The sequence below is a fragment of the Pagrus major genome, chromosome 5 (genome assembly GCF_040436345.1).
Source record: "Pagrus major chromosome 5, Pma_NU_1.0".
Classification (NCBI taxonomy): Eukaryota; Metazoa; Chordata; class Actinopteri; order Spariformes; family Sparidae; genus Pagrus; species Pagrus major.
Genome location: NC_133219.1, coordinates 30,802,297 through 30,863,244, shown reverse-complemented (window position 1 = coordinate 30,863,244; position 60,948 = coordinate 30,802,297). Strand labels below are relative to the sequence as shown.

General features: G+C 41.1%; 3 protein-coding genes and 1 long non-coding RNA gene across 6 annotated transcripts in view; 3 read left to right on the top strand and 1 right to left on the bottom strand.

The window, feature by feature from the left end:
- Window positions 1–255: 255 nt before the first annotated feature.
- msh3 (mutS homolog 3 (E. coli)) lies at window positions 256–37,842 on the bottom strand. Of its 3 annotated transcripts, none has more exons than XM_073465542.1 (24): window positions 37,608–37,842; window positions 37,392–37,512; window positions 35,799–36,085; window positions 35,352–35,570; window positions 34,998–35,114; window positions 34,789–34,906; window positions 34,574–34,713; window positions 34,129–34,295; window positions 29,504–29,613; window positions 29,211–29,325; window positions 28,761–28,845; window positions 28,152–28,261; window positions 26,046–26,178; window positions 24,701–24,888; window positions 23,038–23,206; window positions 22,744–22,808; window positions 21,750–21,866; window positions 21,415–21,522; window positions 19,916–20,030; window positions 19,218–19,375; window positions 12,617–12,803; window positions 3,230–3,362; window positions 2,955–3,123; window positions 256–729 (listed from the first exon to the last, which is right to left on the bottom strand). In XM_073465542.1, the coding sequence occupies exons 1-24, from the start codon at window positions 37,749–37,751 to the stop codon at window positions 648–650; spliced, it is 3,357 nt and encodes a 1,118-aa protein (XP_073321643.1). In that variant the 5' UTR covers window positions 37,752–37,842; the 3' UTR covers window positions 256–647. The 3 variants fall into 3 exon arrangements, with proteins under 3 accessions (XP_073321643.1, XP_073321644.1, XP_073321645.1); XM_073465543.1 differs by having other exon boundaries at window positions 37,392–37,509; XM_073465544.1 differs by lacking the exon at window positions 21,415–21,522.
- A 12,971-nt stretch (window positions 37,843–50,813) lies between these two features.
- Window positions 50,814–51,567, top strand: LOC140996736 (lymphocyte antigen 6G-like). The gene is made up of 3 exons (XM_073467215.1): window positions 50,814–50,876; window positions 51,034–51,138; window positions 51,284–51,567. Exons 1-3 carry the CDS (start codon window positions 50,831–50,833, stop codon window positions 51,433–51,435), a joined length of 303 nt encoding a protein of 100 aa, XP_073323316.1. The 5' UTR covers window positions 50,814–50,830; the 3' UTR covers window positions 51,436–51,567.
- Window positions 51,568–53,806: 2,239 nt separating this feature from the next.
- Window positions 53,807–54,802, top strand: LOC140996626 (uncharacterized). The gene is made up of 3 exons (XR_012178820.1): window positions 53,807–53,883; window positions 54,208–54,315; window positions 54,470–54,802. It is a non-coding gene; the product is annotated as an uncharacterized lncRNA (long non-coding RNA).
- A 5,441-nt stretch (window positions 54,803–60,243) lies between these two features.
- LOC140996758 (lymphocyte antigen 6G-like) overlaps window positions 60,244–60,948 on the top strand; it is a 909-nt gene continuing 204 nt past the window's right edge. The window contains exons 1-3 of the mRNA XM_073467240.1: window positions 60,244–60,302; window positions 60,617–60,724; window positions 60,878–60,948. The exon at window positions 60,878–60,948 is cut by the window's right edge and continues 204 nt beyond it. Of these exons, the coding sequence (XP_073323341.1) occupies window positions 60,257–60,302; window positions 60,617–60,724; window positions 60,878–60,948 (225 nt within the window). The 5' untranslated portion in view covers window positions 60,244–60,256. The remainder of the gene's footprint in view (window positions 60,303–60,616; window positions 60,725–60,877) is intronic.

The following is a 60,948-nucleotide window of genomic DNA, read 5'->3' as shown; positions in this document are numbered from 1 at the left end:
GTTGAGTGAAGTCTGATGAAATGCCTCAAGTAATGTCACTTACGTTAAAGTCTATTGGGGCTGAACACTACAACTTTGAAAATGAAAAACATCTGGTGGTGTGGAGTTAGAGAGAAGTGAGCTTACCAGACCTCTGTAGCCTGCTCCTCAGGCCATCGGCTCAAGGCTACATTAGCTGCATAACATACCTGAGTCGACAATCAAACTGTCAGAGGTCGAGCTGTGGGTAACGTGGAAAGAAGACAGAATCTCTCGTAATGGTGCATCAATCATGATCTTTTTATTAAACTGTCCATTGTGACTTTGACAAAGTTAAATTAGTGTAATGCTAAATCAGTGGAGTTCTCTTTTTAGGGTCAAAGAGCAGAAATGTTTCTAAATTTAATCACCAAACACATTGATAGTGGGTAAAATCGCAGTCAGTTGTTATTATTTAATGTTGCGACTAAAATACAGTACATGATGACGGTGATAACAGAACCTGAGATGGTTAAAATCCTCCTCGCACACCAACACACACACACATCAGCAAGGAGAGCAACAACAACCATTCTACTGTAATCATTGTGGAGTTTTTTTCTTCTTCTTTGAGAGTGCTCGTTCTCTGTTCGCTCAGTTCTCTCTTCTTCTTGTGTGTGTTCTGACGGTCATGAGTTTGACTGCAGCCACTCCATGAGGGTCGATCTGTCCGAGACCCTCCAAAGATCTGAGAGAAGCTTCTTATTCTTCCTGGAGAGACCAAAACAAAGACATGCAAATGTTGCTGGGACAAAATATCAACATACAAAACTATTGTACGTCCTCACATAGCCCCACATGTGCTGAGCCTAAATACATTGTACCCTCACACACAACTGTGTGTGCGAGTACAATAAAATCCCTGTTCTTAATCTCCGACCAGCAGCTCAACTCCTCTGTGTACGATTATTGTGTGCTCAGCGTGGCTTCGCTCCAACAAAGGACAAACATTTCATATAAGGGGGATTACATTGATAGAGAGGTATGGCTCTGTGAGTGCGTTTGTGTGTGTGTGTGTATGTGTGTGTGTGCGCTGACGGATATTTCATATGGTGAGGATTACTCAGGAAGAGGCTAAGCAGCACTCATCTCCCAGCAGGCTGTCTGTTACAGAGCGAGGAGACGCCGTGTACAAATTGACAGAGATAGAAGACTGTATTTGGAGAAAGTGCAACATGTTGACACTTTGACAGCAAAAGACGAAGGTTTTGCCGAATTTCTGCTTACTAACTCAATCGGAAGTGGAACATCTCTGCCTCACAGTGTGTGGGTCATCCTATTAGCAAAAATCAGCATTAAAACACATATTTTCTTTACCTTCCCTGTTAGTGTGTAGTGATGCATTCCTCTTTATACTCATAAGAAAGTAAATTAGCCAAGGGAAAGTAAGATTTTGACCCCATGGGAGGAAACATGTCATGAAAACAATGACAATTCCAGCACATACAGAATATCTTAATTACATATTTTAGTTAGTAATCCGATTAGGAACGTTAATTTTCAAAACTCTAATTAAAGGATTTATAAAAATGTATCCTACACCACAACATGATACACTTCTGATTTGTTTTTGCCTTTTTTGCTGTTTGATGCTGAACTGAAACTCAAAGCTAGCAGTAGCTACATCCATTTGAGACATCATGAAGTTCCTAAAAGACATCTAAAATGAAGTTGAAACAAAACATTTCTTTTGAAGAAAAATGAACTCAGCTAAAACTAGTTTTTACGTGTCTCAGCATCAAACACGACAAATTGTTTACAGCGGAAACCTTCCTGTTATAAACCTGCTTGTAACCTGCTCTGTAAAACTCCTTGATGTCATCAAAGTCTGAGCTGCACCATTAACCTGTGCCCATGTTTTTCCAGGAATGTTGGTACATTTTCTGTTTCAGACAAATTAAATCATTTGATTTAGCGTCAGTGGAGCTGCTTTGAGTTTTATTTCTTCATAAAATACGACTCTTGACTTTGTTTGTACCTTAACAGTATCTAAGTAATTCTCCAAACGCACAGAAACAGCATATTTTAAGATCTATGAGAGGGTTTAAAGGGATATTCCAGCGGTATTTAGGATTTAACTTCTGAAAAATTAACAGTGCTTGTGAAGAGACTGATGAAAAGGTAAAAATCAAAGTAGCAGAGAGCAAGATATTCTCACTTGTAGTCCTTAATATGGATCGGGCTCCAAAAACACTTGCTCCTACATTACCCGTGATGCAACTTGATAGTGTTTATGAGTTAGGCTTTGCTCTGAAACCTCAAAGTCACTTGAATGAGGCCAGTCTGTAGATGCCACAGGGCTTACAAAGCAGAGGGAAGTTGAACCATGCTCAACCCTTTGCCAAAACTTCACACAAAGTTATCTTTGATTTATTAAAGAGATTACCTCGTAACGTTAACGCTGTAATTGTACTCCTATAGATAAGATCGTTGCCTTAGTGAGAACTCCCTTACAACAGTTGTAAAATCATGTGTCAGACTGTTACAAATGCTTGAGTAGTGTTTTGGCATCCGATGAGCCTTTAAATTGACAAATCAATAATTCAAACTGCACTTCCTGGATTTCACTATCCCCCTATTAACACAGATTGCACAGTACCGCCACAACGAAGACTTGCCAGCTTTGCTTTTTAAACTAAACCAGACAATGCTGGCATAACACTGGACCAGTGTATGATTTTAGATCCAGAAAGAAAAGATCAGAGCTGTTTTCAGTCTGAAAACGCCCACTTAGACCATCCCTGCCAGGTGAAGGCACACATATTTGAACCAAGATAACCCTGATGACATCATTCACCATCCTATTTTTGCTTTAAAACTTTAAAAACTCCTCTAGAACCACAAAATTCAGTATATAAATGTTTCCACACTAAAAAACTGATCTTAATGTGTTTCCTTTAGTAAATTGTCAGGGTGTAACTGTGTGTTCGCTGTACCTCCTGGCATTGACCAGGCTCTCCAGCTCTCTGGCTTTGCGTGCAGCTGTATGTAGTATGGAGTCTGGGATGTCAGCCAATCGGGCAACATTCAGGCCGTAGCTCCGCCCTGCAGCTCCTTCAGTTAACTGGTAGAGGAAAGTGATGAACTCTGGCTGAACATCTCCATCTGTCAACATGTTATACATGTTCAAGTGATTATGATTGTTAACAAAATTGCCATGAGTCAAACCAACCAGAAAACACTGAAAGCACAGAAAGGCACGCAAACGTACCGTCAGTGTCATCAGCGACGTCAGGTTCATTGAGTAGGAAAGCCATGTGGTAGTTTGACACATGTTCAGGATACACCCGCTCCAACTCACACAGAGGAGGGTAATGGGTCACAAACAGTGTGAGGGCTTTCACCTGAGGAAAGGATGGAGAGAATGAAGTGTGAACATCCAGAAAAACAGCAAACTGTCTGTGGCAGCTCTCCAGCCTTTTACACCAGGCGTCAAAATCTTACAGGGGGATTCTGGTATTTTTAGACCTGAGCTCCATGTTTACATATTTTGTTGTGTAATGACCAATAGGCAAAAAAAAAAAAAACAGCGTAGAGCAAGAAAATTCTTTCTTTCACATCCAACACTGGGAATTAAGAGATTATTTTGACCAAACCAGAGTTGGTGAGTATGTAGAACAGTACAGTAAGATGAACCAAGATGGTTTCAGTAAGTTTTATTTTGTTTCTGTTGAGTTTTTGTGTGTTTTCACAATGACAAAATCACTGTTTCTGTAAATGGAGTCTGGTGTATATGGTGAGAGCGATGTAGCATCTGTTTCTGGTTACACAAAAAGGATTTTACTCTTTACAAAATGCACCATCTCTGCAGGAATCCTTTCTATAATGTTGTCAGATAGTCAGAATAGCAATCTGAGTGTCTCAGTTGCAAAATCATACACTTTTAGTGGACTTTCTATGTTGGTTTGTTCACGACAACTGAGGCAATCCACTTGACCAATACCAAAGTAAGTAAGAAAATGTCCAGCAGTGAGGTAGGAGAGTGAATAGCTGTAGGCAGCCTGCAAGAGAAGCTCGTCACGTCTGTTGTTTGTGAGAGTCCTGGAAGACGTTTGTCTGGTCGGTAAAAGTAAGAAAACTCAGTACAGGTTGTGCAGTAATGTCACTTGTGGAGACCCTCCACCTGCCATATTTGGGTCTACTGACAATATAACTACCACCTTCCCACCTACTCACCAGCTTTGCATGCTGCCTGTGAAAAACGAGAGCTGATCGCAGTGTGCACAGAATGGAGACAGAAACTTGTATAAAGGAAATGCGAAGACATTGCAGTTCTATTTTGTCATCATCTGTAAACACATCACGATGCAAACCACATCTGATTACCAGGTGTGTGAGAGGTCGTGTTGATAGAATAATGACTGATTTTCACATTTTGTTCTCCGCTTGCTGGTCTTAATTAAAAGTCGTTACACCGAACACGGAGACTCATCTACTCACTAGTCCGTCTTTACAGGCAGACTTTAGTTGAAATCTAATCTAACTCTTACTTTACAACTTGTAGATTAATCAATATTTTTAGTTAAGTGTATACTATAGTGTAGGAAGATGCTTAGTAGTGGTGACATTGAAGTCATGCGACTGCAATGTTGTTCGTTTACCTCCCTTTTTACCTCTGGTGATATTTTTTAAGTTAAAAAATTGGTGGCATTCATCTGTTTGCCATAGATCTTATTTTCAGAAATAATCTGTAACCAAGTGAAAAATCCCACAGGCTTTTTTTCGAGGGGACCCGGGTGACCCTAACTTCCAGGTAAATACATCATCCCTGCTGCTCTCTGTTGGATAAGTGGTTTCAAAGATCCCCACAAGCGGTCATGAGATTAATCTTAGTGGTCACCAGATAGAAGTCAGGAGATAATGAAAAACAAAATTCTGCTGCACTGGATGATGATTACATGTCTTGATGGGCATGCAGCCGGTGATGAGGGATCACAAGCAGATGTGGATTTGTATTAAGGTTGGCAACAACCGCGGTGGATGTTGAGATATTTCAGTGAGTAAGTGGAAATTTTGACCTGCTGGAGGCAGTGAAGGAAAAGTCAAAGTCAATAGGATACCCCTTCAGGAGACCATGAATGTCTGTACAAACTTTCATGGGAATCCTTCCAACAGATATTGAGACATTTCAGTGGTAGACAAACCATTAAAAATCCACAAAGCAGCGGACACACACACTTAAACATCCCTTCAGATGTAATATTGTAAGCCCTTATACATAATGTAAAATGTATCTTCGTCTTGAGGACAACTATATGGTTAATATGCCTGATAAATATTTGGCTCTTGATTCTATTGTACTAAAGGTTTTTCTTTGTCCTTTGGCCTATTTGAATATTAATCAAAGTTTGTTTTGGTTTTGTTTTTTACTTTTTGTAAGCAAAAGAGAAAAAAAGGACAGAAAGACAAAGATGAGAGATAAAGTGATACATATAACAAATGGAAGGTATTATAACAAATGCATTATGCAACACCATCTGTTACCACAACTAAGCAAAAGTTGAGGAACAAAGAGCAGAGCATCTACTGTACTTTGTCCCAGTGTTACTTAATTGCCTCTGTACCCTGCAGTGTGCAGAGATAATCCACAGAGACGCACTTTGTGAATATTACCAGCCATATATATGTATACATTTTATTATTTTATTCATTTTATGCTCCCAACAGTCCATTCACAGGTTTTGTTTTTCCTTTTTCCTCAAACATTTGTGTAGTCTGTCACTCCGTCACTCCATTTTTCTGAATTTCACCATAAACACCACACGCGGCTTTTCCGGCTCTGCGAAGGGATTGAGCAAAGTGAAGGCGCTTCACCTCATCCCCGCTATACTTTAATCTCTGTCAGGCCCGGGAGCCACCCAAAGGCTACATGATTGAACTCTGGCATTAAGGTTAAGACATGAAAATCACAAAAAAGTGGGTGGCGCATGCACTCACTCACTCAGCCTCTCTCTGAAATGCATGCACAAACATTCTACCTCTCAGCGCTGCACTCTCAGGACAGCTGCTGAGAGCTCTTCACTAAAACAAATGCATTTCCATTTCCTGCTACTCGTATGTAAATGTGAGGGGGGGGCATGAACACAAATACTGTGAAAATATCCTCCACATACTAGAAAACAGTCTTGATAATGTGACACACTTGTGAAACACAATAACTCCTGCTGAATTTTATATCCCAAAAACGTATCGTTAATAATCATTAAGTCACATGATGACAAAAATCATTTAATTTCATGTATGAGCTCTCATGATGAAGCAGGCCCGAGTCTTACATCATCGCTGCAGACAGGCGGCTGCAGGACTCGGCCGGCTCCAGGATCGCCCCGCTTACCGCTCGGTCTAAGAAAGGTCACACGTCACTAGTAATACTTCCCTCTGAAAGAGACGTGCAGGGTGACGCCCACACGCTTCAAACAAAGACACACAGACCTGCACCTGCTGAAACACATGTACGACGCGCTCACACACACACACACACAGACAAGCTACCTCAATCCCTCCTGTCCACCTACACTGAAAGGTAAAACGGTGCGTTGCAGATGGAGGCTGCAGCCTGGATAATGGTCTGATTAGGTGCTAATGGCAGATCATTATCAGACCACCCGAGGGTGCACTGACAACCAGCCTCTGGAGAGCTGGACGATGAAATTAGTGCTGAAACAATTAGTCAATTACTCGATTAGTCGATAACCAGGAAATGAAGCACAGGCAGTTTTGATAATCGTTGAAGTCATTATAAAGTGTAACTACTGCATACCATAGCTATAAGTTAGCTCTGCTAGCAGACTTTGCCTGGAGCACGGCCAGGGACTGTATTTGTTTTGTAAGGTTTTCAGGTGCAGGGCTGGAATGGGCATCAGAACCAGAGCTGGGCGAGCGGGTGGCAGAACCGGGCTCACCAGCCTCTACGGGCATCAAAATAGAGGTGAAGAGACGGAGGAAGCTAAGAGTATCCCTAACTCAAGTATGATCCAGGCTTGTGTGTATCATCCTTAACTTCCTAATCCTCCAAAAATGTATATGCTAAAGGCTTTTTTTTAAAAAAAGAGAGGAGATGCAGGGAACATTTCTCAACCTCTCCAAGTAACATTCATAAATATCCACCCTTAACGTAAGCTTCAATCTGCTGTATGTTTACAAACAAACGGAGGAATGCTTGGAGCGGTCAGGCATTAAGGAGGCCGGGTCCAGATGGGACAGGCTGTTCAGCTCACTTGATATGACGGTTCCAATAAAACCACACCAGCATGCCATAGATAACACTTTCTCTGCCTCCTGTCCCCTTGTCAACCTCTTCTTCTCCTGTTATATGCCTCTGATAGGTGTTGAGCTCCACATTGGTGTCTGTTGCTCAGCACACCTGAAGAGCATCATCACTCTTCTTGGCTGATATGTTGTCAACATATCACAAGTGGGTGCCCGTATCCAAGTGTGCTTCCACTCTGTAATCTGATACTGTGGAAAAGGCTGGAGCTGTCTTTCTGTCTTGTTACTCTCATCTATCCAATAAGACACAAATCCAATTCTGACTCAACACCCTTTGTTTTCTCACCTCACAACTAACAAGACTCTGGCTGAGGTGTGTGTGTGTGTGTGTGTGTGTGTGTGTGTGTGTGTGTGTGTGTGTGTGTGTGTGTGTGTGTGTGTGTGTGTGTGTGTGTGTGTTTGTTTGAAATAGAGAGAGACAGCTGGTGAGTATTTGGTGTAAATGCACGATGCATGTGTGTCACCGACCTCTGACTTTGGCTGCGAGTCAATCTTGTTTTCTTATTGGCTTAAATTATTCCAGCCAGGTCAGTGACAGGTGGATGTGTGATGACCTTTCCTCCAGGTCATGTTTGTCTTTCGTTTAAATGGAAATACTTGGTACGTCGGTGCCTCTGTGCTGACACGGACCAGTGTTTTAGGGCACTTGGCAAAGGAGCAGTAGGAGATGTGCTTGAATTCACATTTAATATATATAATTGATTTGTTTCATTCCCTTTGTTGCAACATCAGCTGTTGTTGGTCTGTCAATATTTGCCTTTATAAGGTCTTGATCAGTGCAGTTTGGAGAAATGCAATACTTGTCATATCTGAAATGGTATTTGGATACATATGGCAAATCAAGTGGGAACAGGATGCTCTTAAACTAGTTGGCTGCTGGCATATAAATCCTGCAAAGATCAGATTTTAACCGTCTGCTTCAGTGAACTTAACTTTTTCAACACATGCCGCACAACAGGCAGTCTGACAAAATGTGAATTTCTTTTTAGTACGTTTTGAAAAGAAAGCAACCATGCCGTGCCCCTGTCTATGCCAGTGCTAAAAGTAATATGTTTTAAGTAGATCAGAACGAACTTGGGAGTCCAAACACAACATAAAATGATTAGCTGATCATCAGAAAATTAATCAAACTCAACAATTCTAATAATCTAATAATCGTTAAAACTAAAATGGCACTCAGTAGAGCGCATACCTTGGCCAAGGCCTAACAGTCCCCTTTAATTCAATCAAGCCTAAGGCAATATCACATGAAACATATTTAAATCCGCTAGATCCGGATTTGTATTTGGATCCGCTGGATTTTTTTTCATTAAGATGCATGCATTATTCCCTGAGATATTAACGAAAATGTTTTCCAATCTTATTTTTTTTACCTGGGACCACTTAACACGTATTAACTGTAAATGTTAAAAGGTAAAACACCAATATTTCTTTGACTGTTTTTCTTTCCTGTTCCTTCCATTAACTTGCAACCTTTCTGATCCTTAAGACCCCTTTCTGGGCACCACATGTTCGGAACAACTGCTCTAAACAATATGAGCTGAGAGGAAAAACAGACTAGCATCGTGTCCCTGTGCTGTATAGGAGTGCAGTGCTGGCACAGAGCAGTGCAGGGTGCAGTGGAGCACATGTGGGTCTTCGTAGGAGCTTTGTGCATCAGCGCGAGCACATCAGACCATTTACGCCCACATGGAGCGATACGTTCTCCTGAAAATCTACCCATTAGTGTGCAGCCAAGAAGTCAGCTTTAGTGAGTTCTTCTTCTCCTGTGAGTCCATGTGTAAAGCTCGGCCTGCTATTACAATGCAGTATTAAAATGCCAGTGCAGTCACATGCAAGTCTGAGTCATGGTACTAGTGGACAGCGATGTGTAGTGCTGAGCTTAGTGTGAAGCTAATGGCAGGACCTGCTGTCAGCGTGTGTTTCCAAGTGAGTCTGAGAGTGAGTAACGGCCCCAGAACAGGATGTTATGAGGTGCAGCTCACATCACAGCTAAAAGGGAATTACATTTAGGCAAACTTGTCCTGAACCAACAAAGTGCTAATCGTGATTTCACCATAAAACCCAGCAACTCTTCATTTTAGTGATCCTCTCCTCTGCTTTTCTTTCTCTCTTTCCGCGTCAAGGCCGTCTCTCTTATCGAGTGATGTTATGAAACCCATCTACATTCTTAACTACCTCTCAGGTGAGTACCGGGGACAGGGAGAGGTGTGTTACTATAACAACAGAGTCAAAGGAGGAGTCGACTGACTTTTGATGTGAACAGTGAAGCCTGGTTAGGAGGAGGAGGAGGAGGAAGACTGGGCAGAGGAGGAGGACGAGTAGGAGGAAGAGGAGTGAGCATAAAAGACTCTGTTGGTCTGCCTGCACTGAGGAGGCCTCTCGCTGTAAAGCATAACTTCTTTTGTGCTCTTTTGTTTGTCTTTCCTTTAATAGCAAATCTTTTCAAACTAATCAATGCTGTTATACAACAGGTAGTTAGAGAGCTCCCTCCTCCTGCCAGCAGCAGCTCCCTGCTGCATTAGCTGCTACTTACACATTTTCATTCGACGTTTTCCAGCAGGATTACATAACCCCAAGATTCTGTCCAAAGATTGATGTGGAACTGGTAAAACATGAAAACTGGAAGGGGTTTCTCAAAGATAAATGTTTATCCATCTATATTTTAACAGCGGTAACTCAGGGCAATTTGGAGCCTTTCACTAAGGTCTTGGAGAGCAGAAAATAAACAAATACCGAAATACCAGCTCTCATGGATTGGATATAGTTGATTACCCAGAAGGCAGCAGTACAGTTAGCATGCTGTAATGGTAAAACTCCACAAACCTCTAGTGGTATCAGTCACAGTGGACTCAAGTGGGAGCTGCACCCTGGGGCTCATCCTTGTCATCTAAATTCAGAATCAGTGGTTTGTGTTGTTCATGGACTGTCAGCTAAACAGCTGGTGGTGTGCTCATCGTCAAAACAATGTTCGTCAAGTGCGAGATTAAGTACGCGCTCCCTGAGGTCAGCGTGGACCGTCTGAGTTGACAAATCCTTTCTTCCCAGAGAAGCTCCAGCCTGGAGGGCACTAATTCCCCCATGAAAAACATACAACGGATAAGAACACAAGACCTGTACCACTCCAGTGTTTTTTTTGCTTTTTTTTTTTTTTCGTCTTGCAGTCCACAATCCAAACCACAAGTTGACCATTAAATTGGCTGGCTGATATTTCTAAAGCTGCATTAACTGATTTTGTTCAGCAATTTGGAGAACAAGCTGAATAAACTCCATTGTATTGATCCATTAATCCAATATCTGTATCACGTGCCAATTAGGGTTTTGGCTGATACACAATGACAATGTCCATTGCCAGTGACTAATAGTCATCGACTTCTGAGTCCTCTACCATCGTAACATCGTGATTTAAAAAGGCACCACATCAGAGGGAAACAACTTAGACTACAGTGTAGAGCTAACTCCTGCCTTATGGCAACTCTGAGGGGACACACTACCTCAAATCAGACACACTTAGTAAGGATTAGTTATGATTCATTTTGGGTCGTGTTGTCCAATTTTTAGTCTCCTTTTACTGCTCTGTCTTCACGAACAATATCTGGCTCTTTCACTGACGCTTTAAAGGCTTCTTTCTATTCACCAGTAAGTTGTTAACTTTGTCTGTGTGCTGTTTAGTGCTTGGCAGTGCATACTCGGTGTATCAAAGCTTTTTGCTGCAAACAGATGTCTGTTGATGCTAGAAATAAGTGATAAGAGCAGCTTGGAGGCCAAAAAAACAAAACTAGGATCCAAATCGGACTAAATGGCTTCATAGCTAAGGGGGACCTCAGTGTCAAACTCAGGCTCATTACTACGAGCCATACCTTTTCCATTGTTAATACAAACAATGTTGAGTGGTGCTGCTTAAATATAATTGTTGTTATAACAGGATTTAATTTCCAGTGTAGATTATTTGTTGTCATCTTATATTTACTGTTAATGTAATCTTTGATAGTAAAGTTAATTATTCAACTTCACATATAATACAATGTGAATGTAGATGTCACTTTAAATGAGCTTCAGGTCATAAAAAGATATCTGAAACAGACAAGTCAGCTAAATTGATTAAGCATTTTGGCGATATAAAAACAGAAATACATAAACTTGTAATCACACTATTTGTATGTATCTGACATGAAATCTTATCACAGAGGTCTCATTTAACAGGCTAATTAGTAATCATCTAACGAGAACAAACATGGTTGATATTATACAGTGGAAAATATGCTGAGGGAAAACAGCTGAGTAAGTGAACAGCCGTTTGTCCTAATTGATGCCACAACCTGCACACCATGATGCACATGTCAAACTGTAACAATGAGCTTTCTGACAGTATCGATCTGATCGTTTAACAATAATTGGCACATACGAGTACTGTACACTCTCCATAAGGAAACAACGAATAACTTGCCATCAGTGTCGGTATTGATAACCCGTCCTCTCAGGGTACCACTCATCTGTTCTGTCAAAAATGGAGATACGCAACATTGTGCAACACCCAAAGGGCTCCTGACAGTGCAAGTTCATGTTATCCTAGCAGAACACACACACACACACACACGTCTGTCTCGCAGGAATAATGATTGCTCAGAGCTGAAAAACCACACATATCACCACCTCTGTCTCTTCTTCGGGGCCTCTGCACCAGTTCCTCTCCTCCAATTGGCCCTGATTGCTGGCTAAAATTGGACCTTCCTGCCTTTCGTACACATAATTTTAACGAAAGCTGACAAGAATAAGCAGGAAACACAACATTAAGAAACACATGATCCCTTGACTGCAAAGGTGGACATTGAACTATGTGTCAACAGCCTTGATATTGTTAGTGTTTAATGAGGACTAAATGAGGCCTGCTGCAGTATAACATGCATCCCTTGACAGTTAGGTATCTGGGGGTCCATTTTTTTCTTTCCTTTTCCTTTGCAGCTTGCTCTCTAACAGCATATTAACATCATAGATCAAAGCTGGTGTGTTCAGGAGCTGCTCTGCTGCTGCGGCCTCTCTTGAGCCTCGTTTCTCTCTGCAAAACAAACCACTGCATAGCCCACAAGCACATGCAGTCAAACACTTGCACGCACACACACAGCTCTTTAAGAAGGCCATAAACTTGATGGTGAAGTGGGCTGGCTTTGAGATCCAACAATTAAGGCGGATTTAGTGACAAGATGAATATGTGTGTGGTTGAAGATAGCGTAGACTTCAGCAACCACACAAACCCAAAAGTCACATCAGTGCCTTCCCTCTAAGTATTTAGCCATCAAAACAGAGTTTCCATTCACAAACAAACACTTACATCTCTGATGAAGTACTCCAGGGTGGCATAAGCGATGGCAATCCCGTCATGGGTGCTCGTGCCCCGTCCCAGTTCATCAAGGATGACCAATGAGCGTTCGGTGGCACAAGAGATGATCTCCGAGGCTTCGGTCAGCTCCTCCATGAACGTACTGCGCCCTTTGTAGATGTTGTCCGAAGCCCCCATCCTGATAACGAATCAGACGGAGAAAAAAGAGAGGTCAGAGGTCAAAAGTTACAGGAAGAGAGAGAGGGCAAGATCAGATTGCACTATATGTTTTTAAGATGTGTCAGATTGGGCAATCATGGAGTCATAAACCGGTACTGCGATTTACAAAGAGGTGCTGCAGGCTGCACATTCAGACCAATGGTTGCCAGTCAGATTGGACGGTCAAAAGTTGCTGTGGGCAGTGATCGGCTCAATGTCCGCTGCTCTTCATGCAAAACCAGCTCTTTCTGCTCCAATGCGATGAATATATTTCCGTCATAGGTAATGCTTGTTTGAGCAATAACGGCACAAAAAATAAGAGTTAAAAAACAAAAATCTAGCAAAATTTGAAGGAGCTAAGAGCCGTTTCATGTGCATGCACCACTGTTGCCATAACAGCCATTCACCATATGAAATTCAATAAAACCTCCTCCTCCTTTGCTTCATCATGTTTGCACATTGTAGAATTATTCAAATTAAGCGTGTGAAGGAAGAAGCAGGTTAGCCTTTTTGTTGGGTTCCAGATGCTGTGTTGGTTGTTTTCCACAACAAGACACTACAACCTACTATCACACAGGTCGTGTCTAATTGTCAAGTCTGTATTCACTGTCGCATTTAAAGTCTGACTTCCTCAAAAAATAAAATAGTCGAGTTTTTGTTTATTCTCTTCCACCTTTATACAACCCACCAGTGCAAATTATACAAAAGCAAATACATTTAAAGCAACAGTACAAGAAGTGTGCAATAAGAGTGCCATTTTCAAGATAAGCTATGCATGTTGAGGACAAGAAAACAAGAAATATTACCATCTGTAAATTAATCACCTAATAATTTTTGATAGTGGAATGTTTTGTTACGGGACGATTTCTAGTCCTCAAATGACTTCATGTAAAAGTTGAAGCCACTGAGATAGTTTACAAAGTGCTGTTGTTCTTCCAGAGAGTACAAAAACCACCCACAGACAGACACATAACTTGTTCTTCCTCTTCCTCCACAAGAACTATTTAAACACTAAGACAAGACAAAGAGTGAAGTGGGAAAGGAGGGGTGTGAAGAAAGTGCGAGAGAGTTACTATAACACCCTGAAGTTCTTTTTTTAACTGAACAGAAGAAAAAAAAAGTAGGGGTGTGGGTGAAGGTGAAGTTGTGGAGGGGTTACAATGGATTCGGTCTCATTTGAACCCCTCGTTATGTGTTATACATGTCAGTCTGAACACTAGGCCACAACGTTACCCTGAGGCTGTGTTCAGTTCCTAACATCATTGTGGTTTCTTTCCTCTCTAATGCCGTCTCAGGTTAATTGACGTTAACATTCAGCTATTTCCAAAATCCGTCCAGGTTTTACTTTCGAATTATTCAGGATTTATCCTCATTCAGCCTAAAACATCTCAGCTTGAAAAACCAGCACATTAAAAATGTTTTACACGTCTGCAACACTCATAGTGAAGTGCAACACAAATAAAAGAAAACACAAGGCACTATCAATTATTTATTAACCCTGCATCTACTTCCAAGTCATGACCATAGTTCTCACAAACACAAATGAGATGCACCCTTCCCAGTGTCTATGAACCTCATCAATAAGGACAATCCATACTTTTGAAGGCAAAACTTTGGTGTATGGCCCGCTGAGAGGTTGCCAAACCTATATGACCAAAAGTCCTGTATGTGAACAACTGCAGACAGCCAAATGTTGTTGAACATTCCAGTAACCTGCTGCTATCACACCTTTCACTCTACTGTAAACCTGTAAATCGCTGAGACAAACAGACATGATGTTTTTAACGCAAAGAAAGAAAGAACCTAATGTATAACATATGCCAAATTTACAAGAGGGCTCAAATAAGTTACAATTTGTCATAAACAGCATTTCACAAAGTTTCTACAGTTTCTCCTAACTCATGAACTTATAAAATTGAGCGCTTTTATAAAGGGATTCTGGGGAATTTCTCTCCCTCTGCATCTCCTTGCTGTTGGTGTTCAAGTTTGCTGTCTACTGCTGTGCAAAACATTCTCAAATTAACTGTTAACTACTAACTATTAGATATGAGTTTTCCTGGCCATTCAAATTAATACAAAAAACATGAATGTCACGCATCATTTACAACGACATCATTTTATAGACTGACCCCTCAGCTTCCCGCATCCCTAAGTGAATATGTATTGCCTTGTCACTGATTTTTTTGTACTGTAAGAAGCTGTGCACTTAACCTGTAAAATAAGAAGATAAACAAGAGCTTGTTGAATCTGTAAAACAGAAAACAGTAAGAGAGATTTAAGATAAGAGTACAAAAATGTGCTTGCATGATGAGAATGAGAAACAATCAGTTAAATCTACTATACAACCTAGAAAGCATGTAATTAAAATACTGACAAACACAATTTCAGATTTAATTACGGTCGATCCATGTCAAAGTCAATAGATATTTACTGATTACAGACATAATAAGACAACATGTTGAATTCTTCACAAGCCTCAAAGCCAGTTTCAGAGCTCCTGCGATGTTCCGATACAAACTGATAGACAGACTGACTCATCTGATAAAACTCCAGCTGGGCCACAGATGCAACATCTCTCCGCAAGTCCGTGTTTCTCACCTCTAAATCTGTCTTTTCCTGTCCTGACTGACCTTCAACATACTACCTATCAATGAACTGCGGACAAGAGCCTCCAGCTCATGAGTTACCATGGTTACACCACACGCTATATAGGAGAGAGGTGTGTCAGACATGCTGCTGCATCACATTAGCCAATTTAACGTGTATGTGTGCATGAATGCCTTTAACTCTGGGGAAATTATACAATCTGATCTATAGTGTGCGGCAGGAAGAACGGACAGAATCAGCTGAGAATGAAACGTGTTGTTCACACACTCCGGCTGTCCACTGATGAGGGGATCGGCAGCAGACACACAGCAACACTGCACCAGCTGGGTGTCCTGCTGCTCTCAATGAGTCCGTCCTTCCCGCCAAACAAACGGATTCTGAAAATAGAGTCAATTTATTGTCACTTCACAGTTCTCCAGAAAACACATATCAAGTGTTTCTCTGACACTCGTGGTTCCCTTGTTGCTCTCAGATTGTCCACTTATCTTATTTTCTTTCATTTGCGTGACCATTACAAACACAAAATCTGTTGTCAAAGTAACAACCTGATACTTCAACGAGACATGGGTTGAGTTTACTCCTTGGTTCTATGATGACAACGGAGGTCCTTAAAAAGCTTGAAGAAAAAAATCTATAGATCTGATTTGTTATATCAGTTGAGTTATTAGCTCCACCAAGGAGGCTATGTTTTCACCAGTGTCCATTTGTTTGTTGGCAGGGTTACACAAACCCTACTAAACTAATTTCCATAAAACTTGGATGGAGGATCTGTACCGACCCCGTTAACTTTTGGTGAAGAACCAGATAAAGGGAAAGATCCATGGGCCTTGGCAGGTATGTGCTCTACTGAATGCCTTTCTCAATTATCCGTCCGTCCGTCTGTCCCACTCTTGTGAACACGATATCTCAAGAACACTTTGGGGGAATTTCTTTAAATTCAGCACAGCTCAACTTTCGTTGATTAGATTTTTGCTTTGTAAGTTTTTGTTGGTCTCAATTCTAGTTTTTTCTTATTATCTTACATGGATACCAGATGACTGGCAACTACTTTGTTTTAGCTACAAGCAATGGAAATCCAAATAGCAGTATGAAGCTACACATGAACCGGTCTTCTTATAAGGGGATTTGCACAGACAGACGGTAAAGTTAGCGCTTAGTACAAAGCTTTTGTCAATCCTTAGTTTTGCCCTCAGATGTGTCCTACTGTACCATTTTGCATCATTTATTTCTGCAGAGTTACCTCCACACGGTGTGATGTAAACCTGCAGCTCCTATAGAACACCAAAGGCCCAACCAGCCTCGTGTGCCGCCTACAAGATGGCACAGATACACCGCGGCACTATAAAAACTCAGAGGAACAAATGAGTCGATTTAGGATACAACATTTTCCCACATGCTCATGCTCAACGTGTTCACATCGCTACACAACACCCACCTACTGTAGGTGATGATGTTACACAGGGACCAGTTGGCACACAAACACTCACTAACCTTTGTAAGGTCTTTCTGGATATTAGCCACACACACACACACACACACACACACAAAAAAAATCACTGCATTTTCTGATGGAAGGGGAGCTTGTGAAAGACTTGAGTAAAACATGGCATAATCACTGCTCGGAGTCCATGGTCGATTAAAGGTCCCTTTCAAAATACAGATTTACATCCTGCTTCCTCTGCTGTTTCCATAACAACCATGAAGGGATGGAAGAATGTGCTCTATAACCTTCAGGACTCAATACTGATGATAAACACACACACAGCAGCTGCAAACGTGTACTTATGCATCCGTCAGCTGCCTGGAAACACACACACACACGCACACAAAGGCTGCTGGCTTACTCTGCTAAAGTCTGGGAAAGAACACACACATGCATGCATGCGCACACACACACACAGAGAATTAAGCTCAAACCACTGTATGACATATTTGTTAAAATGCTGTAGCACAGTGGAGTGGGCAGGAAAATAAAAGCAAGACTCTGTGAGGCGACACGCTGCTTTAAACGAATCTTATTCACTCTGTCCTCATTGATAATCAATCATCGGGATCATTTCAGACAGGATATCCCATTAGACGCCTACGCACCATCTCATTACCCGCAACCCACAAAGCCTGCTTATTGCACTCTAGTAAAACTCACATGCTCTCACTCCATGTCTCCCTCTTGCTCATAAACAACTTTTCACACACACACACATACACACAAGATAAATCAATTCCTACCACTGTGGCGATCAGCTTGACACAGCAGAGGGCATTGATTGAGCGTTTATTATCAAACAGATTCTCCTCGGGATCTGACAGCCAGCAACAGAGAAAGGCCGAGCAGTCCAATTAGAAAAGGGATAGGACGACGGAGGTAACAGAGGAGGTGAAGAGAGGACAGCGGATACTGTGTGTGTGCGATTTCTCTGTGGACATCAATTAGTGCTCATTTTCTCTGAGAGAGAGAATATTAACCTCGGACCACGATCACAGAGCTGATTAAACAACAGCGGGACATACATATGCAAACACATGTATGATTCTGTCTTGCTATACCTGCATCAGCTGCAACAGATCAGCTTAAACTGACTTTGACTCAGATTGGATGTCCTCATGCTCCTAAAAGTTGTTTCCTGCTGGAGGAAGACATCAATTTAAAAAATCCTTTTATTGAGCGCAAATTGTTGATGACAGTTTGAAAATAATTGAGATACAGAAGAAAAACATGAATATTTTTTAAATATTTTTTATTTGATATTGGATTAGGTTTGATTGAATTAAACTGGACTGTTACCTCTTGGCAGAGGTATGCAAAAAACTTAAAAACTAAAGGGGACCTTTAAATACATGAGGACCTGCTAAATATCAACCCCATTACACTCATATCCAAGTCTAGGTCAGAAGTAAGAGCACGTGCGCACACACGCATGCACGCACACATGCGCGCACACACACACACACACACACAGTCATGGGTGTGCTGACAAGTCTCTGGCTCCTACTGGGTTAATACATAGGAACATGCTTAAATCCACAAAAAAAAAGTTACACACATCTGCAAGCCATTAGGTCTAATCACACACTGCAGCAGAGGCAGGATAACAGAGGCCATATACTGGCCTGTGTTCCACACTAATATGTAGTCATGATGGGAAACTAGATGCAGAGCTTACTGCTACTCTCATCATAATGAGAATAATCATGAGCGAGGGGGGGGAGATCTTCTCCAACAAAGCCTTATTGTCTGAGAGTTCCTACGACGCCGTATCGTACTGAACCATGACAGAACAATAGAGCCGGCCTTGTCAAACAACTCTTGTTCATCTCTTCCTCCTCCTGTGTGGTGGTGGTGAGGAATACAATGGGATTAGAAGGGATTGGTCTGTCTGAGTGCCCGTCCTAGAAATAAACTTCAGCACGTTGCAGATGAAAGAGGTGGCATAAGGTGAATGAATGAAATATTTCTGTTGGTGGGTTTAATTGCGGTAATAAGAAAGAATCTGCAGAGGTGACAGTGTGTTGTGCTCCATCTCTGGTCACGGTCACTGTCCTCATCTGCCTGTTGATGGAGATGAGGCTAGAAAACACTTTTACATAATAGACTAGGTATATACATGTATATGTACATATATATATATATACCTGAAGTCGTGTTAGGAACTGCCTACACCACACGCCTCAAGTCACTGATGAAAACATGGAAATACGGTGACTGTTTCATTCCAGCAAGTCATCTAATCATGTCTGTTGCCATCTCTGATTGCACGAGTAGATCTCAATGTGCTTGTGTTCATACCTGGTGTAAATGCCATCCAGCATGCCCAGACGTGCCTCAGAGGCCGGGACGTAGGAGCCCATCTGAGCCATCACACAGATAAGGGCCACCTGGCGGATGTAAGAGCTCTTACCCCCCATATTAGGACCAGTAATTATCATAGTTCTCCTGCCATCACCCTGAGGAGAGGAGGAAGAGGAAGAGGAAGAGGAAGAGGGGGAGGAGGAGGAGGAGGAGGAGGGTTAGGGAGAGGAGAGGAGAGGAGAGGAGAGGAGAGGAGAGGAGAGGAGAGGAGAGGAGAGGAGAGGAGAGGAGAGGAGAGGAGAGGAGAGGAGAGGAGAGGAGAGGAGAGGAGAGGAAAATAACAGTGACAGAGACAGAAGGCGAACGAGGAGAGACGGAATAAGATATTTTCATGCTGTCCTGCACAGCTGAGGAGGTGGGTGGATTGAATGCTTGGCTTCTCTTCCTATTGGCTTGTGCTTCTGTTGCAAGATTAACCCACACCCACGCCAGCACTGAGCTAGGAAGTGTGTGTGGTGTCATGCATGTCTGTATGTGTGTGCATCATGTGTGTATTTGTGTGTGTTTTCACTGTTGCAATTTTGTTTCACAACTGTCTCAATGAGTTAGTGAGCAAGCAAACCGTGTGTGTGTTTTGGCTCAGATATGTTCAAAGCACTGTGAATGAGCCTGTGTGTGTGTGTGTGTTTATGTACCTGCAGTTCGGTGAGGTTGGGCACATACTGGTTGTGCTCTCCCATCAGTAAGTCGATGGCAGGATGTCTGCCGTCCCTGATAAGAATCTGACGCTGGCTTTCACACACCTCTGGCCTGAACACAGAGAACACACTCAGTATATTAGGCACACACACCCACACCAACACCCACAACTAAACGCCATGTCCCTTCATGTGACCATAACCTTGTTTAACACTGCATTTTGAGGCCAATGTCAGTATTTGAAAAATGGGAAACTCAACTTATTTCTTTTTTTTATTTAAATAAAGTCTAAGTCTAAGTAAAAATATCTACTTCAGTTGACCACCTTACTGCCATCCTTGACAGTAACAGTAGATAACAGTAACAGTAGATATAACACTTTTGGACATTTAGCAGAACTGAAATTTAAATATTTTTAAATAAATACAAAAAAAAATACATACAAAAAATAAAAGCTAAAATAAATAAATATGCAGCGTATCAAAATGTATAATTGAAATTGACTGTTCTGTAATTTCACTTTGCATATCTGCCAGAAAACACACCAATACAATTCATCAGTGGATCATCCCAACAGGACACAAAACGCAGCGCTTCAGGCGCTCATTTGTGCCACTGCCATCAGACTGTACAACAGCAGCACCAACCACTGATTTTCTCTGCTGTTGATTCCTTTGCTCAGTTGGCCAAAAGGTTGCCGACAAGGGCCGGCTAGTGCCAACAGTGTAGGACACACCTCAAAAACTGGCACCACAGATGCTCACCAACAGCCCCAACATTGGCCTGATGTGTCAGGGCCCTTATATAAGAAGACCAGAGCAGTAACTTCTGCTCCAAGCCAAGAAACAGCCTGGCACATAATAGCTATAGCCTCATGTTTACTATACAGACATGTTTGGGGTTGATCTTCACACCTGGGGAAAAAGTAAATAAGTGAATCTCTCAAAAATGTTACACTATTCCTTAAAAACACACATGTACATGTACCAAAGAGGAAAAATGAGTGCATTAAAGAGAGAAATGGCAAAACAGAAAACAATATTTAAAGAGAAACAGTGTGTAGGATTAAAATCAATGTCCAAATACAGCAAAAAAGAGAAACTGCAGTAAGAAGACATGGATGGATGTGAAGCCAAAAACTGGTAGAAAAAGACAATATAAAGGTGTGTGAGTGTGTGTGTGTGTGTGTGTGTGTGTGTGTGTGTGTGTGTGTGTGTGTGTGTGTGTGAGTGTGTGAGTGTGTGCGCGCGTGTGTGTAGTGTGTGTAAGTGAGTGAGTGAGTGAGTGGGAGAGATGTTGGCGTTTTGGCTGAGCACACTGCTGAGCCCGGCGCACACTCCCACACACAGCCTGTCTGAGACTATAGGACACGACACAGGACACCCACACACACGCACAATATCCCACGCACGAATACAAACTCACATAGAGTCGCGCGCACACGTACACTCAAACACACACACCAATATTTACAGTCATCATGAGAGGACATCACCTGCAATAGTCCCCTTGTTTAGCCACCTCAGCCAATGAAAAGAGACAGTCCATGGTTGCTAGGTGACTAATAGCCCTTTTCATGGTGTGATAGTGCTCCCCAAACTGACTACAGAGAGAGAGAGAGGAAAAAGATTTTCAAGTGTAAATTAAGGTAAGTGCCGACTGTGTTCTGAGCAGACTGATGCTATACTTGAGTAAAACAGACTAATTCTGGCAGGCTGAGAGCTCTGCAGACATGTTTTTAGCAGTTTTTCATTTGACTTCATGATCAGCTGTGTATATATATGTATATATATGTGTGTGTGTGTGTGTGTGTGAAGGTGTCAGTCATACTCCAGAAAATTGGTCCACTCCCTCTGGCAGTCGAGCAGCAGCTGCTCTCGGAGCTGCAGCAGCTTCTTATAGTGCTCCACCAGGAAAGGAGAGTGATACCTGCTGACTGCCTTGGTGCTGCAGAGGAGAAGTGACAGGAGGTGAGGTGGAGGAGGTAAAAAAGCTGCTCCATCTCTGAAACTGTTGTGTATTTTGTAAATGTTTATAGGGCGGCACTCACTGTTAAAGTACTGGTTATAACATACAGAAGATTCACAAGTACTGGACTGCCTCACACCTTAAAGGGCAACTCCATCAGTTTTTAACATTCAAGTGTGTTTACAGGTCTTGGGGAGTGCTACTGCATATTTGAAAAAAGTAGTAAAAAGCCTTTTGTGGCTCCAGAGGAAGCTGCATGCAATCTGATAAATTGTCCCCATTGATGTCACTCAGTGGCTTTTACAAGTTGCATTGTGGGTGATGTAGGCACCAGGTTTAGAGGAGCAGTCCACTGGTCTAGCAATGATTAAAGTTGATACAGCAGAACCAGAGATATCACATTTTTTTAGTCCATGCATTACTCTTCAAAAAGAACCTGGCACCTACATTACCCACAATGCAACTTCCCCACTGAGTGACATCACTGAAGCCAATTTATCTAATTGCATACAGCTTCCTCTGGAGCCACAAAAGGCTTTATACTATTTTTCTCATATACGTAGTGTAGGGAAACATATCCCGCTGCCCATTACATCATTCAGTGAAAAAAATGAATTTCCTCAGGATTATGCGGCTACTGCAACACTTTTATAAAAATAATTCAAACTCAATTCAGAAAGCATGTAAGTCAGCGCATAGGTGATATTTAACACCATGAAGCAAATATTAAAAGGACAGGCAGTGCCGCTATCATATAGTTTTAAAAGAAAAGTCATAAAAGTGTCAGTGACAGAGATTGTGTGTGTGTTCCTCTCTGATTTATGTGTTTGTGTGCTGCGAGTTTCTGTGAGCTCACCTGCTGATTTTGACCCAGTCGGTTGGAACAGTGGACGACAGCGAGTTCTTCACCTCAATCAGAAACTGAGGGTGGAGGAGGAAGACTTTGATAAATAAGATGAGAGCAGAGGGACAAACACTAACACACCGATACAAAAGCACACACACAGAGACATCAGATCATCGATGTGACTCAGTCTTCCACCCAAAACAGGCCATCAATCTCCTCCCACTTGTCTGTCACTCTGGGCCTCAAACACACAAACACACACACATACACACACACACACACACACACACACACACACACTACCTCCTGCCCAGAGACGGCGGTGTAGTCGAGTGCTGGGGCCTTCAGCGTCAGTCGGATTTCTTTGCGGTGGTTCAGAATCTCATTCAAGACAGACTGGATCTGCTCCCTCCTTTCCTGCAGCACCGGGAAGCCGGACAGATCTGAGAACAGCTCTCTCTTGTTTCCCGACCTCCACAAAACACAAAAAAGCCGAGTTAAAATGTATCAGATGCCGGTAACATATCAGAGTATCCATCAAAGCATTCTCTGTGGAGCGACATGCCAACTGTTGAACTGTTGACATTATGTGGAGTAATAGCAGACATCACTGCACTGTACGCTAAATTTTTAGGCCTATTTTTGTGGCACTGTGGTGTTTTTTATGATTTCATATCAACTTTTTAGACTTATTTGTACACTTACCACTTTGCACAAGTGTTTAGCGATCAAACTGAAAGAAATTAGAACCTGAATGGAATGAAATCCACTTTAGAAGAGATTTATACTTAAATATGAATTATCTAACACACTTTAAGTCACTCAAGCAAAGATGGTGTCAGCTATTAGCTAGAACTACTGCTCCTAAGAAGCTGCAATATAGTACAAGGTCACTGCGACCTCACAATATGTAAGGTTGCAGTGACCTTTGACCTCCAAAATCTAATCAGTTCACCCTCGAGTCCAAGTGTAGGTTTGTGCTAAATTTGACAAAAATCCCTCAATGCATTCTTGAAATATTGTCCTCGACAGTGACCTTGACCTTTGACCTCCAAAATGTAATCAGTTCATCCTCAAGTCGAAGTTGACATTTGTGGCAAATTTGAAGAAACTCCCTCAAGGTGTTCTTGAGATAATGCTTTCACAATATGAAACGTCACAGTGACCTTGACCTTTAACCTTTGAAATTTAAATCAGTTCATCCTTGGCTCCAAGTGGACCTGTGTACCAAATTTGAAGAAATTCCCTTAAGGCATTCTTGAGATGTCACGTTCATGAAACGTGAGGTTGCAATGACCTTTGACCTTGGACAACCAAAATGTAATCACTTCATCCTTGAGTCAGAGTGGACATTTGTGCAAAGTTTGAAGAAAAACCCCTCAAAGCGTTCTTGAGATATCACATTCACAAGAATGGCCCAGACGGACGGACAACCCAAATATATAATGCCTCTGTTTTGTATTATTGCAAAGTGAAGGAAGAAAATCTTCAGGTTTTGTTCTGTTGGTAGACCAGTACTTCAGGGTATGAAAAAGCTGTGGTGAGCATTTTTAATTATTTCCTGGAATTTTATAAACAAAAAAAAAAAAAGTCAATAGATGAATCCAATATGAAAATCATCTTTAGTTGCAGCCCTGCACTCCATATGCAGCCAGACTGCAGCGGGTGAATACAACAAAGCAAATTAAATGAAAAATATAGACTCCATCTACATTGTTCTTTTGTATTGAATGATAATGACCAACCAGACAAAATCTCACTATCACAGCATAAACGTTAAAAAATGTAAGAGTAGGAGCGCTTCCTGGACTCAGATTAACCTTGTTCGAGGTGACGTAAAAATCACAGGAAAGCTCCAAGGCATGTCTGACATATTTCAGCATTAAGCCTTTGTCAGGAAATCAAACCAGGGACTTTATTTCAACACTCAAAATACTGCCCCTTTTTCATGCTGCTGGATACTCACTTGGCAGCCTTTTCATTGAGCACCTTGAGGAAGCTGTGGGCCGGACCCAGCAGGTCCGGAGTGTCCAACATGAGGCTTCTGAGCAGCGCAGAGCTGATCTGTGACTGGACAGCTGGGAGCAAGGCCTGCAGTTCCAGCCCCAGGCGAGACAGACTGCTACTGATGAGGTAAAACTCCTGCGTGGAGGACTGGAACACACAAAGACATGCAGAATACTTAATGAAGAATAAATGGTTAATTCTGACTAAAAATGCAAATCATGTTCTCTGTATTCCTGTATTCCCTCCTATGTGTATGGGAATACAGTGCTGCGGCAGCGGACAGTATGAGAAATCCAATGTGTTTTTGAGCACGAAAGCGTCTAAACGTATTCTATTAGTAACCCAAAAATAAAAGAACGTGAAAGTTGTAAACATTTGGGATGATGTACATGATGTACATGATGTACACAACTCACATTTAGACATTTTTATCAGGAAAATGTAGCTCTTTTGTATTTTCTGTACATTTCAGCTCTTATGGTAATTGCTAAAAATCCTCAAAAGAACAGTCCATAATCTTATACTTTCTGTTTTATGTTCCCTCCCGATCAATAGGGTGGCTTTAAAAATAATTAAATCAATGATTTGAAGAGAGGTTGTTTTGTTGATTATATTGACTCCATATTGCCATTAGTGATGTTACAGTATAGTACTAAGTCATGAAAGGTTAATGAGAGTCACACTGATGATGGTTTATGGTATCAATCACATGCTGCAGCCCCCGCGATGCTCTTTTATGAACAGTGACTGGAGACCATAAGCATGCCCTCCCTCCCATTATTGTCAATGGCACGGCCATAGAGACACAGGCCATTACACACAGGCCCATTTATCTGCAGATGGGAAAAATGACAATTAAGGCACCTGTGTGTGATGTGTGTGTTTTCAGTGACATTTGATCATTTTCTTTTAACAATATATGAAGGAGTCAGGATGTTGAACATCAAGCTCAGACAACAGTGCCTCTCTCATCTTTGTACATCACACACACACACGTGGGATGAAGCCTTCTGACATTTCAAAAATGGGTCCGATGGGAAATGAGATGGTGTCAGACAATCAGGCAAGTGCCACTGAGGCGACTGCTGTTAATCAAGGAGAACGCCATAAAGGGGGGAGGGGGTATTGTCTTTTTTCATTTTCATGCAAACAGCAAGAAATGGAGGACAGTTTCTTTTAACCAGCTGTGTGAGATTGTTGTAGTTTGTGTTACTCTGCCCACAGATCTCCGCTTAAGATGGTAAGTTAGGCGTTATCATGACAGGAATGATTACCAGCTCTACAAAAATGATATCAATCTATACCTTTTTGTGGTATATGCTGCAGACGCCTCTCTCCAGGTCGGGCAAATGCGACAGCAGAGATCTGATGGAATTTAAAGTGAGAGAGTGCGACTCCAGGAGCTCCTGCACGGCATCCTGCCTCTCTGAGATACACCTGCAGGTTCATGGAAGAAAAGGAAAGGGAGACAGACATGAAGGAGGGCAACGACTTAAAGAAATAAAATGTTCAATCCCAGTCATCAACATAAGCAACTTCTCACTCAAAGAGTTGAATTGCCCTTGATTGCAATGTAGTTTTTTTTAAAAAGCCACTCTGAACTTCGAACAGATAACTGACAATTTGCAGCTGATTAGCCTCTTCTTCGATGTGCTGAGGTTTGCGTTCACCCAAATCTGAAGATTCAGTCTTCAGCCCACATGCAGATGGAAATTCAGGTGAACATTTCTGGAGCTTCACAGCAAAACAGCAATGCAGCATTCTCCTTAGCAACTGAAATAGATGGGGACTTGTTTTAAAACTTAAAAAAAACTGAAAAAAAAATAAAATGGCCCAGCTTGTCCGACGTAGTCACCTGAAGCCCTGCCATGCAAAAATTGATTTGAATGAATGAATCCACTTCGGACAGGGTGCTTTTAGCTAAGCAGCTGCAGGGAAGAGTTTGGCTTCAAAAAGGGTGTAAATAACATCTTTTAAAATCAATTTGGGATCTCGGGGCTTCAGAGTACTCGGATTATGGTAAACTAGCTGTATGGAGCCATTTTAGCCATCTATAAACCTTTTTTTTTTTTAGAAGAATGCTGCAACAGACTTATGCTGTAAAGCTGAAGAAATGTGGACAATAAAACTTCATCCGTACTTTGCCATCGGCATGGCATTTCATTTTTGGGTGAGCCATCTATGAAGGAAGCAACTATAGTCTTATCTGCAGTTTGTGATTTTTTGGATAATTTTCTGACTGCTGGCCCACGACACAAATAGTACAAATTTATTCTGCGAGCAGCCTGAAAAATAAAAAAATGGACTGAAAAAAGCAGATAAGAGTGGAGCTCAGTTATGTAATAAAATGGACATGGAACTCACACTCATGCATGTGTGTTCGTGTCATGTGCTGCTGCGCTGTGTGTCTTGGAATTAATGTGGCTGGGTGTAATCTGGGTTTTATTGATGCTGAAATTCTGCAGAGGAGCGATCTGTATAATCTGAGAGCAGTGCCCAATCCAGAGCTATAATCCCTGCACTGTGGGAGGGAGAGGGACACACACACAAAATACTCACACAATCAATATATGGATAAAACTACACTGCAGAGAGGAGAGCTAGAACAGTACTACAATATTAAAAGCGAGAGGCTGTTTGTAACAGAAGTGCTGTGAGTCAGTTTCAGCGTTTTTATTTAAAGAGGCGCCTCCAGAACACTTTTTATGTGTTTTCACCCTGCAGTGTTTCACTGCTCTGCTGGGTGAAAAATAAGTAAGTGTTCACATTTTGGGCCCCATCTTGCATCCTCTCTAACAACACTGACTAATTTTTTATATTACATGGGAGAATTTCATTCAAAATATTAATTCAAACACACAGAAAGAGAAAATGGGAGGTAGAGAAGCGTTTCAGAACAATCATGTGACTTTACTCTTCAAAACTGCAGTGAAAAAAGTCTTTACAGGCCAATCAATTATGTGTATACTAAAATAAAAGTGCCTGCTGCTACTTGTTTCTATATTTTATTGCCCTGACATGGTATTTAATCATTCAGATTAAAGAATAACACTGCAGTTATAGTGCAGGTGTCCCACTGAGACACTAAAGTGAATATAATACTAATGTAATAATAATAAAAGCACATGTCCATAACTAACATCTCTAATCTAAATCTTGACAAAAGCCTTTCTGAGGATGTTGTTCCTCAAACCCAAATTGAATTACTATAATATTATATTGTCAACGCACAGTATTTTTAATCTTCACAAAAGCATCTTGAGATATGGGATAAACACTTGCAAATCATAAACGCTGGAAATTGTTCCCATCTCTACCTGTCAAACTAAGTGACAAGATAAGAGAGAGAAGCTGAATCATTGCAGCTCAGCACTGACGGTCGTGCTTCATCAAAAGAGTCCTGTACTCACTGTGTGTCTGTGAGGGGCTGGCTCACCCACTTCCTCATCAGTCTCCTCCCAAACGGAGTCCGAGTGTGGTCCAACACCCACAGCAGACTGCCCTTCACACCACCATCTGTCTGTCATTGAAAGAACACACACACACACACACACACACACACACACACACACACACACACACACACACGTACATCATTTGAATGAGCCAAGAAGAAAAACGTCATGATGTGATAAATATCAGAGGTGAGCAGGTGCTGGAAGCCTCAAGCAGTCAGGTGAGGAGGCTAGAGCTGGGCTTGATCTCCATGTGAGATGCACATGTCACAGCGGCTGAGTCGTGCTGAACTTTTTGAATCGACACCCACGCAAGCCACACTAGTCACTGAACAATTTCTCTTGATCCGAGTAACGACAATTTAACTTACCCATTACATTTTTACAGTCCCCTGCACAATCACGACTGTAAAGTGACTTCTACAAGTTGTACAGGAATAATTTGGACAGTCTTGACTTATATAAAAAAAAAAAAGTATCAGCAGGTCAGTCTGTCTCCTCCACAGGCAGATGCGTCTTCTCCATTATGTTTAATCAGTGGCCACAATGGCCAGCTTCTTGTACCTGATTGTTGAGGATTTCCAGGTTCCTGAGGGTGGCGGCACTGAGGATCATACCCTCCGACGCACAGGAGAGACGCCGGAATGAGCTGCATGGAGCACAAAGTCAAAATATAGCTGTATGATCAAACGATTGCTGTATCTACTGGGAGGAAGATTAAAAAAGTGATGGCTGGAATGATGAAAATCAAAGCAATTCAATCAGAAAGCTTTTCTCCTTTCATAGCTTGTAAATGTTGTACATGGGGAAAAGACAGGGCCAAAAGCTGCAACACAAGTGTGAATAAGTCGTTTAATATACTTGTGATATACTTCTATGTGTTACTATGTGATATACTTCTGGAAGGTTATCCCAGGGAGATTATTTGACAAATCATTTCAGCCCTACCCTGGATTAGGCCTACAACCTGTGTTGCGTAGCGTGTGTGTTGTGTACCCAATTGTTTGCGTGTACCTTTCACTCCTCAGAACTCTCTCCAAGTTGAACTCTTGGAGGTACTGGATGAGCGGCCCCAGACAGCAGATCACTGGGCTCTCCAAGGATACTACAGTTGACAGAGAGCGAGAGCCTGGAGGACACAGACAAACAAACACGCCACATTTTCACAGATAAAACACAGCCATGAGTCACAGGCCCACTCCTCAGACACAACCAGTGCTTTATAGCTGAATGTGTGTCTTGGGCTCAGTAAGAGTAGATGAGGATCTGCAGGGAAGCTAGAGTAAAAGATCGGGGGACAAACACACCTTTCTCCTGGGTGTGGCAGTAGAACTCGGTGACTGTGTTCATTGCAGAGGTGAACTCAAACTGAGCGCTGTCCTTCTTCTCAACTCTCACTCGGTCATCAGCCTGAGCGCTGTGGAGGGAACGACATGACAGCACTGATTCAAGAGGTGCAGACAGGAGGAAACACAACATCCCATGTCTGACCATCTTTCAGTCTGTGAGGAGAAGCGAGACGCAGCAGCACTGCGTGTTCCAGACGTCCTTTTGTTCACTCTATGATACACGCACGATTTCCCTGCAGCTCCCTGTTGCGCCATCGCACCTCCCTATTGCTCCATTCACTCTCTCGCCGTTGCCGCTTTCAAGGACTCGCTTGCTTTGTCCGCTCTGTTGTTGCCCGGGCAACCAAGGTAAACACGTGGCTGTGAACGCAGTGCTGGAGCCTCTTCTTTTCTTACGTTTCCTACAGTGATGTTTATACACACACAAACACACACACACACACATCGACACGCAGGCGAATCATCATCTTTCACTTCAGTCTCTGGTCGAACGGTGAGCAACGATTGTACAAAATTGATCAGTAGACCCCATATTGTTCCAGCAGAGAAGCTATGACCATTAATCATTTAACCAGTCAATTCAACCATATTATGAGGTTCACAAGAACAGCGACAATTGCTGGTATTGATCCGGATGCTGAGAGGTGCAGCTGAGCATTTCTGCAAGCATTGTGGAGCTGAGTTGAGGACGTCTCCGTCTGGGTTGAGGGTCACAGGAAACAAAGCTGAACGCTGGATCAGGTTTACGCAAACAATTGACCAAAGGTTTGAGTTTTGCTCATGAATCTGGTAAAAATTAAAGAGTTAGTTAACCTTTATGACATGAGAATTCCCAACTCTTGTGGTATGTTTTAGTTTCAACTGATTTCTAACCCAATAGAGAAAATGTGTACAGTAGTCAATGGCGAGAGACAAAATTTTTGATCAAGTTTGAATTGTCAAAAAATCACAATAAATCTGGCCATATTGACAGCTGCAGTTGTGTGAAAGGAGAGTTGGTCGGTTTTGTGAACTAGCTAATATGAAGGACCGGCTCCACCAGGTTTCAGTTCTGGGTTTTGGTGAGCATTAAACAAGAGGACGACTGTTGTGTGTGTAGTCTTTTAAATTACCTTTAAAATTACCTTTAAAATTGACAAGCAAACAAATAGGATCAAAAAATTATTTGTTTCTCGCCGTCAACTAGCATACATATTTTTTTTCTGAAATAAAGTCCCACGGTGGGCGACCAGAAGGGGCGTGACTCTCCATACAATGAAGATGACTCGATTTTTGTTTGTGTGTCTGTGTTTGTTATCACAGCATCAAAAAATTACTAAATTTCATTCAAACAGGAGGCAGCTAGTGGCGCTGTGGGGCAGCACTGATGCACAACAGTGTTTTGAGCAAAATAACCTAATAGCAGGAAATACACAGACCAGCTGAGCCTGATTGAAATGTTTTTTTTACAAGTGTTGGACAAATTAAAACATTTGCAAGTCAGGTGATCACCAGAATGGTACAGTGAAGGGATCTTTTTTTTTTTTACCTTTGTTTATTCAGATCTAGTTCACCACAAAGGGGGCCTTGCTAAAGGGCATCTCGGTGGTGGTAATGATGGAGGGGTAAGCCCTGCCTTTCACTCTCCCCACCAGAATTTGAACCTACGACCTTCGGTCACAAGCAGTGTGCAGATGTTAAGAGGTGGGTACTTCACATAAAGTGGTGACACCCCGTGAACGTTTTTTTTTTTCCGTTTTTTTTTCAAAAGCTCAGAGCAGTGTGACGGTGATAATCAATCAAAAGCAGGGATGGCTGCAGGTTGAGTCAGGGATGTTGCGCCCTAGAGATCAGAGGTTAATACACAACAGATTAAAGCGCTCGAGTAGAATCCATCGCTGCAGGGTGAATATAGACACACACACATACACTCATAAAAAGCACAAATGATGTCCTCTGGTGTGTGTGTGCTTGTGTGAATCAATCCTGAGACTGCTGTCCCACCATGTACCGTGGAAGTGCTATCAACTCTTGAAAGTGTCACTCATTGACTTAAAATCTTAGGAAAGTGAGAAAGCGAGAACATTTGTGTTGACAGCACCAACCAGTGAGCATGCCAGTTTCTCTAATCCCCTTCGCGGCTCTGATCCTGACTCATGACTCCAGGCTGTGGATGAGTAAAGCAACTAATACTGCACCTAGCTACTCCCAACCTCCCAGGGACTCATTACCTGCTGCTCCATGGACACATAAATCCGGTTGCCAGGGGGCCCGTCTCGTCAGCCCACCCCAGAGACAAGGAGGCTGTTGAGCAAACGTCAGCGACCACAAAAAACCCTGTTTTAAATGCTCACCTAGGAGGGTATTAAATGGTGTGGAGTGACATTACTGTAATGTCAATTGTGATACTCACAAAAACATCTATTTCAGAGTCATTTATGAATTTAGTTTTGATGAATCACGAGTGAGAAAAAAACAAATCACCTCAAAAAATATCTTGGGAGGTCGCCAATACAAGCGAGCCTGGTATAGCTGAGTATCGTGTGTGATACGTTTTCTGTCTGAGCAGAGCAGACACAATACAGGCTGCAAATTGAGAAGAGTCTTGTGTCTGCTGAGCACAACGCTAGAGAGCAGTGCTGTGCAAACACAATAATTGGACTGGCCTTTACAGGTCCATCTCCGCGATAATCACTCAACACGGACGGCAGATAAAAAAGAGGAAGGGGTGAGAGGAACAGAGAGACGAATGAATACAAATGAATCACATTTCAAGAATCAAATTTAAAACTAAGGGGGGGACGAAAAATGAAAGGAAAGAGCCAATGGCATCTAAGAAAGGGTGAGAAAAAGACAAAAGATGCAGCAAGTAGCTGAAAGCCCTCCCTTTCATCCAACCATCCCCGTCTAATCAAATCCACTCCGCTCCCTCGTTTCATTTCCACAGCATAATGCAATCACACGCGGCCTCCAGAGGATCCCGTCTCCACTGGTGTGAACATGCTGGGTGCAGACTGTCAGGAAAGACGAGGCGAATGGTGGCGCAATGGGAGGCAACAGGTTTCTGGAATACATTGACGTCACAGTTAGTCAGTCGCTGAACAAAGGACAAACTGTTTCACTCTTCTTGATCTTGTTGTTCATGAAGCAGCGGGAATACACTGAATGGAAGTCTTCTTTTGCATCACAGACTCAGTGAAGTGCGTTAGGACCACATAATAGCTGACGACTCCCTGTCGTGTGCTTTGCGTGCTTCTGAGGAGCTAATCACCTGGATGATTTCACTGCTGCCAATCGTCTATTACCGAACCTGACTGTGAATACTCAGCTATGTGCTCCAAGGACAGGTTCACAATGAAGTCAAATACCCATATGCACATTAAAAGCGATTCTTCTAGCTCATTCTGGCCATTTAAAGATTCCTTCCTAATGCACTTTCAGTGTAAATTATCCACAGAACGTAATCCAAAGTTTACCTGAAGTTTATATGATGCTTCAGTTTTCTGGGGTGGATAAATCAAGTGCTTATCTTCTCAACTCAGTCATTTTCATATTAAAAGGTGCAATATGTAAGAGATGGCCACCTGTTGAGTAAAGAAAACAAATAACCACCAACTGCTGCTAACTGTAGCTGCCCTTGGGCTAGTATGCTCAGTTAGTCATGTAGCAGGTGGTCCAGACTAGGGGCTCAGAGTACTGTGCAAGTGTTGATTTTTGTATAATCAGCACAGGAGCTTTGGACCAGGACAGGCCGGGGCTAGCTTGTTAGCATGCTAACTTCAGTAGATATCTCTGCAATACAACTCACACACAAAACTGTTATTTCTTCACATTCACCTGATAATTTTGTTTAATTTTTCATCGTTTTCAACTAACATCTTACATAATGCACCTTTAAACTACACAGTCTATGACAAATTCTTCATTATTTGTAAATTCAGCAAATGTTATACATTAAAGTCTCTCCTTCTTTGTGCAAAAAGCTTCATCCTTTTGTCCCAGTGATGTACGTGTTTATTTGCATATCGAGCAGGGAAGTGAGATGCAATCACAAGTGGTCCCTCAGGATGCTTGTAGCGAGGCCTAATGCCAGGTGTGCACTGCAAGCTGTCCCTTTGTGATTGAATCACCAAAGACACTTGTTAATGCCAGGGATAAACAGCCTCATAGTTTATTATCAATTAATGGTTTTTATAAGGCCTCATTTCAGGGGCTTCTGACGCCAAAGACCCATATTTGACGGTCTGGGCATGACGGTGCTTTAACCCACAACTCGCCCAATGTTAGCTTGGATCGAGTGCCACTTTTGATTGATGAAATAAACAGAATTCATCATCTACATTTTTCTTTTTTTCTTTCTTTCTCAGTCTAAAACTTTTTAAAAGATAAGCCCTGGTTGGACCCAGTTTAGCCATGCGGCAGACCCGAGGGTGCTGAGGGCCATTATCACATAACCTCTCAAAACACCTATTGACCTGGCGGGTAAAATTCAAACACAGTCCCTCAGAAAGACCCCACAAGCGCACACTTTTAAACAGCACAGTTCAACACTTCAGTATGTAAATGGTCACAGACTGCCCCCTAGTGCCCTGAAAGCAGACTACCTGACATTGGCGATGCTCTGCAGGAGTCTGTGTGTTTGTTCTGAGAGGTCCGAGGGGACCAGGATCTCCACAGGGTTGATCTTTAGAACACGACCCTCCACTTCAGAGCGAGACGGACCATCAGGGAAGCAGTCCAGTAACACGTCTCCTGTGCTGGGCTGAACCGCCTACACACACACACACACACACACACACACACAAACACATTCGCACAATTGCTAATCTTTCTCCACAGATGAGATGAAGGCACCTCATCAACTACAAACTGAGAGTCGTGAGCTAACATTAAAATAAACTGATAATTAACAACCAATTACTCAAAAGTAGATATAAAAAACAACACAAACTCTTAATGAGTATTCATCTCCTTAAAACTGACCAACCAGATGATCAAGTTGTCTGAATGCATCTTCAGTTTTTATGAATTAGTACTCGTCAGACTCACCACCAGTCCTACAGTGAGCTGCTTCTTCAGTTTGTCCCAGTTCTCACTGATACACAGCAGGAAGCTGTCAGGAGGGTCCGACACCACATCGCCACAGGCCCCGTCCTCCACATCCCCCATTCTGCAGACCGGGTTCACATCTTAGAAAACTGTCAAGGACAAAGCTTTAGATACGGAGATTTACACACACAGATATTCAGGGTCGATAAGGATACCCTCTCCCACCAGAGTGGACTTGGTGTACAGAGCGCTGAGCTGACGAGTGAACAGAGCGTTCTTATTGGTTCCTGAGGCCTTGATCGCAGACGTCTCCGTCTGCTTAACCACGCCAACCTAGAAATTAAAAGGCAAAAATGTAGAGATTTAAAAAAATCAGCGTGAGTCTAAACTGCTTCTAAATACAAACGCAAGATACATTTCGTACCTTGTGTCCGTGAGACACCAAGCGTCTGACGTGAACAAACAAGCGGTGTGTGGGGATGCTGCACGTCATGAAGTTATGATCCAGATGACAGAAGATATTCAGCTCCTTCGCAGCAATCTGTTCACACACACAAAGATGACATCTGTGCTGCCTTGAAGGATAACTGACACAAATCACAATATGGCAAAGCGCAATAATCAAATCGTAGATGCTGCAATTCTTTGATAAAAGATCAAATGTGTGACAAAACAGCATTTTAATAAAGTATCGTTGAAGAGATGGCCTCGCCTACAGATCTAATCTTGATTATGTTTACTTCCTGCCCCATTAACACATATTCTTTCCACTTCTCACCTCTGCATCCTCTCCAAAGAACCTGTACTTGTAACCACACTCCACAGCCAACAACGCATCCTTATGCTGCTGTTTCAGCTGGATGACCTGCTGCTCCAGGGGAGTGTACACACTCTTTGAGCGTCTGGAGGCGGCGTTAGAGTCTGACGGAGGACTCAGCTCTGCAAACCTTGCTCCAGCTCCTCCTCCTGACTTTGCAAACTGAGACAAGTGAACGCCCTGCAAAACATTCAAAAAAGACCACTCAGTAGGAACCATTCCCCTCTCAGAGCTTCCGTTCTCTATTTCCCCATACGAGTTCAGTCACTTTTATGTGTTGTTGTCCACAGCCCAAAAATAGTCAGGAGTTTATGGTTGATACAGATGTTGATATTTCATCCTTGGTCCAGCCTGCTGCCCAAACCAAACTCTGATGTGATGTGATGGAGTCAACTTTATACTAGGCACCTGTTTAGTAGCAGCCAGCCCTGAACCCTCCTCTTCATCATCATCATGCTCCTCCTCCATCTGTTGAGGTCTGTTTTTATTGCTGTGTTGATCTGTGACGTCCCGAGGAGGCTGAATGCTGCTTCCTTGGTCGCAGATTTTACTGCTAGCACCATCTGTCTTCTTGTCTTCCCTCTGAGTGTCACAGCGCCCAACGCTGGGCTCAGATGAGCAGGTGAAGCCTTTCAGCTTCTCCAAGGTGGAGGAGCAGAGGCCGCCTGCTGCTCGGTTTGATGTTGGCGTTGTCTCTGAAGACAGAAGAAATATAGTCGAAGAAAGGGGAAAAGTAACTAAGTACATTTAAGCACTGTACTTAAGTGCAATTTATGCTACTGCATACTTCTACTTGCTACATTTCAGAGGGATTTATCATCCTTTCTGCTCCACTACATTTAGTTACTAGTTAGCGGTGTTGAATTTTTTTTTCTTGCAGTATCGATACAGCAGTCGTCACTCTCTCTTCTCTTTGACATTGAGTTGACATACACACTATTCTTAAAAGGCCTGATTTAAATCTCAATTTAATTTTTTTTTTAAAACAGGCACATTTAATGTTTACTAGTGTCTTTCTGCTGTTCTCAGCTTGAAACCAAGAAAAGAAAAGTCATGTTATAGCCTTGTTATAATCTAAAATCGTACGCCCTCATTGTAAATTTTTCCCCATGGGATCAAAAATGGCATTGAATATTGATAGTTTTCAAGGTACTGTATCGAAGTCAGAAATTCTAGTATCGTTACAACACTACAAGTTAGTTTTCATATTAAGATTTTACATGAAACGCATCCTATTTTGTAACAATATGATGCTAATGAAATCTGAAACCATGTTACAGAATAAACTTGTGTTTTCCAACCTTTTTTTTACCTGACAGCCCCATGCAACAAAATCAGTGTGTTGTTGTGTCTCCTTGTCTGTAAGCTAAAGAGACATTTCCCATTTTTACTAACCCAAAAACTGAAAGCAGATTTGTGTAGCAGAACTTATTTTTGTCTTCTTTCCATCCTCCTTAAACATCTCACGACCCCTCAGATTTATCTTGTGACCGTTAAAACGGGCCCGGCTCCTAGGTTGGGAACCAGTGGGCTAAACTAGCTAACTGTATAAATATTCATAGTAACACAGAGGACATTTTTAGTGCAGAACGAGTACTTTTACTTTTGGTACTGGTAGTAAATTTTAATGATAATACCTCTGAATACAAGGTAAGACTTTGCAAAAAGTACTTTTACTTGAAATTTAGACTCTTGTATTGGCTTTTGCTGATGTAAATATTCTACTTTTCCATCCAGTCCATCCAGATACAGATGTGTTCTTGCCCTTCTATTTACATTTACAGCTGTCAGACTAACATCATGCCACATCAGTCGAAACTCCAGCAAACCAAATGCATCGTGAGCGGTTGCATCTCACACCTCTCACTTAGTTTAACAGGAGGGATTTAGTCGAACAACACATGTTGTTTGGAGAAATGTGATGCTTTAGGAAGCTGGGTGACCTGCGCGAAGGCTGAGAAGAAAATGATGTATTTTACTGTTTGAGGTGCACACACTCACTTTTTGTGCTCTGGCAGGAAGCAGGCTCACAGTCCAAATCTTCCACTTGCTGCTCTTGTGGAGAAAGTTTGGCTCGTTTTGATGGCAATCCAAAATCATTATGATCAGAGGAGAGTTTCTGCTGCAGGACAGAAGCAGGTGAGGTTCACTTATTAGCACTTGCATTAAGCTGATCGTGACCTGATTTGTGTGATGTATTCAGTGAACACTCCTCACCTTGCTTCTTGAAAGCTGGTGCTCAGCAGGATTTGGTTTAATCCCACGCTGAGTGTTTGAGGCGCTGCTGCTGCTGCTCCGTCCTCCAAAGTACCTGCTGATGGAGGTCTGGGTGGTGCAGGACTTCTTCACAGACTTTGGCATGTTTTAATTTGCCCTCATGTTACATTCGTCATGCAAAAATCTATAGAAATATGTGCGCATGCGGAGCCAGACAGCTGCTTCCCCGGCTTTTCAAAACACAGCGGCGCATGTGCTGAGATCACCCGGGCGCGTAAATGACGCAGCGAGCGTCAAGCCGATCAGAACATTAGAAGGTTTCCGGTTTCATTTTTCAAAATTAAACCGATGATTTTTGACAAATTGTGGTTGGAAACTTTTTCTTGTTTTTGCACACCTAGTCCGATTCATGGTAATAAAATGTTGTTGTTTTCTTGCACTTGAGGAACTTTTTATTTTTTCAAGATGAGAAATGTTCCTACTGTTTTAGTTTAACTACCAAATATTGGTACTCAGTTGCAGGGCGGTGGTGGAATCACAAAGTGAATTTACTGATGTACTTTTACTATACACTTTTACTCTGCAACATTTTCAAGGGAAATATTGTACTTTTTTTTTACTTCACTAGATTTATTTGTCAGCTTTAGTTTCTTGTTACTTTTTACAGATTCAGATTTAAACAAAATCTTATATCTATATCTCTTCTATACATAAATGTATGCGTTTAGGTCACTAGAGGTCAATAAAATGACAATAGAGTTGTCCTTTGATAGATTAATGAATTATGCCTTTTCTTTAGTCAGCTAGTTCTTTGTGTGCTTTTATTTTGAAACACATCACTTCCGGTCCCACGAGGCGTGAAACCGAGCTCTGGTATGCTTTTAGATTGTCAAGTAAACATTTTACACTATTATACTTAGTATCATCGATTACAATGACTCTGAATGACAACTGAAGAGTTGTTTTTAATTGTTATTTTTGGTTGAACAAACACTTTATTATAATTCTTAATATAATTTCACAAAATATTATGTCCTGACTGACATAATGAAATAAGCCTATATATTTTTAATAAGAAAAGGTTATGATACAATCATGATGTAATCAGATGATATCAAAATATTCTTGACCCACACGCCTGATTGGTTTACAAACACATCTTCTCTTTCCCATGAGAACTAAGATGTTGAAGGTCAGCTTGTCTGTTGAGGACAATTATTAACAAACCAATGTGTCTGGGATTATTGATGATTAATCAAATTGTTACTGGAAAACGCTGCTTTTGACCTGATTCTAACCTCTTTTCTCATTATTTGTGTCAGCATGCCAGACAGTCTGGCAGACTCGGTTGACTAATGGATCAAAAAAGTGAGGTCACTTGTTTGTCAAAGTTTTCCATTTGACTCAAACTTCTGTATTTCAGATGGCTGGTGAAGGATCAGGTGCATTTTTTGCTGATTTACAGAATGTATTTTGAGAACCACACAGGGGAAGTGAAAGTGCTTTCTCTGTATTCGTGGCGACAGCAAATAAGTAAAGAGGTGAAAAAATAAAAGTCTGGGTACAAAGGCAAATTTATAACACAAAAATATTCACTCATTCATTCAATCTTACAGGGTAACTAACTGCATTAAGTTCTTGTTGTCATGTTCAAAGTACATGGCTGTCTGAGGGATTATGAGGTCACCTTAGGGCCAACATTATCCAGGTCACTTAGAAGGAAGCTTTGTGAGGAAATGCAAATGTTCAACCCAAAAAAAGAGTGAGGAGGAGTTGGGCTGAAAGAGGAAGGCTTCTCTCCAGCTCTCCTCTCACTGAAACAATTTGTTATTCATCCAATTCACGATGCAGCTTTATGGAGCTCTGGTCCTGTTCACGACTCTGTCGACAGGTAAGAACAGAATTCCTGTTTGGACTATGTGCTTTAACTGAACGTTGAGCTTAAAGTTACTGAACAAAACTTAAAGCAATATGTTGAAATGTTGTTATAAAAGCTGTAAAGGTAGTGGTGTCTGAAAGTTAAAGAAATAGTTCAACATTTTGGGAAATCTGCTTATTTGCTAGATGAGAAGATTGACACTCCTCTAGTCTTCTTGAAGGGTGTAGTGTAACTTGTTTGTTTAATTCTTGCAAAAACCAAAGTATAAAACTGACAATTTGTGGTTTCGATGGGGTGAAACAGTTTCTTGCTCTCAGTGACTTCCTGGAGTATTCACTTTAACCTCATGCAGGTGAAAAGATGTAAGAAAACATGAAGCATTTATTCTCATAAAGAGCGTTTAATGGTTAGTAGGTCAACAGGGCGGTCTTTTTGCCAAGAGCCAGTTTTCAATGCCATTGCCCAACTTTCTCCCCTCATTTCCCGTCACCTCTGATCAGAAACAATAGCTTAAGAAAAAACAAGTATAGTCAAATGATTCGGTTAAACTCAGTACTGTGATTGGGCTAAGTCCTTTCTCTTTTTATTAAATGAATAAATGTTTATTGAAAAGAAATAAAACTCCATTTGCAAGCACACACTCTGATGTTTAATCTCATTTTCTACTTGTTCAGATGGTTTCTGCCTCATTCTGTCTGCATGTTTTCATTTCCTCTGAATCATCTCACACTCTCTGACTGGAAATGTTACGCCCCGTTGCCGGGGAAAATGATAAAGTAAAAAGGGTGAAAAACTACAAGAACACCACACGTTTGCTGCCATTCAGTGTATTCTCTTTTCAGCCACATTTCTCTCCTGCTTCTCTCTCAACACGCAAAAAAAGGCATCAACAATCGATCGCTGTGCAGCACATTCGCCACAGACTTGACAAAGAAAATAGAAAAATACAATTGAGTTTTTAAACATAACTTATGCAAATGCATTCTCATAAAAAGGTAAGTAAAAGATTGTAAACAAAAACTGATATAAAATAAACTATTTTATCTATTACTGTGGTTACTGTCTCTGTTGTCGTTTCTGGACCTGCGAGGCAAAAGCAGTTGAACACGGAACAGATGATCAATCATCATTTTAACCTTTTTAGCTCAGAATACATGTAAACAATGAATTATTATTATTTTTTAACAACGGTTTAACCCTTTTAGCTCAGAATACATGAAACAATGAATTATTCCATTTTTAATCACTATTCCTAATGAATTATTATGTTACACTTTGAACAACATGAATTACATTGTTTTTAATCAAATCTTGCCATGAATTATTGTTTTTAGCCATAAGCTTGGTCTTTTTATCATGCACAACTTTATAACCATGACACAAACAGCTTGGAAACTGCAGCAATCAGCATCTTCCTACAAAACACCTGCAACATTAAACTAACTGATGTGTGATATGTGGCCTGTCTTGAACTGGTGTGTTCTGTGTCTCTGTATAGCATGTGCATTAAGATGCTACACATGCACAGCCACCGACCCTAAATCCTGCACAGACACCAAATCCTGTCCTGTCATCTTCAACCGTTGCTACTCCCTCAGAGTAGAAGGTAAGTTTTTCTGGCTTATATTGAGAATTGATCAGTCATCAAACAGCCAATGCAATATGTTGCTGTACTGAAACCCGGGTGGCTATTATACACATCTTAGTATGTTCTGTGCAGTGCTTTCTGAAAGTTTTCCCATCGTGTTTTTCAGGTTATGACATGGTTACCAAGGGCTGCCAAAACAGTGTAACATGTGTTGGTGCCATGGCTTGCTGTGAAGGGAACTTGTGTAACCGTGCCATATCCACTGGTTCCAGTGCCATCCTCCTGCTGGTGTCCTCAGCCATCATCGCACTCGTTCTCTGAAGATGAGGAATTCAGTTGTTTCTATCAATGTACTTTATTCTGACCCAATTTGTACAACTAAAGAAGAATAAACAACATTTCATTCATTCATTCAACCTTTATTTAAATCTCGAAAAATCAGGACTTGCCCTCATGTTTAATGATGTCGAGAGCACAAATAAAAAACAGAATAGGTGCAAAAATGTGATATCAAACAGAAACAACGAACATAATTACAGAGTGAACAAACAGCATGGGTACATAAAAATGATAACAGATAAGAAGCAATATGACAGAGCACCAATAAAATGGATAAAAGTGCTTGAAAATGATGAGAAACTGCAAGCAAAGGAACATGACAAAACACAAATAAAACTGAGGTGCATAAAAATGGCAGACAACCATACAATACATTTAAATATTAAGTGGTAGTTAATAGCTTTGCTTGTACCTGCTGCATCTTGGACTGATATGGACAGATATTTGTTTATGGCCATTAAACATCTATTCCTTATGCTGTTTAAAACAAATTAAAACTGCAAGCAGTGATGAACGGGCCCTTGCAGTCTATGCCTGTCTGGGGGCGTGGCACTTATCCGGCCCCATTGGCCGATTATTGCGTATGCATGCCTTAACTGTCCGTGTGTTAACTGGACTGTATTTGGTCAAGATATGCAAGACTGTCTGTTTGACCACAATGTGCAGGAAATTGTTGTTTTATATTTTGGGCGTCCTTTAGACTATCACAATTCTTTTGATAAGTTTTTGTCAGCAGGGTCCACAGATGCTGTGTGCAAAGTTTCGTGCAAATCGGAGAAATTGCCTGGGAGGAGTTCCAAAAAGTTGGTTTGCGACGTTTCGCAAATTTGCGAATGCAAATGTAGCGCAAACGTGGGCGTGGCCTACATCACACAATTCAGCTGTATGCAGGGAAGACGTAGATATAAGGTTTAACCATGTGCGCCATATTATGTGGGAGTTATTAGCCAAAAATGGTTTTGTGTTGATAATAGCGCCACCTATTGGTCATTTTTGGTATGTGAGTTACAGGGGCCAGTCTATACCACCCCTATCAATTTCATATCCATAAGTGTTATGGTGTGGGCACAGTGCCAAACATAAAATTAGTCTGGCACCAGAGCACCACCTAGTGTCAGATCGGTAAGACCTTCGTCAGCTATCCTCAGGAGGGTATTGGCAATGAGTGTACAAAATTTTGTGTTAATCTGACAAACCAATGTCGAGATATAAAATACTTCAATTTAAAGAGCGCTACCTAGTGATGATCACCCAAAATTTTGCACAGAGCCTTAGGGCCTCATGGGGATGTAGTATTTCATGTCATTCGGACAAACCAATATGAAGATATGCAACACTTCCTGTTTTGACCCTAATCTACAGGAAGTTGTTATTTAAAGGGGACATATTATGCAAAACTCACTTTTTCCTTGCTTTAGTATGTATATTTGCGTATCCGGAGTGCCTCCCCACCCCTTAAGCATGATTTTTCGACAACTAAGTCAATATTTAGTATCTGCCGGAGTCAGGGATTGGGTCTCTAAACGAGCCGTTTGGATTTCGACCGGATTGTGACGTCACAATCCGGTCTTTTGCATATTCCAGTCCTCGCGCTGGCTATCTCCTCCCACACTACGCCAGCTACCTGGACCAGGATCCACCATTTTCTCGTTCTCGCTTAACTTGTACGCGACAGCCTGACCGCTACCATGTACAACCCGAAAGCCGAGCACTGCTGCTCTGTCGTCGGATGCACGGATCCTCCTGTTTCGCTACATGGCCTCCCTACCAAAGAGGATATCAGAGCGAAGTGGCGACATTTTATTTATCAGGGCAACGTCCCAGCTTCAGTGAGTAAAAGCGTTACGTCTGTGCCAGTCACTTCACGCCGGACTGCTTCAGCAACCAGGTCAGGTCTGGAAGCTGGACTGGCAACAAGATTGTCCCTTAAAAGATGGATCCATACCCACTGTCAATGATGGAACTGTAAGTATTTAAAAAACAGTGTAGTTTGTGTTACTTTGGCCGTTTAGCACATGAGCTAACGCTAACGCTAACCGTCGATGTAATTATGAGGCTGAACTAACGTGAAGTTATCAACGTTGGGCTTACTGGCCGTAGTATTCACAATAATGTTAATGTTACCAAACGTTAATTTGTCATATCAGCACTCTTTTAAAACATGACAGTGAATTGAGAAAATGAATTAGGATATTGAGATTTTATCGCTTCTAACCGGCCGGTGAATCACTGCTCGGCCGTGAACAAGCAGTGGAGAGGGGTGAAATGTCTCGGTTGTTAGCGGACAGTGAGCTGCTGTTCCGCCGTGAACACGCAGAGGAGACGGGGTGAAATGTCTCGGTTGTTCGCGGATGGTGAGCTACGTTAATTCATTAGCATGTTGTGCTAAAGGACAGTGACCTGCACGTTACCTGCAGTAAAGCAATCACTACTTTGTTTTGGAGCCGGAGACAGGGGTTAGCTGCTGTGCTACTATCAGTTATATGCAGGCATGGACACAGAAAAGTTGCTTCGCAAATGTGTATAGCTTGTTGCCATGGTCACACGATGCCGTCCTCACGTCTTCCGCACGGCAGGAAGAGGTGGGCGGCGCACGCAGTAGCTCATTAGCATTAAAGGGAAAGGCACTCAAACCGGCTGCTTAGAGCAGGGCTGTGAAACTGGCGTGTAAACACCCCTGCTGTGGTCAATCCTTCGGTTTTTTCGACCAAAGCATGTTACTGTCATTCCATTTAGACATCAAGGAACCATGTCAACAAGCAGAAATGAGCATAATATGTCACCTTTAATAACTTGAGTATTCTTTGGAATATCAAAATTCTTTTAATAACTTTTTGTCAGGAGGGTCCACAGATGCTGTGTGCAAAGTTTGGTGTAAATTGGTGAAATTGCCTGGGAGGAGTTCGAAAAAGTAGGTTTTCGACATTTCGCGATTTTGCAAAAAAAAAGCGGTGCGCAGAAATGGGCGTGGCCTGTATCGGGAGATTCAGCAGAATTCACTGAATGTGTGGATGTAAGGGTTTTGAATGTGCGACAAAGTATATGGGAGTTACTAGCCAAAACGCACTTTCCTTGATTATAGCACCACCTAGTGGTGGAAATTCACAACGACAACAGATTATAAAATGTTTCGCCAGGTGTGACGTATATTCCAAGTTTAGTGAGTTTTGGGGTATGTTGCAGCCACCAAAGAGCCGCCGAAAGTCGCAGAAGAAAAAGAATTCCGCCTACAGATACAATAGGGCCTCGCACTCTCAGTGCTCGGGCCCTAATAATTGATTTGTTATGAAGCCCTGATTAGCAGTATTGTAGTCAAAACCACCTACTCTGAGGCAGGACAAGACCAAGTCAAGACCAAGTCAAGACCAAGACCAAGGGAGGGCAAGACCAAGTCAAGACCAAGACCGAGGCAGGACAAGACCATGTCAAGACCAAGACCAGTGCAAGTCCTACACCCACATGACACACCTGCAAACTGTAGGAATTGATCTAAAAACATCCACATCCTTAATAAAGTTCTACATTTTTTTTTTTCACGTGTCGAGCCGAGTGAAAAAAATGTTTTCACAAGTGAAATGTTTTTGTTTTTTTCATGTGTTGAGAGAAGTCAAAACATTTTTCTCATGTGTTTCTTTCTGTAATACTCATTTTGACCACAAGAGGGAGATGTGCACCACTACTCATGTCCTAAATAAGATGAAAAGCATCCATGCTCGTCCAGGGGACTTTTCATTTCTCTCTGCACTCCAAACACAACATGCATCTATTAAATGTTAACAAGTTTTGAGAGGAAGATGAAGAAAGTGCATATTTCTGGCAAGAAATGACAGAAAAACGAGTTGTATGTGTCTGAGATGGAGGTTGGAAAACATTCTTTATTAACCCTCCTGTTGTGTTCGGGTCAAATCTGACCGATTTACAACTTCATAATATCATTAAAAAAAATATTTTTCCTCTGATTGCCTCAAGGCCTTATGATATCCTCCACACTAGGCATTTGAACATATAAAATTGTTGATCACCACTTTCATTGGATTTTGAGTGGTCTAAACACCTGTGGTGTTCCCGGTCAAAAATGACCGGCACAGGAAATGAAAGGGTTAATACTAGATTATGTTCATCCAATAGATGGAAAACAATCAGTGGTATCCCTCAGCCTGGGATATCGTTTGGAAATGGAAGTTTGATAGGTGAACACTATTTATTCATTGAAGTGTAGTTACGGTGAACTCCGCCTGCATCATGATCAGGACTCACAATGAGGATATGGAGTGTAACGATTCTGTGAGAGCTGTCACTGACTTTATTTACAGGCTTTCATAAATCATACAATCCATATTCGCAGGTGGTGATGATGATCCAGATGAGCTGACTGGAGAAGGCAGAGTGTGTGTGCGGAGATATCGCTGTCTCCAGTGCGCTCTGTGCGCTGTCTCCATTGCGCGGTGTGCGCCTGACACAGTCGTGTCCACTGCAGCGATTTCACACACAAACCACATGAAAACTACTAAAATGGCATTTGATGAAACATGAACAGTAGGCTATTCATTCTTTAATGCTTTTTGATGTAATCTTGGATTTCTACCATCGATTATGATTACTGGATCAGTTAGTTACCAAACAGTCCGACCCTCTCCGCTGCTGCGCTCCAGGACAGGGAATGTGATGATGGCACAGCGCTCAATGGGGAAATATTGATTTAAGATTTGTGTTGGCTGATATTTTTACAACTGAAAGGTGTTATGGAATAATTACTACACTTTAAGCGCAAATACGGAAGTGCAAGTACGCGAGTAACACTGCTGGTTTGAATGTTTATGAAAACGTGGATTTATAGTTAACGTTTGATATGAAGTAAATTTAAATGTGAGATGCATCATTATGCGTGAACGTGTTTAATTTCTGCAATCTGGCTTTAATTGACCACCTCTGTGCCGCCAGTTTCCCCAGTCTCCACAATGCAGCCTCTTTGCACATGAAAAAAAAAATCACTCGGCTCGACATATGAAAAAAAGGAACTAAGCACTAAGACAAAGGAGCACCAGAAAGAAAAAAAAATGTCTCCCGTACATGAGATATGTCTTGATAAAATGTTAAAGTATGTATGTTTACTTCATCTTCTGTGAGCAAACTATTACAAAACTCAAAGGAGCTGAAATGAACCATCTTTATTCAATGCTCCTTCTCCATGTTATACCAGCGACCTAACACACACAGTATGTTTCAAACAATTCAGTGACATCCCTGTTTATGGTCTTGACAGGTTTTCTAAGAATTACAAGAGTCTCTTTGTCTGAGACAAAACCAAGGCCAATTAAAAATGCTGTTAATTCCGAGAAAAGGCCGAGACCTTCTTATACAACACTACTGATTAGAAAGAAGAGTGATAAAACAGGACATGAAATATGAAAAACCATGAGAAAATTAATGAGTTATATGATTTGCTGTCCAACTTGAGGATTTACAAAGTAGACCAACAGACACTATTGCACTGGTGCTGCATCTTTACTGTTATTTTTGAAAAACTCAACAACAACAAAAATAATAATCAAAGGGAAAACTGTTCTGCTTTCACTTCAAAGTCTGATTTTCAACTTTTTCACAAAGTTGCAATGTCAAAGTACAAGGCTAAATCTAGCGTTTGAAAATATTTAGTTTATTGGGGGAAAAAAATCAGAAAACTTTCATATCTGTTTAATTTTTTTGTTTGACGTTAGTAGTAGCAGTAGTAGCAAAACTCAGCAGACTTAGCCAATCTTAGATGAGATATAGCAGACAACAGTGTTTAACAATAAATATGTGCATCAAAATGTAACATCCATACTCAGTAGGCACCTTTTTAAGTTACTGTGGTAGAGCAAAGGAAATGGATCAGAAAAAAAGCTGTTTTCTGCTGTGGTTTAACCTCATGAGGCTTTTGTTCCATTGAGAGCTGGTTTAACCACTCATCGTGAGCCCCTCAAGTTTTTCCAACCACAAGCAGTTGCTAGTGTCAAAACACTGTAGCCTACAAGCCACCCTAAGCTAACTATGGCTATTGCTGTTCAACTATTCCTCCTTATACTATTTGAAACTGATCCACTGACTGGTTGACTCAACCTATTTTTATTGAAGAATAGCACCACAAAAAAAGCTCCACAACTTGGTGACAAACAGATTACATTACCATTTTTACAGGTTCATCTCAAATTAAGCACAGGGCAATATATGCAATATATATCGTTATTGTAATCATTATCAGGAGTCATGCTATGCAGGGTCAAGGTGAAGTCTGAACAAGTGAGTCCTGAGTCTTTTGTGGAAGATGGCGAGTGACTCTGCTGTCTTCCTATGTGTACTTGTTCTTTGCCAGTGAAACTGATTCCTACACCGAAGAGATGAGTGACATGAAGACACGTGTTTTACCACAGTGTCAAAGCAGATAGCTGCACCAACCCACGTGTTGTGGTGGGCTGCAACTTCGCACGACTTCTCTGTGGTTTGAAATTGCACTCCCGTGCTGATGTGTAACAAGCTACATGCTTCATTTTAAATATGGCTATGGCCTGCAGCATCTCCACAATATCCATGTTGTAATTTTTTAATAAAATAAAAGAATAAAAGAATAAAATTCACTTATTCCATGGTTAGTAAGTAAGCATCTCCACATTCTTTTTTTATATCTCTACATTTGAAATTCATGGATTGAAGATATGTGAATAAGAACCAAAGACCCAAAGAAAAAATCAAACTAATAAATAAATACAACAACAACAACAAATGGTTCTATTCCAACCCACAGTGAATAAATATCTTTTGTTATCCATGACATTATTGTTTTGAGTTGTGATGGGGAACCAGGGTAACCTGATAAGAAATGGGCTGCTGGAACAGGAACAAGATCTTCTGGAAGACATTCTTTGAGTAGAGCAGATAATATGGAACAACTGGGTTGCTATTTCACAAGTAACCCCAGTGAGAGGAGTTACATGCAGAGGGTGTGGGACCTATGGATACTTCGAAACCAAACATCTAGACTAACAAAGAAACAACTTCTAGCTCAGTATTCCAACATCGGCAATCAGAAACTGCTGTTGCAACCAGAGATTGATGTACAACAAATATGCTATGGAAATGGGGAGCAAGGACGACAGGTCCGGGGGGATATATCATCATCCTCACACTCTGAGATTGAGTAACTAGCCCCAATAATAACAAGCTGCAACACAGATATGCTTAACAGGAGGGCAGCTGACCTGAGATTGAAGACCATGACCAAGCTGGAAACCTGGAAGCTCCAGTGCCGACTTCCAAGGCTAAGTGATAAGGTAACCTCTGAAAGTCAGCTAGACCTTTAGTCCATAACTGAAACAAACAGGCTGATATACACCGCAGCAACGGTCATTCTTGAGTTGGCTACAAAATGAACAACAGTAGCCTCTAGGATCCTCCATGGCGAAGGAGGCTGGAGGCAAAAATCAAAGCAACACAGAGAGAAGTTAGCCAGTTATCAGAACTGCAGAAATGTGTGTCAAAGAAAATGCTACCTAAGATGTACAACAAGCTGTCCATACCTGAGGTACTTGAGACCACCAAACAAAGACTCACAGCCTGGGCTACCCGCCTGAAGAGATACACCAGAGAAGTAGAGGCCAGGATGAACCATCCAAAGTGTTCTCCCAGTGGCAGGGTAACAACATGAGAACAGACCCATCCAGGCTGGAGACTGAACAATACTGGAGAAACATATGGCAAAGGGAGGCATCACATAACAGGGAGAACAACAAGAAGAAGAGAAGTGCTTGGACCAAGGAATGGACATTAGACCAGTGGAAATCTGTACTTTGGTCTGATGAGTCCAAATTTGAGATTTTTGGTTCCACCCGCCATGTCTTTGTGAGACGCAAAAAAGGTGAGCGGATGGTTTCTACATGAGTGGTTCCCACCGTTAAACATGGAGGAGGAGGTGTGATGGTGTGGGGGTGCTTTGCTGGTGACGTTGTTGGTGATTTATTCAAAATTCAAGGCACACTTAACCAGCATAGCTACCACAGCATTCTGCAGCAACATGCCATCCCATCTGGTTTGCACTTAGTGGGACCATCATTTGTTTTTCAACATGACAATGACGCCAAACACACCTCCAGGCTATGTAAGGGCTATCTGACCAAGAAGGAGAGTGATGGAGTGCTGCGTCAGATGACCTGGCCTCCACTATCACCAAGCCTAAACCCAATTGAGTTGGTTTGGGATGAGTTGGACCGCAGAGCGATGGCAAAGCAGCCAACAAGTGCTCAGCACCTCTGGGAAGACACTTCTCCTTCAAGACTGTTGGAAAACCATTCCAGGTGACTGCCTCATGAAGCTGATTGAGAGAAAATATAAAACATATTCTGGTTTGTTTAACACTTTTTTGTTTGAAACTCAGAGCTCACACGTGTCCTTAACGACTCTGTAAGAACACACCCACACAGAGTTTAAAAACCTGCCAACTCCTCTCCAGTTAGTTAGAACTAAGGAAGCCTCTTGGATGAGAGGTGAAACGTCTTCAAGAAACTGAAACAAGTCCAATTGCCTACGATACTGCACCTAGATTTACCATGACCTGGATGACTGAGGAGCTTCATCAACACTTTTTTGTTTACTGCATAATTCCATATGCGTTCCTTCATAGTTTGGATGTCTTCAGTATTGATCCACAATGTAGAAGATAATACAAATGAAAAAAAAACATTGAATGAGAAGGTGTGTCTAAACTATTGACTTGTACTGTATATGTATATATGTGTATATATACATATGCATATATAGTAATATAATAATATATATATATTGTAATATAATAATATATATATGTAGAGAGAGAGAGAGAAAGAAAGAGAGAAAGGTTCAAGTTGCAAGTAACTTAACAAAAGCTGTGATATGAAGGAACACAGAAGTGAAACTCCAAACCACAGAGATGTCAAGAGAAGCTGCAGCCCACCACAGCAGTGTGAGATGGTGCAGCTATCTGCTGTGACACTGCGGTAAAATTGTTTCATTGACCAAGTACAAGTACACATACAAAGAATTATTATTGTACTTACACAGGAATATAATTACAGCTATAAACAAAGACAACAAAGATGAACAAAAGGCGAAGAACAGATAGATGTATACATGAATGAAAACACCAATGACCACAACACAAATAAAATGTCAATATACAAATCCAATGATAATACTAATAGTGCTTCTATTCATTTCAAAGGGGCTCTATTGGCATGGAAAACAGACGTTCACATTGGTAAAGCAAGTTCAGCAAAGCTCAGTTGGGAGGAGCTTTGTAAGCAAATGAGGAAGACGGAAAAGTTGGAGTATAAAAGGCAGGTTTTGGAAGAGATCACATCTTCCCTCCAGTTCTCTTCTCACAAAAGTCTGATTTTCTTTTCACTCAGGATGAAGTTGTATGGCGTTCTGGTCCTGTTGGTGACTCTGTCTGCAGGTAAGATCAGCTTATGATTCATTGTAACACAAAGGAAAGTTATTCATGTGTGAAAGTTTTTATTAAATCTGAAAAAGGTAGTGACGTCTCAAAGTTAAAGTATTAAATAAATCAGCATCTTAAACCATGTTTGACTGTATTCTGTATCTCTGTGTAGCATGTGGATTAAGATGCTACAACTGTATGGGCATCGACCCTAAATCCTGCACAAAGATCAAAACTTGTCCTTCCACAATGGACCGTTGTTCATCCACTGAAGTCGGTAAGTCGTTCTTCCACACCAGAAGTATTTGTAGCTGTAATCTAACATTTCAAATAGATTCTCTATCAAACAGAGTCTAAGATGATATATTTCTTTAGCTTTGTTATTGTTGAAACAAAGGGGTTTTTTTTTTCATTATATCCAGGAGGTATCATCACCAAGGACTGCACTAACAGTGCTGCATGTATAGGCCCCATAAAATGCTGTGAAGGTGACTTGTGTAACGGTGCCATACCTACTGGTTCCAGTGTCCTCCTCCTGCTGGTGTCCTCAGCCATCACCTCAGTCTTTCTCTGAAGTTCTGGGGAATATTCAACTTTTTTCTTTCTCAATCTGTACAACTCAGGAAGAAAAAAAACTTTTCAAAATGTAAAAGTTGTGGATGACTCCAGATCCAGAATTGTTCAATAAAAATGACAATTTGATTGACCTTTGCGTTGTTTAATTCTTTAGGTTCTGCATTCACCTCGCTATTTACAGAGGAGAAATATTTTGCTATTTCTATGTTCTATGCCCTATTTTCTGATTCAGTAACTCTAGTTGGAATAAAATTGTCTATATGTAGCCTTAAAACTACGAATGACTACCAATTATTGACCTTTTTTTTCTTTGAATGTTCTGCATTTCACCTCACAATTTTTAACAACTAATAGCTTTGTTATGAGGCCTTTTTGAGAATGATGAAAAAAACAATGACATGAAACTTAAACAATCACAAGCAAATTAATATATTGTACAGTTGGTTGTTAATTCAATGACACCGACCAGCAGTCAGCAAGATTTCAGGCTTCTCGTACTGATGCCTTTGATTTCAGACACAAAGTGCAGAAAAGATTTATTGTGCTCTGTATCCAGAGGATCTTTATTTCTTTGTGCACATGGACCAACCAAAAATCATTTTTGTCTTCTGTTAAACAGAAAATATTTCTTATACATGGCACACTGAGAATTATGTCAGCTAAATAGAAGCTGCAATAGTTTATGCAAATCTACACACACTGCATAATGCGTGATGCAGCATATTCCTGTTATCATGTGACAACCCTATGTTCCCTAATTTTGGAGATTATCATGTTACAATTTACACAAAAGGACCAAAACGCAAGAGGCAGCCAGGCTGAAGACCTGTAATGAGCTGAAGTCCAAAACGCAAAAAAATGAAAGTATGAGCCAGCCCAAGGTAAATACAAAAGTAATACAAAAACTGAGGACAAACTTGATAAGAAACAAAGAACACAAGAGGGCCAGGGAATGGGCAACAGCCACGGAAGCACAGGAGACACGAGGAAATAACTAAACAAAACACCTAAACCATGACAGTTCATGTTTTCTACTCATTTTAAGGAGTTTTAGTTAGTTTGTTTTTTAAGGGAACAATAAAATTCTAACCTCTGGAGCTTTTGAGCCATTCCGATATCATTTTCAGCCTAAACTGACATGTTCAAGCACACACATTTTAACAACAAAACAAACATTCTGTATGTAGAAAATTCAACAATCACACTGATCATCATTTACTTTCACACTTACAGCTTTTTAAATTCACTAACACCAAATGTTCACAAGGTGGCACCAAAGTAAAGGACTTTCCAATGTTATGCATAAAGGCGTTGACTGTAATAGATCAGAAACTTCTGAATTACAAAAAACAATAAAAGCATTATTAGGAACAGAAACACTCAAATGTCTCTCTGGCAGACAAACTAGATAAACTATGATCAGAAACTATACTTACCAAGACTATTTTTACATTACTTATATTTAAGATTTTGTGCACAGGTTGTAAAATAAATGTCAGATGTTGCTGTAGCATTCAGTGGCCAGATTTTATCTGCTGGAGATGATTTTCATGACGATGTCTTATTTTAGAATTCAACTCCTCATATATTTTGCAATATGAGTGCAAAAGTTGCCATAACAAGCTGATAAGGCAAATAGCACTTTATAATGGGATCTTTGAGATCAGTTTTACAAGGCAAACCAGTTGTATAAGTATGATAAACCTATTTCTTGCTGTGGATCAGCAAAGCTAATTAAGATATTTTTTTTTGTTCTTTTAAATCTACCCTGAGCTGTGAATTTAAAGTGGCAATACACAATTTTTCCCCACTAGCATTTTCAAGTGTCATTATTGTTGGCGCCACCACCGTTTTAATAAAGACAGATACCCTAAACAAATGAGCTACTTGTTTTATTCTACAAAGCAGTAGTTGCCATGTTGACATAAGGTGAGGCATGCCCTCTGAGCATGAGCACAGTATGAGCATTACCAAGCAACAAAGCTGGAAGATTGGGGGAATCTCTGTTTTTCTTTTTTAATTGCCAATAAAATGAAATCATTTAAAATGTCCCTACTTTAAGTCTAATGCAGCATGCAATCTACTTATTAACTGGTATCTAAAGTTATCAAATAAATGTTGTGGAATAAAAACAATTTGCCTCCAAATTGTTGTGCAGTGGAAGTATAAAGTAGCAGAAAATAGAAATACTCATGTACAGTATAAAAAACATTAAGTATACTGTCTCTGGGATATTCAGATCACTTTATCTTACCACAGAGGAGGCTCTGAAGAAATAAAACTGTCAAGTTTTGAAAGAAGAGTTGCAGTATGAGAGGCAGGCTCTAAAAGAGTTCACATCTTCCCTCCAGTTCTCTTCTCACAGAATTGATTAAAAGTCTGTTTTTCTTCTCACTCAGGATGAGGTTGTATGGAGTTCTGGTGCTGTTGGTGACTCTGTCTGCAGGTAAGAACAGCTGATGATTCATTTTAACAAAAATGAAGGTTATTAATGAGTTTAAGTTTTTGTTGAACCTGAAAAAGGCAGCAACGTCCCAAAGTTAAAGTAGCCTTCATCATAGGGCTCATTGTTATTATATTATCCTTGTGTAATAAATGAACGAATGAATGAATTTAAAGATTTCTATCTTGAATGTCAATGAAATGATGGAATTTTTAACAGTGGTTGGATTTTAAAATATACCATTTTAAAGATAAAATATTTGTTTAAACTGGTGGAAACACTGGGCATCTTAAACCATGTTTGAAAGTTTTCTGTATTTCTGTATAGCATGTGGATTGAGATGCTACGTATGTACAGCCCCCAACTCTGGACCCTGCACACTGGCCATATCTTGCCCTACTGGTTTTGACCGTTGTGCCAAAGTTGAATTCAATGGTAAGTTGTTTTCCACATCAGAATATTTAAAGCTAAAAACAAACATTCAATGTTATCTATCAACAGGGTCTGAGCTGATATATTGCTGCATTGGATGCCTGGTACTTTTTGTTGCTGTTGAAAAAAACTGAGGCTTTACAATCATATCTTGCAGGTATCGTCGCTAAGACCTGCATGAACAGCGCTGCATGTGGAGGCCACATAACATGCTGTGACACAGACTTGTGTAACGGGAACATTTAGGATGCCGTTGACAGTGTCCCTGATATTGACACTAGCAGTGCCATACCCACTATTTCCAGTGTCTTCCTCCTGCTGGTGTCCTCAGCCATCACCTCAGTCTTTCTCTGAAGCTCTGGTGAACATTTAACTCTTTTCTATCTCAGTCTATACAACTCAAGAAGAAAAACAAGCAAATTTTAAATGTGTAAACATTGTAGATGACTCCAGATCCAGAATTGCTTAATAAAACCACAAATATGATGGACCTCTGTGTTGTTTAATTATTTAGGTTCTGCATTCACATCACTATGTACAGAAACAATACCTTTGTTGTGAAGCGATAATGAGAAAGGTGAGCAAGAAAAAAGGACAGAAAATTGAACAGAAAAGTTTTATTGTACTCCACTTTGTGCACATGGACCTGACAAAAAACAAAAAATCTTCTGTAAGAGAGATGTGATTCAACATATCGACCCGTTTCACTGCACACATTCTGACCTGTCAAAGCAGGAAAAAATAAACAGGTGTAACCAATAATGTTACTGACGGCTCCATTCCATTAAGTTTCCCAGTAAGTCATTTCAGTGAGTGAGCCTGCACAACACCAGAGCCCTGAAACTGGCTCACCTAAATGGAATGAAGCCGTCAATATTGTTATAAATTCCACCTGTGCCGTTCCTGCTTTGACAAGTCAAAGTGTCTGCTATGAAAAGGGTCAAAACTTGTGTTCTCAACTCATTTTAGAGAATTACACAGTTGTTGTTTTTATAATTGTTTGTTTGTTTGTTTTTGAGGTAACCATGAAATTATATGACCTCTGGATGAAGTCATTTTGCATCATCATCAACGTGAACTGACATTTTTAAGCACATATAGCAGACAACAGTGTTAACAATCAATATGTGCATCAAAATGTAACATCCATACTCAGTAGGCACCTTTTATGTTACTGTGGTAGAGCAAAGGAAATGGATCAGAAAAAATAGCTGTTTTCTCCTGTGGTTTAACCTCATGAGGCTTTTGTTCCATTGACGGCTGGTTTAACTACTCATCGTGAGCCCCTCAAGTTAACCACACCAGTGTCAAAACACTGTAGCCTACAAGCCACCCTAAGCTAACTATGGCTGTTCAACTATTCCTCCTTATACTATTTGAAATTGATCCACTGACTGGTTGACTCAACCTATTTTTATTGAAGAATAGCACCACAAAAAAAAAAGCTCCACAACTTGGTGACAAACAGATTACATTACCATTTTTACAGGTTCATCTCAAATCAAGCACAAGGCTGGACAATATATGCAGTATATATCGTTATTGTGATATGAGACTAGAAATCAAATTAGATTTTGGTTATCTTTATGCTATGATATGGCATGTTATCTTTTCTTGTTTTAAGAAAGTGTTATCTTTTCTTGTTTTAAAGGCTGCATTACAGAAAAGTAAAGGTCATTGGTGTTTTCATTCATGTATACATCTATCTGTTCTATCTGTTCATCTTTGTTGTCTTTGCTCTTAGCTGTAATTCTATTCCTGTGTAAGTACAATAATAATTCTTCCTATGTGTACTTGTACTTTGCCAATGAAACTGATTCCTACTCCTACTTCCTATGAGATGAGTGACATGAAGACACGTGTTTTAGCACAGTGTCAAAGCAGCTGCACCAACCCACGTGTTGTGGTGGGCTGCAGCTTGGCATGACTTCTCTGTGGTTTGAAATTGCACTCCCGTGCTGATGTGTAACAAGCTACATGCTAATTGCTATATGGGAATCTCTGGAATGTAATTTGTCCATCAGAGTCTCTCTATGCCAATCTGGATACAAGCTCTGCTGTGTCTGGAGCCAACCAGGGCTTCATTTTAAATATGGCTATGGCCTGCAGCATCTCCACAATGTCCATGTTGTAATTTTTTGTCAGACCCAGGTGCAGAGAACAGAGACAGATGTGCAGTCAAAAAAGAGTTTATTTACCACCAAAAAACTGGTAAAATTCTGGGCGGCAGTGAATTCTGTGCACCATCCCTCTCATTTCCTCCTCACACCACAGCTGATGGGTCTGCAATGACCCACCATAAAGAGGTTTGTGTAGCTTTTAATAAACAGGTCCCTCTCTGTCCGCTGATCTTGACACCCAGGTCACATGCTGACTGTATCATCCATTGACCTGTTTGCCTTGTAACTGCAGGGGGACCAGCAGGAGGTCTGTAATGTCCTACAGGTGGATCAACACCCGTCTTTCAACGGATTTGCTGATCAGACTTTAGGGCGATGGGCCTGTATTTATTGAATCCTGTGATAGAGGATCCTATCCTTTACAAGTGATATCTTACAAACATAGTGAGGTCATATTTAAAAACACACACTCTCCTCATCCTTGCTCTCATGTGGCTCTCATAAGGCCAAGACAAAGTGGGAGACACTCCCTTTTTTACAAGTCAAAGTAATTTATTAAAAAGACTGAGATTAATTAAATACATGACAAAAGTACAAAAACACATGGAGTTAAAGTAAAGGGAAGAACTGAACAGGAACAAAAGGTGCAAACTAAACAACCAGGTGCCTGCAAGGAAGGACAGAGACAATAAGTAACAGTCAGAGCTTTGTGAAATGGCAACACCGAATCAGGTGTGGAGGTGTAGTTTCGCTCAAATGTTCATATTTTCACTTGGTCCACTAAGTCCACTTCCATGTTTGAAAATTAGGCGTATTATTAGAGGAAGCAAATTAACCAATGAGTGTGGCTGAAGCTGTGTGAGTTTAAACTTCCCCAAATCACATAAAAATCAGGGTAGAGTCGTTTATTTCTTAATATATGGTAGCTCTCCTTGACTTTCCTGGCTATCGACTAAGTACGAGTATTCCTACACCACTTATGTTTTAAAATTGGCAAGGCAGTGCTGTACCGCTAAGTGTGAAATGTCCGATGTGCCCATACAACTCAATGGTAAGACCATAAAATTCACTTATTCCACGGTTAGTAAGTAAGCATCTCCACATTCTTTTTTTAAATCTCTACATATGAAATTCATGGATTGAAGATATGTGAATAAGAACCAAAGACCCAAAGAAAAAATCAAACTAATAAATAAATACAACAACAACAAATGTTTCTATTCAAACCCACAGTGAATAAATATCTTTTGTTTTCCATGACATTATTGTTTTGAGTTGTGCTGGGGAACCAGGGTAACCTGATAAGAAATGGGCTGCTGGAACAGGAACAAGATCTTCTGGAAGACATTCTTTGAGTAGAGCAGATAATATGTAACTACTGGGTTTCTATTTCACAAGTAACCCCAGTGAGAGGAGTTACATGCAGAGGGTGTGGGACATATGGATACTTCGAAACCAAACATCTAGACTAACAAAGAAACAACTTCTAGCTCAGTATTCCAACAACGGCAATTAGAAACTGCTATCACAACTAGAGATTGACAAACATGCTATGGAAACAGGGAGCCAGGACGACAGGTCCGGGGGGATATATCATCATCCTCACACTCTGAGATTGGGTAACTAGCCCCAATAATAACAAGCCGCAACACAGATATGCTTAACACAAGGGCAGCCGACCTGAGATTGAAGACCATGACCAAGATGGAAACCTGGAAGCTCCAGTGCCGACTTAGAAGTTAGCCAGTTATCAGAACTGCAGAAATGTGTGTCGAAGAAAATGCTACCTAAGATGTACAACAAGCTGTCCATACCTGAGGTACTTGAGACCACCGAACAAAGACTCACAGCCTGGGCTACCCGCCTGAAGAGATACACCAGAGAAGTAGAGGCCAGGATGAACCATCAAAAGTCTTCTCCCAGTGGCAGGGTAACAACATGAGAACAGACCCATCCAGGCTGGAGACTGAACAATACTGGAGAAACATATGGCAAAGGGAGGCATCACAAAATCAATCTGTGCACTGTCTGGATTGACTACAAGAAAGCCTACGACTCAGTGCTGCATAAATGGATACTGGAATGATTGGAACTGTATATCATTAACAGGACACTAAGAGCCTTCATCAAGAACTCAGTGGGACTGTGGAGGACAAATCTAGACGCCAACTCAAAGCCAATTGTGCAAGTCACCATCAAGTGCGGGATATAGGGAGGGAAGAAGATCCAATCTGAAGGGGTTGAACAGCCAGAAGGCAATGTAGAAGCTACAAGTACCTTGGGGTCCTGCAAGCAGATTGAAACAATGAGGAGGTTGCTAGAAAAGCAGCCACACTCAAATACCTACGTAAGTAAGGCAAGTCCTGAAAAGTCAGCTGAATGGTAAAACAAGGTCCGAGCAATCAACACATACACCCTGTCGGTCATCAGATACTCCAGTGGCACAATAAGCTGGCCAAAGGAGGAGATAGAGGCCACTGATATCAAGATAAAGAGGCTCCTCATGATGCATGTAGGGTTGCACCTCAAATCCAGTACACTAAGTGGAAGGAAGGAGGCCAAGGACTAGTGAATGTTAAAGCCACTATCCAGGATGAAAAAACAAAGATCCATGAGTAGTACATCAGGAAGATGGCTGGCATAATGTAGAGGGACATCTGTGCTGAGTATGGGCTGGAAGCCCCTAGGTCAAAATGGAAGACACCTCCGAAGGTGGTGGAGAATGAGCAAGCCAAGATCCTGTGGGACTCCCAGATACAGACCGACAAACTGGTGATGGCTAACCGAACGAAACATAGTTGTGGTGGACAAACATTTGAAGAAGGCAGTGGTGATAAATGTAGCAATCCCAAGCAACAGCAACATCTGAAAGAAGAGCTGGAGAAGATTTGGAGAGTCAAGGCAACAGCGGCCCCTGTGGTAATAAGAGCATTTGGGGCTGACACTCATCTTTGTGTCACTCATCTCATTGGAGTAAGAATCAGTTTCATTGGCCAAGTACAAGTACACATACGAAGAATTATTATTGTACTTACACAGGAATTATAGCTAAGAACAAATACAACAAAGATGAACAAATAAAGGTGAAGAACAGATAGATGTATACATGAATGAAAACACTGTAACCCTCTTTTCTTGCCTGGTTGCGTACTCCAGTCTCTCTTGGCGGTGGATAAATAGCGGATAAACAACTCATCTCTGACCTCAATGTCAGGGTTCACACATAACAACTTCTACCTTCATCAACAAGGCGGAGCAACACCGTCACCCACAAACCTGTGCCCACCAAAACAAAAGCATGAACGAACCAATCAATCCAAACACTGTACATAAAAACACCCAAATCAAAGTGCTGCAAATGACAATGAAATAATGAAACAATAATATAATAATAATTAATAATATATAAAAATAATACTAATGTCTTTATCAGTAACTTAAGTAATACAAATAATATACATAAATTATAATAATATATAAAAATAACCCAAAATATAAAGTGTACAGTAATTACGGTTACAACACCAATGACCACAACACAAATAAAATGTCAATATACAAATCCAATGTTTCTGCAAAGTGCAAACAAACAATACTTATAATGCTTTAATTCAATTCAATTCAAAGGGGCTCTATTGGCATGGAAAACAGACGTTCACATTGGTAAAGCAAGTTCAGCAAAGCTCAGTTGGGAGGAGCTTTGTAAGCAAATGAGGAAGACGGAGAAGTTGGAGTATAAAAGGCAGGTCTTTGAAGAGTTCACATCTGTTCTCTGATTCTTCTCTCACAGAGTTGATTGAAGTCTGTTTTTCTCTTCACTCGACATGAAGTTGTATGGAGTTCTGGTCCTGTTGGTGACTCTGTCTGCAGGTAAGAACAACTTATGATTCATGTGTTTGTTTGTTTTTCGAATTAATGATTTGATACTTAAATATTTATTTACTTAGATATTATTTATTTTATATGTAATAATAGCAGAATAGAAGTAGTTTTTAATGAAATACAATTTGCAACGCATCCTATTTGTAGTGTAATAGGCTAATTTATTATTTTCTGAATTATCTTGTTCGACAGCTTGTTCGTTTTTTCTCAAAAGGTTTTGGTGATTTTTGTGAAAATGTGTAAAACAATTTTATTTGGAGTGTCTTAAACCATGTGTGACAGTATTTTATACTTATGTACAGCATATGGATTGCAATGCTACCTATGCGTAAACGTCAAACCGAGTGCCTGCACACAGAAACTAGATTGCCCTGCTGGCACTGACCGCTGTGCCTCTGCTGAGTTGGGAGGTAAGTTGTTGTTCCACATCAAAAGGATTTACAGCTGATATTGAACATTTCAAATACATATGGGGTTCTGAGCTGATATACAGTATGGCTGCACTGGATGCCCACTAGTTTTTGTTGCTGTTGAAACTAATCTTTTTCCATCATATCTTGCAGGTCTTGTCACCAAGGGCTGCGTTCCCAGCGCTGCATGCAGAGAGGGTGCCAAATGCTGTGACAAAGACTTA

What these genes read in the sequence shown, in the direction of transcription:
- msh3 (XM_073465542.1), bottom strand. Translation starts at nt 37,751, where the DNA reads ATGCCAAAGTCTGTGAAGAAGTCCTGCACCACCCAGACCTCCATCAGC. An exon ending in ACCAGCTTTCAAGAAGCAAG is followed by an intron (nt 37,513 to 37,607) that starts GTGAGGAGTGTT and finishes TCTGTCCTGCAG; the next exon opens with CAGAAACTCTCCTCTGATCA. An exon ending in CCGCCGTCTCTGGGCAGGAG is followed by an intron (nt 22,809 to 23,037) that starts GTAGTGTGTGTG and finishes CTCCACCCTCAG; the next exon opens with TTTCTGATTGAGGTGAAGAA.
- LOC140996736 (XM_073467215.1), top strand. Translation starts at nt 50,831, where the DNA reads ATGAAGTTGTATGGCGTTCTGGTCCTGTTGGTGACTCTGTCTGCAG. An exon ending in GTTGGTGACTCTGTCTGCAG is followed by an intron (nt 50,877 to 51,033) that starts GTAAGATCAGCT and finishes ATCTCTGTGTAG; the next exon opens with CATGTGGATTAAGATGCTAC. An exon ending in TTGTTCATCCACTGAAGTCG is followed by an intron (nt 51,139 to 51,283) that starts GTAAGTCGTTCT and finishes CATTATATCCAG; the next exon opens with GAGGTATCATCACCAAGGAC.